This window comes from Cricetulus griseus, chromosome 7 (assembly GCF_003668045.3).
Source record: "Cricetulus griseus strain 17A/GY chromosome 7, alternate assembly CriGri-PICRH-1.0, whole genome shotgun sequence".
Classification (NCBI taxonomy): Eukaryota; Metazoa; Chordata; class Mammalia; order Rodentia; family Cricetidae; genus Cricetulus; species Cricetulus griseus.
In genome coordinates, this window is record NC_048600.1 from 53290021 (window position 1) to 53362109 (window position 72089).

Sequence of the window (72089 nt, forward strand, 5' to 3'; positions counted from 1 at the left end):
TGCATCTCTTCAAAAAGGCCTTCTGTGACATGCCAGTCCTTATTCATGCCTGACAATTGTGTTCTTGGCTCCTTTAAGAGCAAGAAATAAATACTTCCCATTTTTCTCAATGTTGTGCAGAGCCATGGGACCTATTCTGGAAAATGATATGTTATTTAAAGTAGCAAGGGTTACTTACAAGCTAGGAAAATGAAAACAGTACACTTGGCTCCCAGACTCTCTCTCCAGTCGACAGCAAATTATTGAGATTAGTAGAACCAGAGAGTCTCCATATGAGTTCCTGAAACATCCTTATGAAGGACCATGTCCCAGAGAGTTGCATACAAGGCACCCAATTTTCTGGGACAAAGTAAACTTTTATTGCATTAAAGTTTTGAGTTTTGAGATTACTAGTGTATTTGTTATAACATTCCAATGATTTAACTGATTGTTGTCTTTTGTGGTACTTAGATTTGTGTCAATTTGACACAAGTTAGAGTTGTCTGAGGGGAGTATTGTGATACAAGTTACAGCATTGAGATAATGCCCCCATCATCTATGGCTGTGAGCAGGCAAGTCTGTGGGGCATTTCCTAAGTGACCAATGGCAGGAGGTCTCAGTCCATTGTGGATGGTTCCATCTCTGGGCTAGGGGTACTGGGGTCTATAGGAAGCAAACTGGGTACACCATGAGGAACAATCAAGTAAACAGCACTCCTCTCTGCCCTCTACATCAGTTCCTGACTCCAGGTTCTGCTTGGTTTGAGTTCCTTCCTTGACTTCCTTCAATGGACCATGACAGAGGCTATGTAAGCCAAATAAATCTTTTCCTCCCCAAGTTGCTTTTTGTGTTTCAAAACAGCAATATTATTCCTAACTAAGACAAACACTTACTATGATTTTGATTCTATCCCAAATATGTATATTTTTTGCTTAAATATTTAGAGTTCTTGCCTTGCTACAGTTTGAGAGTGTCTCTCATAGGCCTGTTCTGTGAAAGCATGGTCAACATTATGTGGAGCTGGTATGAACTTAGCTGAAAGAATTTATCCTGCTAGAGACAATCCATTTAAGTGCTTGTTAGTATTTCCAACACTTCTGCTTCTCATTGCTTCTTAGCTACCAGTAGGTGAACATTTACTCTCTCATATATTTCTTGTTCTGGTGTTTAACACACGTTTGCCTCAGAAAAAAATTCTTGCCAGTCAATCTTGGAGTGATGACTCCAAGACCATGAGTCAAAATAAGGTATTTCCTTCTTATAAGGTAATAATCTCAAGTATTGTGACACAGTGAAGGAAATCTGACTACTCCTCGTCCTGGGGTCTGCTTTAAGGTCTCAGCTCTTCCACTTCAGTGTAAAGGCTATTTCTCACAATACATAAACTAAAATTGGGAATGCACCATAAGTTCAATAAAACTTTATTTACAAAACCAAGTGAGAAGCCCATATTCTGTGTTTTACTCACCACTCTGCAAGACCCACAGAACGAAGGAGAAATATTCAATCATAGCAGATTGTTCATACATTGTAGTTCATAAAATTTGATTAAACAAAGTGAAAATAATTTGGCTATACTAAATGTAGCAATTGGCAGATGACAAGGTTTGAGTGTTTCTTGTGTGTTCCAATTAACAATATTCCTGGATATATTATAGATGGGAATTGCTAAAAAGATCACCTAAATTCTAACTCTAGGTCCTTAGACTCTGGGGAAAGGTGTCCATGGCCACTGTATACACATTCATTTTATATAACACTATATTTTTCACCTTTAATGTATGGATACATGCACTTTGCATGTAGAACCAAATAAAATTATCCCTGAATTCTAGAACACAAACATTGTTGGTCCAAACATTTTTTATATAGATGTTTGAAGGGCTACAATTAAAAGATGTATAAAACTAAGATGCTCTTAAGTAGTATGTCATCACTATCAGCTATCTTTTAATTTTCCTTAAGATATTGACAATAACCTTATTCAAGCCTTTTATATTATACTAACTTCAGCTACTGTATCATACATGACCTGAGCATGCACCTTTATTAAATAGGTATAATGTGTGATACAACTAAACTCTTTAATGTTGTTTAATGCAGTTTAATGCAGTTAAACCCATCCATGATCTTTCCATAAAATCCATGCAAAAGAGTGATTATTTTGGTTTTTGTATTTTGAAGTAAGGAAATATATATATATATATATATATATATATATATATATATACTATGACATTGCTGAATAAAACAGTGGAAATTTAAGCTAATTTTGATATCTCAAATGACTATAATATTGTATAGTTCTTCACTTAATCTGATTAAATAACAAGTAACTATAATATCAACAAACATAAAGGCATTCTGTCAAGGAAAATATAGCCTCATAATACTGATTTTAAGGTCTTCACAAATCCTCTCGATTTGGTCTGTTAAAATACTAAATATTTTCTTATCTGCTACATTCCAGTAGATCAGCAGCAGTTCACATTATACTTGGCGCCAATAAAGATGTAAGCATAAATGATGGGGAAAGATCTAAATATTAACATACTCCTCTCTATTATTCAAGTGAATTGAATAAAGAGAAATGTAGAAGGACGAATTTCATTATCAGAATTTTTGGACAGTAAAAGATATTACACTCATTCCAACTCAGTATCTTTTAATGTACAGAAAATGTATTAAAATGTTGAAAAGGAAGAGATTTATTGGAGGATTAAATTTTATCTCAAAATCTCTCCTTTTATCTTTCTGAGAATTCATTTGCAGCCTTGGTTGATTGTGAGTAGAAATGTGCTAGCCATCCCAGCCCCTCCACCAAATGGGGGGACAAAAGGTCATAACCATTCTCTAAATGTTATTCATTCTGACTAATTCTGCTTATAATTAGTAATACTAGACAATAGTTTCTTTCAAAATTATATGTCACTCTTAATCCTTCCCACTTTAAAAGGTTTGAAAGTTCATAGTGTTAGGATTGTGCAGAACAAAGACATTCACAATATTCCAATAGCTCTTAAGTTTTAGTCTGTAGAAACTTTGCTCAATACAGTTTTGTGCTGAAAATACACTGTAAGGAGTGGGTGTTCAGTTCTAAGGAAAGAATTCAATGGATTAGTCTCAGGGATGTTTCATTTCTTCTGTTTAAAATATTACTAATTTTTTTCTTTTAAAGGATATCTGTTTTGCCTAAAAACAAAAAAGAAAATGAACTGTGATGACCCTATAATAATTAGAATCTCTGTGCTTAACACACACACACACACACACACACACACACACACACGCACGCACGCACGCACGCACGCACGCACGCACACGCACACGCACACGCACACGCACACAAACACACACACACAGCATTTGGTAATATATAACAATTAATTAGAGACTAATACAGTAGACTAAAATGTACAAAACCCTTGCAGTACTCAAAAAAAGAAAGGATTCCCGATCACCTTTGCGTATTTATTGACTGAAGAGGCTCAGAGAGTTAACAGACGAAATCAGCAAGGTCACCATTGAGAATTAGGAAAAAAATCATACATAACATGTTTTAATTCTGAATGACATCTTTCCCTTTGGAGACTGTTTACAATTCTATACCCATATCTCTGAAGAGATGGCAAGTCATTAAACATTAGTTTTAGCTTTCACTATTGGAATTATATATTCCTGGAAACATTCTTAATTATTGGGGAGACATGCAGCAGTGAACCTAAGAACCAGCATTTGCTTAACACATAAATGTATATATTTTTGTTATTATTGTCATGATCACCACTCTTTTTATTGCTTTGTTCTATATAATTCAGAGTTCAGTGCTGCTTCTAATGTACTTTGTAAAAGATCAGACTCTGTGCTTAGGTATGGCATAAACTAGACTGATGAGAGGAAACAAAGCCAGTGTTTGCTTAAAGAATAGGTAGAAAGAAAAAAAAAAAAGACAAGAGGAATGAAGGATAGGAACTGTAAGAAAATCTAATTAGGCTGCCATGGGATAACTCAGGGGCAAAATGCTGGCCTAACATGTCCAAACCTTGGGTTTGATGCCCAACATCAAACGCGCACACACACACACACACACACACACACACACACACACACACACACACACACACATTACCTGCATTACCTGTATTTAGAATGAAGAAACCTTTGTCCTGATGGGATGGGCAAGGAGGCTTTGTTTGGATGTAGTGAATAATGAACCAGAAAGCATCATAGTCTTGACTTAATTAATTGACAATTTATTACTCCAGCATCCATCTATGTGGTCAGGATAGTTTGCATATGGTAGAAGGAGGCTGATGAAATGATGTTCATTAACAGGAAGTAGCCATAGTGGCTCTAAAGAAGGTAGTAGCCCCGGGAGTTTCTCATGAGTCTGCTGGACTTTCCAAGTCCCGACTCAGAAAGATGTAACCTTATTCTTTGTCTTCTCATCTGGTTTTCTTTTGGTTGCTGACCAGAAACTAAGTGTAGTTTTCCTGGTATTATGGGCATCTGTACTCTTTATCTAAAGCCTCCTTCCCTTACCATGTGACTGCTTGTTCACCATGTACCCTACCTCAATGTCTGCTTAAGTTGACAGGCATGAGTTTCTCTGTTGCTGCTCTGTCTACCACCTCTGGTCAGCTGCAGAAGTCCATAGCTTTTCTGGCTGGGGTTTTTCTTTCAAATTCTAATAAAATTGTCTTCAAGCATTAAAAACAACAAAAATAAAGATTTGCAAAGTAGTTTGACTCTGGTTTTGAATGTTTCAAGCACATAGATGGTTAGGGGGAGAAAAAAAGAATAATCTTCACCTCACTCTGAGATTTCAGGGAAGAAAAACTAGTCTATCACTTAACACAAAGTGTCTATACTTCATAATTTTTCAGGTATGTGAATGAAATAAAGCAAAGCTATAGCAAAAGTAAAGAAAATATTCAGGTTCAAATATAAACTTGGCTTCATGCCCTTGTGAGAGCAATCTGCCCATGGAGGATTATTGGACATCTTGGTGGGGACTGAATTTGAACCAGGTTCCAAGGATGAAAGCCCACAGTCTAATCTGCTGAGCTATGGAGCCCAGTGCTGTGCTGGTTTATAGAAATCCTATTAACTGAGAGATTGAAGGGAAGCAGATAAGATAGCAAGGTGTTGGAAATCAGGCTTCAGCAGTTTTAACAGAAAAGGTACTTTTGAACCATGCTACTGTATCCAGATAGGAATTAAAAACAACACCCATATTTTGTGTGTGCATGAGGGTCCAACTGCCTGTATCCAGACATGCATATGAAAATAGTGTGTTTTGTGGGTATTGGTTTTTCATGAATTTATAGCACATAAGAATTTTCAGTGCAATTAAGATGGAAATAATTTTATAGAGAACATGTCTTTCATCTTTAACTCTATTGACTCATTTGCATATTCCAAGCAAACCACAGTGATTTCAGGCAAATTTCTCCTGTCTTATGCTATCATTCATAGTCAAGAGTGTAAAATCTACTGTAACAGAGAATCTTAATCATGTCATTCACTCACATTTATTTCTCCTCTGAGACTAGATGTCACAAATAATGTTTGCTGGTACTTATCCCAACAGAAGCAGAATATATGGAGAACCTTCATAAATTCAAATAATAAGTCAAAGTCTAGATTACAAATAGATTAGTTAACTTGGAACATCACTGAGAGGATCAACCACACATTTAAGGCTATGGCTAGGCTGTAGTGAGAAAGCTGCAGGTCCAAACTGGGTATCACTCTCTGAGCCTTAAAGGCTCCATTCGTTACCATCTAGATAGTTTAACACCATGACACCAAAAATAATTTTGACTGAGAAAAGCATTATACAAAATTTCAAATTCTTTAAGCTTCCTAAAAAAGAAAGAAAGAAAAAAATAAAACAGAAGTTAAAAGTGCAATGAGGGAAAAATGACATAGGATCTGAACCTTTGCTTTCTTCTGTCCCCCTAACAGGACCAGATGACATATGGATTTCCTTCCAACATTAAAATAATAATTTAACTGTATATCTAAAGTGTTTTTATTTGAGTTAGTTTCTACATATAGTATTGCAGGAATTCTGGTCAGTGAATGACATTTGGTAGAATCTAGTGTTTTCTGAGCTGTCTCTACCAAGAGAACTGCAATGCTGACTTCTCACATAAGGTGTGATGAAGGAGACTGAATAATTTAATAATTAATGAAAAGACACAAATATGCTTTCTCTTCTGTGAGGTACATTGCTCATAAAAGATGGTAAAATAATGCTTGCACATTCAGTAGATTACTGAAGACTGGTCCTAGCAATATTAAGGTGGTCATAAATTTTCAAACTTTGTTTAATTAAATGGCAAACTGTTTAAGGTAAGTGCACTAGCTGGATTCTTCTAAATTTAAGGATTTAAAAATGAGGATTATTTTAACTAAAGGATCTTTATAAATATATTTTCTTTAAAATATACATTAAACTTTTTGGACAGAAAGGTTTTCATTTTCTCTAAAGATAATATACTTAAAAATGGTTTGACAGTGTGATTTTTGAATTTTATGGTAGAAAGTAAACTGATTTCATGAGTTTTGCATCCAAAAACCAAATTACACAAAATAAATTAACATGACTATTAAGAATGCTTTTCAAATTTCGTTTCTAACCTATTGCTTAATGGAATTGAAGAATTACTCAATAACTACTGTGTTCTTATTTTTACCTAAAATGTATGATAAACATAAGTTTTCTTCTGCTGAGATGCTTCTGAGCATTTTCATATTTCATATTCCAAGAATTATAAGCAAGTGACAAAACAAGAATCAATTCTGTAGTATTATAAATGATTAAATTATCACAAGTTATATATTCCCCATTAGAAGATGGATGTTTATTGCATGTATCAGGGCAGCATCTGATACCAGAAAAGAAATGTTCAACTAAGAAAAGAAAAGAAAAGATGAATTTGAACCACTCACAATATGGAAATGCTATTTCAAGACCTTCACTTACGATGCCCACTAGATGTGAAAAGGGAACAGTCTCTACTGACATACACTTCCTTGTTTCTAAGTGGAGAGTTCAGTGTAGGTTCTAGTTAATGAATCCAGTCAAATGAATGCATGGTTCACCCTCATTTCTTCAGCCAAATGCCAGTGCTAAACATTCACACCATCAAAAACACATTCTTCATCTCATTCTCACAGCACAGAGCATGCCTGATGCTTGCAATCTCACTGCCGCTTAGCTATCACTCAAGTGTGTTTCTGAGTTAGCATCTTGAGATGTTCTTGCACAACAAGAGGGATTCTCCATCACAGAGCCCTGTCTTGCTTTAACATCTTACTTTCAAGAAAAGCATGGCAAATTTGAAGAAAAATATTATTCACATGTTCCAGTGTGTTTTATTGGACCAGTGATTTTCAAGTCCTTTCTCCAAGGACCTTCTGGTACTGTCTTTTAATATTCCTGAGAGTAGCAGCCAGGCTGTAAACCTCTTGGCTTACTATTTTGATTAAAGTTATATTAGTTATTATTCTTTATCTTTTCTTTCATTGATTTTTATCATTCATATTAGAATAATGTTAGAATTAACTATTCAGTGTTGTAAGCCACATAAAAGAATTTCTAAGAGGTTATTTCTTTTAAAAATTTACTTACTTTTATATTTTATGTATAAGAATGTACTATCTGCATGTATACCTGCATACCAGAGAAGGTATCAGATCTCATTTTAGATGGTTGTGACTTCATGTGGTTTCCTGGAAATTGAACTGGGGCCTCTGGAAGAACAGAAAGTACTCTTAACTGCTGAAGCATATCTCCAGCCCAAGGGGCCATTTGCTTGTTTGTTTTTCAAGACAGGGTTTCTCTGTATAGTCCTGGCTGTTCTTGAATTCATTTTGTAGACCAGGCTGGCTGTGAACTCTCAGAGATTCTCCTGCCTCTGCCTCCTAAATTCTGGGATTAAAAGGCAAGCACCCCACTTCCCAGCTCTCAAATGGTCATTTTTAATGTGTACCGTTTATGGCAATAATTTCCTAGACTATGAATCATAGACTATTACCAATATCTTAAATATTAGTAAATAAAAGCAAGTGAAATAAGTTTTGGTGGACTATAAATATCAAAGTACAAAAAACTTAATTATCCTAAGATTACAAATATTTGTATAAAATATTGTTGCTGTTCAGTAAATAAGCATGTTTCACCCCATATTTTCTAAATCATGCAACTATGCATGTTAGACAGACTACGCAATCCATATGACATTGGCTTTGTGGTCACAGCACAGAGATCTATAAGATCATGAAGGCTTTCACCAAGATTTAATACAAGTCCAAGAGGCCAGGCCATGTTTGAGAGAGTTAAGCTCCCTTTAGGCAGCCAAGAGAATGTCAAATCTAAACTTCAGTGGAGACCTCAGTAATCCTGAGGTTTGTAGAACACTGACTGTCCCTAGTGACAAATCTGGGGAGGGAGAGGTCATGTGAGCAGCAGAAGACTATGGTATGAGAGCAGGTGCAACTGAGCCCACTGAAACTGACTTCATAGTACCACATGCCCTGGATGCCAGACACACATTTCAAGATTTACTGTTTTCTCTGGTGAGATTTTTGTCTTGCTTTGGTCTGATATCTCTTTGCTTTCTGTGATTCCTCCCTTTGGGGACAGGAATGTTTGTTTTGTGCCATTGTATTTTAGATGTATGGAATTTCCTTCTAATCTACAGAAGCTCAAAGCTAGGATTGACCTTGAGGCTTTGAGCAGACTTTGAACCTGGGACTTTTGAATAATGCAGGACTTGTACTTTGAAACCAGTAGGGCTCTTGGAGATGAACTAACCATGTTTTTGCATATGAGATGGCTATGAGCCTTTGCAAGGCATGGGTTGACTTTCATGGTTAGAATATGAAATGCTTCACATCCCAGGTTCATGTGTTAAATGCCTGGTTCCCCACTGAGGCATTATTTTAGGAGGTTCTAAGGAGAACTGGCTACTGGAGGAATTAGATTATGCCCAATCTCTACTCTCATCTTTCCCCTCCATCTCCTGCCTGCTTTGATGTGAATCACTTTACTACTCCACATGCTCCCGCTACCATAACTTTCTCACAAAAAGCCCAGGAACAGAGTCAGCTGACAATGGTTCAAAACCTCTAAAGTCATGAGCCAAATAAGTATTTCCTTAGCTTATGTCAGATACATGGTCAATGTGATGGGAAATACTGAGAGCGTGTAATCTTTTTCCCCTGCAAAATCATCAGTATCATTGGGTAAGTACAATGTTAACTAATAAGTCATCCCTATGAGCATGTATCTGACAGAAATAATGCAAAGGGAAAATTTCTTATTGGATTGGGGCTTCACTGAAAGGTCTCTTGAGCCCATGTCTCTAGCTCAAGTGAAGATTTGCATTATATGTAGAGATATGAGAAATGTCATAAAGGAAGTTAGAGCAAAATATAACACTAATAGTATGCTCTCAGTTATCCACTCTCCCCAGCTGCCCTTGTACCACATTATAATAATGGTATCTTACTATTAATCTTATCAAGGGATTAATCAAGTAATTAGAACTGCATCACTAGGATCAAGTTATCTCCTGAGTTGGCCCAACAGACATTCCCAGAGTGTACCTCACTTTTAGGCCTTTTTGTTTGTTTGTTTTTTATAACATGAAATTGTAGTGTGTGTGTGTGTGTGTGTGTGTGTGTGTGTGTGTGAGAGAGAGTGTGTGCACTCACCTGTGTAGTTCAGAGCCTTATTACAGTCAGTTCTCTCTTTTTTTATTTTTTGGTTTTTCTAGACAGGGTTTATCTGTGTAGCTTTGGAGCTTATCCTGGCACTCGCTCTGGAGACCAGGCTGGCCTCGAACTCACAGCGATCTGCCTGCCTCTGCCTCCCGATTGCTGGGATTAAAGGCATGTACCACCAATGCCTGGCAAGTTATCCCTTTTCATTACTATGAGTTGATAACTCAAAATAGCTTTCACTGAGTGTTCGCAAAGAGCTGGAAAAATACTAGTTGGAAAGTGAGCAATTTGTTATCTTGCATAGGAATGCTGTTTCTTTCTAACATTGCACTTCTGTCCCCACTTGCAAAGGGGAAGCTCCAAACCTAGAACTCATGGCCTCTTAGAGACTCCTAGTCTTGTAGGGAAATTTTGATCTATTCTTCCCTCTCTTGCTCTTGTCCTAGCACCGACCTTACACTGATTAGTGAAATAACCTATGTGCTATCGGAAAAAAAAATATTCTTTCTTTATGCCACTTCCTGTCTGCCTTTCAGGCAAGTCCCACTTCATGTTTTTCATGCACTAGGTGATGCATATCATTCCATAACCAAGTGAACTACCATCCCCTCAGGAAGATTTACAGTCTTTATACTGTTTCTATTTTCTAACATATCAGACCTAAATTTATGGAATAACTTTTATTACACACACACACACACACACACACACACACACACACACACACACACACAAAGTGCTTTAATGGAATCTATCCTTTCTCTCCCCCTCCCCCTCCACCATTAACCCCTGCTATATGCCACCACCCCATTTTCTCCCCAACTTTATGAGACCCAATTTAAATCCACTGAACTCACTAAGTGCTGCCTTCATGTGTAGGGGTATGGAAGCATCTCAAAGTCAGTCTATAAGAGGCCTCATCCCTGAGGTAAATATAGTGTCTCTTACTTGCATCCATGAGTTGTCAGTAGCTGCTAGATTGGGGTAGAACTTCATGAGCCCCATCTCTTGAACCACAGTGGGATTTGAACTGTTTAATATTGTGCACATCTTGTGTTTGCAGCTCTAGCTGCTGGGTGCTCACATGTGCACCTGACATATCATGTCTACAAAATACTCTTTCACTGCCGATGTCACCTTCGTTTGGCTCTTATAATCTTACATGCTCACTTCTGCAATGATTGCTGGTAGACCACTTTTCAAAGAGTGTCAAAAGACCCACATAAATATTTCTTAGAATGAAAAATTAGTCTAGGATATTATGAATGGGAGTATCAGTTCTCTAGTGGGAAAGAAGTATTAAGTAGGAAATATAGAAAAGATTCGCCTGAAAAATTTTGTTAGGGGCTACATGATAGTTAAATAGATGTGTGCATAGGCACAAACTCATCAAGTTGTCAATCAAAGTTGTGTTCAACAAAATTGTTATTCAATGTATACCATCTCCCCCCCCAAAAAAACCTGAGTGACTTGGAAAGAGAAGCATTTTTATTCACCTTTTCTTTCTTGGAGTTTATCAAGGTACCCATCAAAATGGGAGCATATTAGTTTCAAAAAGAACATATAACTGGATAAGTTCTCTCATATAAGAAATGTATTTCATCAGTGTATTCTTAGCTCCTGAGTGGAATACATTGCAGGAAAAGAAAACTTACTTCATTGACTATTCTGTGAGCAATTCCAAGACTCAGATAGTTGTATATAGCCAGTAAAATTATAGATGATGATGGAATATGCAGAACAATTAAGAATTCTTAACAAAGCCTGAGTGTGTGGCAATGTTTCAACAATTTAGTCCACTGAACAGCTCAGCAAATACCTGCACATCTATGTCTCTTACCTTATCTTACATCTAAGACATTTCTCTGAAGGCTAATAAACAATAAATACATTCCCAAAGAACAGTGAATGTACAAAAATTACTCAAATGCTATTAGTTACACTAATAGCAAATGACAGTTGGCCCTTTGCTCTTGAGAATCATCATGTTTAAAAACAAAAGTTATTATCTTTGAAGACATTAATGTCAATAGAAAAATAAAAGTGAGTATCTTATTTGTTAGGTTTTTTTGTCTTTCATTGGAATGCACAGGAAGAGCATTCTGTTTGCCAGAAAAAAAAAACCACTTGATTCTGAGAAAATATTATGAAAAAATGACATCCATATGTCTATGAAACTAGTAGTCTGAAAAATTTAGATGTAATTATATTACAATCCCAAATGATAAAAGGATAATTATAGAAAATAGAAATAGTGAACTAACATGTTAAAATTCACAAAGGATTTCTATGTTACAGCTTTTAAGAATAGATAGTCTACATAAGTGACCCGAAAAACTCTTCCAGGAAACTCCTACAGCTGATAAACACCTTCAGCAAGGTAGCAGGATACAAAATTAACTCAAAAAAATCTGTAGCCCTACTGTATACAGATGATAAACTCAATGAGAAAGAAATCATGGAAACATCACCTTTCACAATATCCACAAGCAACATAAATTACCTGGGGGTAACACTAACCAAAAAAGTGAAAGACCTATACAATAAGAACTTTGAGACTCTAAAGAAAGAAATTAAAGAAGATAACAGAAAGTGGAAAGATCTCCCATGCTCTTGGATAGGCAGAATTTATATAGTAAAAATGGCAATCCTACCAAAAGCAATCTACAGATTCAATGCAATCCCCATCAAAATCCCAACACAGTTTTCACAGACATTGAAAGAACAATACTCAACTTTATATGGAAAAATAAAAAACCCAGGATAGCCAAAACAACTCTTTACAATAAAAGATCTTCTGGAGGCATCACCATCCCTGACTTCAAGCTCTACTATAGAGCCATAGTTCTGAAAACAGCTTGGTATTGGCACAAGAATAGACAGATAGACCAATGGAATCGAATTGAAGACCCAGATATTAACCCACGCACCTACGAACAACTTATTTTTGACAAAGGTGCTAAATCCATACAATGGAAAAAAGATAGCATCTTCAACAAATGGTGCTGGCACAATTGGATTCGAACATGCAGAAAATTGCAGATTGATCCATACCTGTCACCATGCACGAAACTTAAGTGCAAATGGAGCAAAGATCTCTCCATAAACCCAGCCACACTGAATCTTCTAGAAGAGAAAGTGGGAATAACCCTTGAAAAAAATTGGCACAGGAGACCACTTCCTGAACATCACGCCAGAAGCACAGACACTGAGGTCTGCAATCAATAAATGGGACCTCCTGAAACTGAGAAGCTTCTGTAAGGCAAAGGACACAGTCAGTAAGACAAAACGACCACCCACAGAATGGGAAAAGATCTTCACCAGCCCCACATCTGACAGAGGACTGATTTCCAAAATATACAAGGAGCTCAAGAAGCTAGCCACCAAAACACCATACAATGAAATTAAAAAGTGGGGTGCAGAACTAAACAGAGATTTTTCAACAGAGGAATCTGAAATGGCTGAAAGACACTTAAGAAAGTGCTCAAAATCCTTGGCCATCAGAGAAATGCAACTCAAAACAACTCTGAGATACCACCTCACACCTGTCAGAATGGCTAACATCAAAAATACCAATGACAACCTATGCTGGAGAGGATGCAGAGAAGAAGGAACACTCCTCCATTGCTGGTGGGAGTGTGAACATGTAAGACCACTTTGGAAAGCAGTATGGTGGTTGCTCAGAAAAATGGGAATCAACCTACCTCAAGATCCAGCCATTCCTATCTTGGGTATATACCCAAATACTGCATGTCCATACAAGGACATATGTTCAACCATGTTCATAGCAGCATTGTTTGTAATAGCCAGAACCTGGAAGCAACCTAGATGCCCCTCAACTGAAGAATGGATAGAGAAAATGTGGTACATTTATACAATGGAGTACTACTCAGCAGAAAAATGCAATGGAATCTTGAAATTCGCAGGCAAATGGATGGAACTAGAAGAAACCATCCTGAGTGAGGTAACCCAATCACAAAAAGACAAACTTGGTATGTACTCACTCATATATGATTTTTAGACATAGAGCAAAGGTTTACCAGCCTATAATCCGCTTCCCCAAAGAAACTAGAAATCATGAATGACTCTAAGGGATAAATGGACCCCAGGAACGGGAAGTGGCATGAACTCCCGAGCTAATTGAGAGCATGAGGGTAGGGGAGTGGGTGCTGCCACAATAAGAGCACAAGAATAAGAGTAGAGGAGAAGAAATGGAGGAGCAGATATATTGAGTTGGGGGAAGAATAGAGCAGAGAGAGCAGGATGAGAGCAGGATACCATATCAAGGGAGCCACTATAGGTCCCAGAAGAGATATAGAACTAGGGAGATCTCCAGAGACCTACAAGGATGACACGATCTGACAGTCCGGGCAGTGGAGGAGAGGACGGCCTAGAAGCCCTTCCCCTAAAATGAGATTGATGACTACTCTCTATGCTATCCTAGAGTCCTCATCCAGTGGCTGATGGAAGCAGAGACACACATCCACAGAAATACACTGAGCTGAAATCAGGAACCTAGTTGAAGAGAGGGAGGAACGAAGAACGAAGGGGTCTGTACCAGGTTGGAGAAACCCACAGAAACAGTTGGCCTGAAAAAGGGAAAGCATATCGACCCCAGATGCTCTTTGGGAGGCCAGTAGGGACTAATCCAGCCCCCCAATCATGGATGCCAATGGGGAGGCCCCTGCACTCCTGGGAGCCTCCGGAGGTGGACTGGCATTTTGCCCTGGTGTGTGTGGGGGGGACTATGAGAGCCCATCCCACTTGAAGGGATGCGCTCTGTCTCTGGACACATGGGGAAGGGCCTAGGCCCAGCACAGGAAGATTTGGTGGACTTGGTGGAGCCCCGGTTGGGGGCCCTACCCTGCCTGGGGAGTGGTGGGTGGATGGGGTGGGGGTAGGTTGGAGGTGGGGGAGAAGGAATGGGGGTGAGGGGAGGGAGAGGGAGAGGGGAATTACATGTGAAACAAGCCTGTTCCCTAACTTGAATTAATAATCAATTAAATAAAAAAAAGTAAAAAAAAAAAAAAAGGAGGAAGTCAGTTTGGAGGTCTGAACAATCTATGGGGCCACTTGTAGTGGATCAGTATTTACCCCTAGTACACAAATGAACTTTGGGAGCCCTTTCCACCTAGAGGAATACTCTCTCAGCCTAGACACACTGGGGAGGGTCTAGGCCCTGGTCCAAATGATGACAGACTTTGAGATCCCCCATGGAAGGCTTCACCCTCCCTGGGGAGCAGAAAGGGGGTGGGATGGGGTATCGGTGGGGGGCAGGGGAGGAGGGGAGGTAGAGGGAATTGAGATTGACATGTAAAAGAAGCATGTTTCTAATTTAAATAAAAAACAAACAAACAAACAAAAAGAATAGATCTTCAGAAAACTGTGGTCTCAGTATCTTCAACCAATTGGACAAGGCCTGCCCATGTTATACAGGCAATGGGCTTTCTTTTAAAAATACTATAAATGTTCAATCACATCTATTATACCTTTAAAACAACATCTTAAATTAATGTATGATCAAATAACTGGGAATGCATGGATCTTCATAAAATATCAAGTTGGTATTATAAGTACCCAGAGCTTGAAAAAACCATGCACAAGTGCTTTGAAGCCACAATGGATTTCTTCTGTCACATCTAAGGATTGTACTTAGGATGGTCTCCAGTGCATGAAAAACGGGGTGGTGTGGAAAGCATTCCTTTGTGTCTTTAAAGTCATAAGTTGGATATTCCAAAGTCTGGACAGGAAGAGAAGGGCCCCTTTGATAAGTCTATTATGACAGCAGGGAAGAAGCTATATTACCTTTTACAAAACATGTAGTACTCCTTCATCACAAAGTAGTTTATAAATAAAATGAGTCATTATTTCTCATGGTTTTACTACAACTCAGACAAAATGCTAAGCTCCATTAGTGAAGGAGTGATTTGGTTTTATCAGAGATTCTATAAATTCAATGACACATTGGCATATTGAATGTATTCTTAATAACTTCCAATGAAATTATTGTGTTAATATAAAAATGCAATAATATATCATATAGTAATTATGTTACATATGCAATGCAAATTCTTATATATGCCTATTTGATTGGTATATTGTGATTTTATATAATGTGTATACTGATATTTATTAGTAAATATATACACACATTTATCAAGGTATGCGACTATAACACATTCAGATATTTTTTGATGAATGAGTGAAAACTTGAGTGACATTCCAAGTACATAGGCTTTTCCTTCATGCTTTCTTGGGCTAGTGTGTCTACAATGCTCTTTTATGAGAAAAGACTCACTTTGTGATACAATGAATTCTCTTGTTTTGCTTTTGCTTTTGCTTTTACAAAAAAAAGTGATAATCCTCAGCCCATGAAATAATCTTTGTTTAAAAAATATATCACTAGCGGTTAGTATTTCTGTTTCCCAACAACAACAATGAAACCCAATAACAATGCTAAGACAATCAGACAAACAGACCTGAAAAACAGAACATATTTGGAGCTTGCTAACAAACTATACCATTCTCAGAGGAATTATTGGCATACACTCTTTCTTCCATGGACCATGTTGTACCTCTCTTGGAATCTCCACAGAAGCAATTTATTGCTCATTAAACTTTTTAAAATATAGATCCACTCTTGGCATTCCTATTTCATAGTTTTCTTCAAAACCTTCCTGTGCCATTCACCTCCTTCCTTACCATGTGTAATTTAAAAGAAATTATGTGAGCTTAGTCCTTTGATTAAGAAAGCCTAATACACAAACACACAAAGGATATGTTCAGCATTGCTCAAACAGCTAATGAATCTGGCAGTTTTCAGCTCATTCCCAATAAACAGGCCCCACAAATCACTATTAAAAATGTGTTTTGTACTTCAAGAACCATAATTGCCCCACATTTACAATTCATAACCAGTGACAGCAGGGTGCTTACTCTAGTTAAACCTCCACAGAATAGTGGATATTGGTGCTGTGGAGTAGGTGCACAACAAAATCATCTGTCACTTGAAATACTCTTTGGGGAAGCTTCTCACACCAATAAAATTCTGAAATACAGCATGTAAAAGCCTGGATATGTCCTTTCCCATAAACAGTAAGAGATACCCTGGTGCTTTCCTCAATACACCTCACCTTAGGTTCACTTGCAGGCCCCAAAATGGTAAAGATGAAGCATGCAGCTGGAGAAGCAAAAATGTCATTATGAAGCTACCTTGCTACCCGTGTCGACCTATAGAAACAGCAACCAAAGATGCTTGAGTTCTGAGAACTTCTGTATTTAAATTGACTTGATTAAAGAACAATTGGTCTATACCAAACTACCAGTTGATTCAGCTATACTAATGACTTGGTTTTAAAGATTATGATAAAATAGTGGGGTTTGTTATGGCATTTATATACATAATTTATTTTATAGGTTATCTTACTTTACTGCCCTACCTCTTTTCCAGAGTCCTACAGATGGTGGCTAGTCTCTTTCACTTTCATGTCACACATTCTCTCTCTCTCTCTCTCTCTCTCTCTCTCTCTCTCTCTATATATATATTATATATATATATATGATGTGTGTGTGTGTGTGTGTGTGTGTGTGTGTGTGTGTGTGTGTTAAAACTGAGAGTCAACATGCTGAAAACAGTCAGTATTAAATTTTCTAAGTCTTGGATACTTATATGCCTTAGAGCTGAACATAGTTTCAATGTGTATATTACCACATTTTTAAAAAAATACATTAAGATTTTAATGGAAATATAGGCAAGCACCATGTCCTGGCTACAGTAATTGTTGCAGAAATAGATATGATGCACAAGATCCTTTATGGTAGGACTAAAATCCTTTGGAGATATATCTAAGGGCTCTATAACTGACAACTTATATATTTTTTAGTTTTAAAGAAACTGCCACAGTAAATTCTGTATAGGATGCATCACTTTATGCTCCCACAACAGTGGATAATGTTCCTTTCTTACCCTGAATCCTAACTATCATTTGTTGTCATTCTTTTTTTTTTAATATTAGCAATTCCAAGGGGGATGAAATGGTATATCGCTTTCACATTTGCATTTTTCTTGATGGCTAGTAACATTCAAGACTATTAAACATTTATAGGATTATTTGTATTTTTATTTCTAGAATTGTCTATTCAGTTCACTGGTCCATTTATTTATTTATTTATTTATTTTAATTTTTATTAGAAAGAAAATTATTTTACATGTCAATCATAGCTACCACCCCTATCAAAAACAACTTTCTTTGTAGCATATGATACCATCACAAAACAAAACAAACAACCCAAAACACAACTGAAGACAATAAAGGGATCAATGGACTGTGGTGATCCCAGCCTCAATGAATATATCTACACCACAGCTCCTTTGTCTATGAGTCAGAGAAGATCATACATAATAACATGGAATGAGTGTAAGAACAAAAATACCATGAAATCTGCCTTTAAGCATGCCTTCCTGCCAGGCGTTTGTGGCACACACCTTTAATCCCATCACTCGGGAGGCAGAGGCAGGCAGATCTCTGTGAGTTCGAAGCCAGCCTGGTCTACAGAGCAACTGCCAGGATAGGCTCCAAAGCTACACAAAAATCCCTGTCTCGAAAAACAAAAACAAAACAAAACAAAAAAGCATTCCTTCCTAGAAATGGCTGCACAACCAAGGCTTGTAAAAGGCAATATTACTTGACAAGCTAACAGGGAAGGGGAGAAATCTCACAAGGTCACACACTTAAGGAACTAATTACTGACACCTGTTGAGTTCTGAGACAGGGAGAGTTAGCCACAACCATGGAGAAGCTCCCTAATTTTTGGTAATGTCTATTTTGAATTCTAAATACCTCCTATGTTTGACCATCCATTTTTTCCTCAATGTTTGGGAAAATTTTTGTCCTATTTTCATTGAATAAATTCAACCATGTTCATAGCAGCATTGTTTGTAATAGCCAGAACCTGGAAGCAAACTAGATGCCCCTCAAATGAAGAATGGATAGAGAAAATATGGTACATCTATACAATGGAGTACTACTCAGCAGATAAAAGCAACAGAATCTTGAAATTTGCAGGCAAATGGATGGAACTAGAAGAAACTATCCTGAGTGAGGTAACCCATCACAAAAATACAAACATGGTATGTACTCACTGATATATGAATTTTAGACATAGAGCAAAGGATTACCAGCTTACAATCCTCTTCACCAAAGAAACCAGGAAACAAGAAGGACTCTAAGAAAAAAAAAATGTATGGACCCCAGAAAATGGGAAGGGGCAGGATCTCATGAGCTAATTGGGAGCATAAGGGTAGGGGACAGGGAGCTGCCAGAATGAGAGGAGGAGAAGAGGAGGGAAGAGGAGGAAATGGAGGACCAGACATGTTGAGTTGGGGGAAGAATAGAGGAGATCAGGATGAGAGATACCATATTAGAGGGAGCCATTAGAGTTCTGAGGAGAGATCTGGCACTAGGGAGATTTCTAGAGGTCTACATGAATGACACAAACTGACAATCTAGGCAATGGTGGAGAGGATAACCTAAATTCCCTTCCCCTATAATAAGACTGATGACTACTTTTCATGCCATCCTAGAGCCCTAATCCAGTGTCTGATGGAAGCAGAGGCAAACATCCACAGATATACACTGAACTGAACTCTAAAACCTAGTTACAGAGAGGGAGGATGAAGATTAGATGGGTCGGTTCCAGCCTGGTGAGACCCACAGAATCAGCTGGCCTGAAGAAAGGGGAGCACATGGACCCCATACTGCTGTCTGGGAGGCCAGCACAGGACTGAATCAGACCCCTGAACCTGGATATCAATGAGGAGGCCTCTGCACTCTAGGGGTCCTCTGGTAGTGGATTAGTATTTTTCCCTGGTGTAAGAAGGGGTTTGAGAGCCCATCCCATGTCTCGGTCTGGACACATGGGGGAGGGCCTAGGATCAGCCCAGGATGATGAGTTGGTCTTTGAGGAGCCCCATCGAGGGCCCTACCCTGCCTGAGGATTGGAAGGTGGATGGGATGGGGGACAGGTGGGGGGTTGGGAGAAGGGTTGGGGGGGAGGAGAGGGAGAAGGGATTGACATGTGAAGCAAGCTTGTTCCTAATTTGAGCTAAAAAAAATTAATTACAAAAAAATAAAATTAAAAAAAAATCCCTATGCTGTTTGACCTTATCTCTGCTCCATTTTCTACCAATTGTCTTCTTATTTTGGTCTTTTCAATGCATCTCAAGAGTTCTTAGAAGTTTAGGTGACATTCTTTGTTTTTCTTTTTATATGTTTAAGTGCATTATATTGGTAACCATTACTTCTATACTTGAATTCCATTATTGTACTTGGTATTGTCAGTGGATAATACTATCCAATATTTTGTTATTATGTTACTGAATTATTCTTCATTTCTATAACCTTAAATCTCAATTTCTTTACTGAATTTGTTTTCACATTTTAAAATTTGTCTCCCTAATTACTCATTATTTTGTTTACTTGACAAACTTTTTAATCTGTGTTATCAATTTATTTTCTTATATCATTCATCTTTTATATAGTCATTGTTTTTTTAAAAAAGGAGGATTCTGAAAGTTTGAAGTTATTTTGTGGCATTCTTTTTTTTTAAATTTATTTATTAGTTCTAGTTAGGGAACAAGCTTGTTTCACATGTAAGTCCCTTATCCCTCCCTCTCCCTCCCCTCACCCCCATCCTTCCTCCCCCACCCCCAGCCTACCCCCAACCCCATCTACCCACCACTCCCCAGGCAGGGTAGGACCCTCAACTGGGGCTCTGCAAAGTCCACCAAATCTTCCTGTGCTGGTTCTGGGCCCTTCCCCATGTGTCCAGGGCCAGAGTGTAACCCTTCACGTGGGATGGGCTCTCAAAGTCCCTTCATGCACCAGTGAAAAATACTTATCCACCACCAGAGACTCCCTGGAGTTCAGAGGCCTCCTTATTGACATCCATGTTCAGGGGTCTGGATCAGTCTTGTACTGGCCTCCCTGACAGCATCTGGGGTCTATGTGCTCTCCCTTGTTCAGGCCAAATGTTCCTGTGGGTTTCTGGCATTCTTAACACTCTCATTATCTTTGATTATGGCATTGAATTATGAGCTTATGGAGATTTCTCAGTGGATTGTTTCATTCTCTTTTCTTTTTTTTTGAATACCTCTATCACGCCATTATTCTCCCTCTTCTTGTTTGTTTATTTTATTTTGTTTGAATCCACCTTGTAAGTTCCATTTGGAGGCAAAAGCCAGCTGTTCTAACAAATGTAAATGTTTGACAGCAGTTCCAGAGAAGAGTCTTCTATATTTTTTTTATCTGTGATAAGACTCAGAGATATTGGCATGCACCAAGTTCCCTCACCACAACCCCTGGTTACCTATGCAATTTCTTCAGTCAAGTGTATGGATGGAGCTATGTGGTGGAGCAAAAGAATCTATCAGCATCAAATTTCAACATATACTTCTGCTGTCTGTACAGCCTGTCTGCTTGTATGCTATTAACACTTAATGAACATTTTAATATATTTATAAAATTTTAGTAAGCTAGAAAAGTCTATGAGATTTAAAATGATTTATTAATTTTAAAACTAATAGTTGCATTCTTTATATGACTACAACCTATAGATATGATGTCATGTGTTAAATTTTCAGAAACTATCTTCTAACTAAAATCTTTGACACTTTGCCTAATAATTCCTTCTTATTATATGTCCCTGGAGAACCACTATTCTATTTGCTGGTATGATTTTGCTTCTTTTTAAACATGTAAATGTGATAATGCAAGCACTGTAGTATATGACATTCCACCCTTTGTGTTGTACTAAGGATCTCTGCTTTGCTCCAAAGTTCCTTATGAGGGATGCTTGCTTCCCAAGGAAGTACCATGAAGACAGGAAGAAAAGGACTGGGTGAGAAGCTTTTCTGTCCTTCAAGGCATATCTATATAAACTTTTGAGGAGCCCTGGTTTTACTTTCTTTTATATATGTATCATAAGGTACATATTTCTCCTCCACCAAAATTTTGTCATCATTGCCATCCAGGACCATAACACAGCAAAGAACTGAATTGTTCTCTACAAGGGCCTCCAAAACAATGAATCCCAAATAAACTTCATCTCTATCTAATGACTATCTCAAGTCTTTGTTATTGTGATGTAATGCTAAATAGGATAGTAAAATTATTCCAGGATTAAGGCATTTAAAACTCTGCCCGTGAAGATAAGAAGGCTTTGAGATTGGTTTTTAGGAGTGTTTTGGAAAAGTCTGGAGGAGGGAAACCCTAAAATTTGAATTTAACAAGTATTGCCAGTGGGGGATTAGCATACTATAATAATGAGAGGAGCATGGATGTTAAAGGGTGGACTGATGGGGTTTCAGATGAAGTTTTTAAAGAGAATTATACTCAAGTTGATGTGTTCTATGCTGTGCAAAGAATTAGATATCATCCACATTGGGGGGTTTCCTAGGAGGCCAACCTTAAAGGTTAGATCCTCATCTATCTGTCAGAGAATATTCCAAGATAGCTAAGGACTCAGAGTACAACATGGTTATTACCAGGTAGTTTTTCAGCCACATTTATAGAGACAAATGGGCAAAAGGAAATATAGAACTGAAAGATATGAAATATTTGCCAGATTGGCCAGAAAAGGAACCCATGAGCAAAAGAGGCTATTTTGATTAGTACTGTTAAAATGAATCACGTTCTTTGAAATTGACTAATAGGAAGCATAAGCCAAGGTTATTTATATCAATATCACCAGTGCTTGGAGAGATGGCTCAGTGCTTAGAATCACAGACATTTCTACCACAGAACCTTATTCGGATTTATAGCGCCTACATGGGGACTCACTACTGGCTGTAAGTCTTAAGTATCTATCATTTGCTTTCTTCTAGTCTCCATAGGCATCATGCTTGCATAGGATACACAAGCATACATACAGGCAAAATAACCATCCACATTATATAAATAACAAAATATAAATTCCCAAGTTCATCCTACCTATCAAAGGCTCAAGTTATTAAAATGATATATTTATTTAATAGATTTTCATTAAAAAAGAATCATAGATAACTTACTTGTCCTAAACAACCAGGAAATCTTTTTTTTTCCCCATACCTAGCCAGCAAGTCTTTCAAAGACTCCCTCAAATTTGGCTCATGGTGCAGGAAGCAATCACACAGACATTCAGTATTTGCAATGTCTATTTGAATATAGCTTTGGAGGCATGCAGAATGCAAGTCTAATAATGTCATGGGTGTTAGGCCAAGATTCTGAAGGACATCATGAAAGGTGATGCACGGTACTGTAATATTAAAGTCTCTCCATACACCTCCTTACAAAAATCATGTGGAACTATGGGAATGAAGCTGGAGCTTCAGTGGAGACCTCTACAAAATCAGAGGAGACAGCAATCAGCAGCAATCATTAGCCAAAGAGAGATATAGGCAATGAGCAAAACCAGCTCAAGAGCATACTGATGTGAGCTTTAAACAGAAAAACTATAAAAGGCTTTCCACACCTTGCGCAGACCATGTTCTGCACAAAATACAAGATGCTGGTCGTGGATCTATGGAATCTATAGACTTGTTGGGTTTTCGGCTTCCTTTAAACTAACATATCCCTGTTTCTTTCAAAGTCTACTGTCTTAAATAGGGAAGTTTACTCTGGAATTTATTTTCTTTCTTCTTTAAACAGATTATGATTGTATTGTTTGCTTTTAAACTTGGAGGATACATTTTGATTGATTGCTTAGCAATGCTGAGGCAATGAAGAATGTGGAGACTCTTACAGACAGACCGAACACACTATGTATTGTGTGATGGTAATGGACAAGCACAGAATGTTATTTGTTAGCTGCTCAGATGTCCATGTGTTAAAGATTTCCTCAGAAGGATCGAAAATATTGGGAGAAGTTAGACCTTTAATAATATTTCTTTAAGGAACTGTGACCATGCTTTTATGAGGGATTTTGGGTTACCAGCCAAAGAGTTTCTCTCTTTTTTATAGTAAATGTGAAGCTAATGGTTTTGCCCCAACACATACTCTCTATTATTGTCACCAAGCAATCCCTAATTGGCCTAACAGTCATAGACAGAAGCTTCCAAAGCAATGAGTTTCAGTAAACCTTATTTTTTTCATAATTTGGTTATCTCAGGCAGTAGATATAATGACAAAATCTGATAAACACACCTGTGGTATAGAGACAATGAACATATTCATGTAACAGAGTCTTTTGATGGCCAGGTCTCCTGTTTGTAAAATTTGTTTGTTTCAAGTGGGTTCTTCTTTTTAGTTTCAACCATTTTCTTTCCTGAGTTCCTAATTCTCACAGTGATTTGAAGTGAAACACAATTATCTTGTCTGTCAGTTTTTCTGTTTCTTGGAGCTGAGTTTTGAAGTCATTCAGTGACCTTAACCTGGACACCTAGATATTTTGTAACATGAATAAAATTAGCTCCCTCTTCTTTGACTCTTACAAAATACAGTCTGGTCACATTTTTTGTTTGTTTGTTTGTTCCCGCCATTAACCCAACATCTACTTCTTACAGCAGCCACTTCCTACATTTTGTGATGCACAATTTTGCCATCTGGGTTTGCAATTCTCACCATACAAGCTTCTGAACCAAGCAGAAAAATCAAAGAACCCATTTTTACCCTCTATTACAGTAAGCAGGAAGGTGAAAGAGACACCTAGATTTTCCCTGCTGCTGGTGTTTGTGAAAAGATGGAGAATCTGTGAATGGAAAAAGCAGAAACATGTTGAGTGAATCCATTGGTTCATGATGAAGAGGAATATAGGACAAAACACAAATGGCAATAGTCATGCCAAGCTTGACATAGACTTGAGAATCCTTTTTCCTTTATTATGACCTAGATTAATTACAGTGATTGCAGTTTTGAGATTTATGTTTTAATTATGTGCATGCATAATAGGCCAGAAAAAAGTGTTTGTTCCTTTGTATCTGGGATTACACAAAGCTCTCAACATGAACTTGCTTTTGGACCCAAACTGGGGTTTCTTTCTTTTTTTTAATTAAAATTTATTTTACATACTGACCACAATTTTCCCTCTCTCTTCTCCTCCTGTTCCCTCCACCCACCTTCCTTCTACCCATCCCCCATCCACTCCTCCTCTGTGTTCATTCAGAAAGGAGTAGGCCTCCCATGGGGTCAACAAAACACAGCACATCAAGTTGAGGCAGGATCAAGCTCTGCCCCCTGCATCAAGGTTGGGCAAAATGACCCAGCTTGGGCATTGGGCTCCTAAAATCAGCTCCAGGGACAAGTCTTGATCCCACTGCTCTGAGCCCCACAATCAGACCATGTTATACAACTTCCACACACATTCAGAGAGCCTCGATCAGCTCTATGCAGGCTAACTAGCTGTAGGTCCAGAGTCAATGAGCTCCCAGGAGCTCAGATGTAGCAAGTACTTATAACCAATAAGCTTTCCCTCCCGTTCCACAGAATTTGTTTCATGACTAAAATAGTTTTCCTTTTGTAGCTGTTTGTATTTATTTAATTTAGATGATAGGAACCCCACAACTATTATGGAAACTATAGAAAATATTTTTTAATGGTTTGAAGTTTATTTTTAATTTTTTCATACAATATATTTGGCCGTATTCTTTCTCCTACTGTAGATCCTTCACTAAAGGTGGACTTTGTGCTAGCAATGTTCAACCTCTGTATACTTAAATAAAATGGAGGTAATGTGTAAAATGATGTATTCATATATGTAATATTTTGAAAATAAAGTAATTTAAATAGTGTATGTGATACATTTATGTAAAAAGAAAATAAACTGCTTGTTATACATATGCAAATATGTAAATACTAAACAATGATAACCAATTTAGCCCCGAAAAGACTAGAGATGAGTGGGGTTAGAAAGGAAAATGATAGGGGAATTCTAGTTTTATGAAAATCACCTCAAGTGCTAGAGAGATGGCTTAGAGGTTAAGAGCACAGACTGCTCTTCCAGAGGACCCTGGTTCAATTCCCAGCAACCACATGACAGTGCACAGCTGTCTGTAACTATCTCCAGTTCCTGGGGACCCTGACACCAATGGCAAAACATCAATGTACATAAAATAAAAATTAATAAAAAACAGAATTAATAAAAGAAAATCCCAAATTGGGAGATAGGAATATAATAATATTAGTACATGATAATAAGAGAAAGAAAATTCCTTATATCTACAACAAAATGATGAGAGACATCTCTAAAACATGGTTTACAAGTAGAAAATCTCTTGGAGAGAAGTAATGAAAGCATTCAAGAATCAGTCTCTTGGGTGAATGGTGGGAAAACAAAACTTTAAACAAATACCGGGAAGACAATCCTAGACCTAAGTCTGAGAATTTGCACATAGTCCCTGTCCTAAGCTATGAAGTTACTGACAGTGACATGTGCTCTTAGTATGAGCACTGGTGCAGGAGAGGCAACTTCCAATTTAGTGATCAATTCATGTGAGACTGGCATCTTGCATTGATCCGAAAACCCAAGAGCCTGTCTCCTAGCAGCTCTTCCTGTAGTATGAATTGGATAAAAGCAGGGCTTCTTAAATAGAGCCACAAATAAAAAACATGAGGAATCCTAAATATTTCAGAAAAACCAAGAGCATGAAATAAATAAAGGACAGTATCTACAGGTTGGATTTGGGCTTATTAAAATACATCTGTAAGCCTAGCAGTACACATCCCCAGGCTTAGGACATACAGGATTTCATTGTATTTTTCTTTCCATTCTTACACATTATGGTGGCATTGTAGGTACAAAAAGGTAATCAATGGCATGAGCACATTTTTTCCTAGAAAATAAGCAGTGCTTCACTAACTCTGATGAAGCTGATGATTTGAAAATACAGTGACATAAAGCAAATCACAGTTGTTTCTGCTTAAGATCCCCTCTCATCTTTACAAAACTACCTTCTGCTTCAGCCTATATAGGGTTGGAGCTCTATCATTTCAGTTATTCATAATCTTTCTATTCTAGATAGTGCCTTAGTTGAAGGACTTTTGGGAGTTCTTTCTACTGAGCTCACTCAGTCAGGCTTTCATCACTGCCAGGGACAGTGCTGGTCATGGTCAATATCACTCACTGTTCAGCTACATCCACACAGTACTAAGTCTGATGCAAGCTTTCTACTACTATTACTTAACTAGATGGGTTTGATATTGGGGACTTCTCATCTTCTGAAAAACAGCTCATTGTTTTTCAATGTGATAGTTATGTTAATGTATATATTCATAATAGATAAAGAAAGAGTGGTAAAGTTATAGTAAGTGAGATCTATACATCGGAAAACATTGCTTTTGCTGTCTACATGAGGAATGTTACCTCTAAAGCAGGGAAAAGGTTGCAGGTGAACTACAACAAAGTGAAAGCAGGTGATTGACTGGGTGAACAGGATAAGAGAAATCCACCCTTCTGCTTTCCCCCTTTTCACTCTCTAACCTTGTACTAATTATGACTAACAGAGATGAAAATAGGGACTTGTAATTTATTTTTGGTTCTTAAAGTTTGCTAAATGCCCATCATGAGCATGAATATTTCAATTATTCCCAATTTTGGAGTGGGAGGCTGGGTAAGATTTAGTTTTCTTCAAACTTTGAAAGGTATATTGTTCTTTCATGTGTGGGGTTTGGACTTTGTCTGAATTTCTGTGTCTGAAGCAACTTCCCAGTGAAGTTTAAAAGAAGTCAGTGGTAATTTCATTAGACTGTGGGAAGTTCATTGATTTAATTAATGAAATTACTACTGAAGTCTATGATTCAAAGATATCTTACCAATTACTTGACAGGTGATTTAACTTACAACATTTGCCAAATCATAGTAGAAACAAGAATTCTTTCAAAGAAAGAATCAGGAGAATGGTTTGGAATTCAGAGCTGAAATTAGGGATGATATAAAGGAAGAATAAAGTAATACTAAAATGTAACAAGGCTACCACCTCCACCTTTCAGGACATTATTCCCATTGGCATCTGAGCCAACATACTTTCCTTCTTCCCAGTCCATTGTTCCTTCTTTTTTACTACACACCCTGTAGGTCTCCATGACTCTGCCAGCGGCCAAGTCACAGTAGCAGCAGGTGGCAATTGAAGTTCAAGGTGTCAGCCCACCAGGAGGAAACTCTCTGATGGATCAGTATCAGTTAGGTAAGACCCTGGAAAGTCTTTTGCTTCTGTTGTGCTTTTACATGTTTGCTATTACATCTGTTCTCTGTTGTCTAGCATGTTGTAAATGCATGTGGGGAGACCCCCGCTGCCTGTAATGTAGTGTGTTTATAAAAATGGTGACATCATGTTCTACTGGGCATTTTTATCTGTGAGTTGTCAAGAAGATGATTCTTCCCTAATCGGTATTGTCTAATTGATAATAATAATGTTAGCTTATACAGAGTTTTGAAGAATGAAATATATATACAAGGAAATGTTACACAGCCAGAGCCTATGACTTTTATCAAAGGAGCTGCATAGACCATACCACAAGTAAATGATTAATAAAAACAATTAAGTCCTCAGGAGCCAGACTAGCTGTAATTCTCCTAAAGACACAGTCACAGGTTTTGGTGGACATTATTAGCCTGAAACAAAGCTTTAAAATACCTTCAGGTTAAATCAGATATTTTGATAATAGCTTTGAGATGATAAAAACCTAGAAAACAATCTAACCTTTACAAGAACATATAACTGAGGTCAAAAGTACAAAACAGCCTAATTGCTACTAGCTGACATACTTTCCTTGCTAGGATTGGTTGATGATCAAAAATGATGATTAATTCCTTATACACATTTCTGCCCTCAATGCCTCTCTCTCTCTCTCTCTCTCTCTCTCTCTCTCTCTCTCTCTCCCTCTCTCTCTCTCTCTCTTCTCTCTTTCTCTCTCATACCCTAAATATTTAAAGTACAGCTGTGTGATTCTTTTTCATACATAAAAGTTTAGGTTTGTGATTCTTCTAAGATCCCTTATAAGATTACCTTTCAAGATAAGTAATAAAGTAATTGGCCTTTTCTTTGTAACTGAAAAATGCAGCCTGCCAGTAAAAGACCTACATACCTGAGAAAAATAAACTTGCTGGCCCACACAGTTAATTTATAGAACATAAATGGATTCTTGTTATAATTTGCTTTTTTACCTATAATACATAAAATGTTTAATCATGTAAGGGATATATAAGCTGTAGAAAAAAGTATACAATGGAAATAACTCAAAAAGGAATGTAAATGAATAGACAATAAAGAAGGAAATAATCAAAAGAGAGTGTGAGTGTCTTTTTCTCTAAGTCCCTCAAACACAAAAGTATAGTATATGCCAACACCATGGGTTTCTTTTGAGTCTTGTGCTGTCTGGAGGCTGCCCCCCCACCCCCGAAAGAGATAACTCTGAATCCTCTGACCTTAAACCTCATCTTTCTTCTATCTGCTCATCCATTGCCTTCATTTAATTATCTATTATTGTGGCTGGTTTAGGCAATATCTTTCACAATTATAATTTCATCCTCAATACTTACCTTAAAATTCTGAATCGCACACTTGCTCATTCATTTGGTATGTGGCCATGAAGTATTATGGGCTTTTTGTTTTAAATTTTTTGGTATTAGTATTCATTGTGCAAAATCATGGGCTTCATTGTGATGTTTCATACTTGTATTTTATTTGCTTTGCTCAAATTCATCTCCATTAGCCACTTTTGTTCATCCCTTTCTCCCATTTATCTTCTTCTTCCTCCCCACAATCTCACATGTATTTTTTGATTCCCCTCACATATCTTTCTATCTTCATCTATAGATATAAATATAGATAATAGAAAGATAAATATCTGTATATAGTTAAATGCAGAAATCAAATTCTCCGTATGAGTGAAAACATTTTATTTCTGAGTTTGGCTTATTTTGTGTAACATAATTATCTCCAGTTGCATTCATTTTCCTGCAAATGCCATGATTTAATTATGTATGGGTAACTAAAGAAGTAAATATGATTTTTACAAAGAAAAGAAAACAAAAGGAAAACACATGCCTAGAGAGATAGCTCAGCAGTGAAAGAGAACTTATTGCTCTTCCATGAATTCAGTTTCCAGCACCCATGACAGGCAGCTCAACTGTCTATAGATCATCTCCAAAGGATTTAAAGCCTTTGGCCTCTTGAGGAATCTGCACTCACATGTGATTGTCCATATGTGTATATATACTCCAACACCCAATTGAAATTGATAAAAATAAATCCCCTTTAAAAATTAATAATAAAAGAGATGAAACAACAACAAAAAATAAAGGTGATAGTTCACAATCTAGATCTTTGTCAGTCATTGGCATGTGTGATAGGTGCTCAGACCTCAGATAATGGGGCCTTTGACATCACAATGTTAGTTAGACATCTCTTGCTGTGCACTCCAAATCATGGCCTTGTACCTCTTATCAGACTGGTGTGTTCAGTAAATTCTAAACCTGTTTCCTGGAATGATTTTAATATGCTCATATGCTTATATTTTCCAAATATACTTTATATACTTTAATGAGTTTATATAGATGATACTCTTTTATTGTAATATATAAAAAGTTATCAGTCTGTGACTCAGAAAGTATTGAACAGGTAGTAGTTTGTATGTGTACAATGAGATGCAATGTCATTTGCCTATGTGTTTTCACTCAAAATGAAAACAAATGGCTCTGTGTAAACTGGAGTCACCAAGGGTAAGGTAAGACTTGAAAGTCCTTGATTACACAATATGGAAAAATTTAGGGCATAGTATGGATCCAACATTCCCCAATAACACATTTAAAAGAAAGTTTAATGAACTTTTCAATCTATATAATTTAAATTTTCATTTAGACAGTGATATTATAATATTCCTACTAGCACATTTTCAATGGGGAGATGACACCTAGGAGCTCTAGTTAACTGAATATTCTGGCTTTCTTGATAACATTTTTTGTTAACATAATCTGAATTCTACAATATCAATCTTTACAGTCACAGAAGTGATATCTGAGTTCATAATTCTTGGTATAATTTTCTCCTTGTTCCCAGTTGACTTAATCATTTTTGGATGAAGATGAAAGAATTCCTTAGCTATAGTTGAAGGGCCTCTGGGACTGGCCATCCTATGCTCTTCTTAGGAAGGTTGGATGGACTTGGCCTGTGGAAAACCAAATGGATATCTGATTTTGGTGTTTATTCAAAAGGTGCAATGGTAAGTATTGGAAAAAGAGATGGAAGCAGGTACAACCTGATCCCTTCACCTAATTTGAATATAACTTGCAAATATGGGAGCTTATTGAATATATCCTGCTCAATTTTAAATGGAAAAGGCCATGTAACAATCATGTTCTTCCAAGAAATGTTCAAATAAGTTATTACAAAAAATGAATCAGAGGGGTAACAATAATAACAGTCTATGTGTTGTGGTATCTATAAATACTTCATTCTCTGAAACCTGGAGTGATGACCCCTCTCTAACTAACCTCTCCTTGATTCACTTTTCTCATTTCAGAGAGGAAAGGTGGACTTAATTGTCATAGGCCTCTAGGACTGGGGATATGCTGCACTTAAATTCCCAAATGCCAGATGTTACAAATTCCCTCTATCCTCTCATGCAGTGTTTACACCCTTCATACATTACACACAGATAACCCTAAATGGTTGCAAATTCAGCAATGTTATCTTATTGTATCCTCTCCACTCCCTACTTAATAAAACTTCCTGGACCTAAAGCTTGCTATGAAGTTACTCTCAAGACTTTGCTCTTATTCTGGTAATTTAATCTTCTTTCCTCTTCTTCCTAATTCAATTTTGTCAACCTTTTCTTCGGGGGAATTTAAAATTTACTACCATAACTACTTAATAGTCTGCTTCTAGTGATAAGGGGATAAGAAATTTACTTTTGGGGACATGTGCTGACTTCCTCATGGGTACCATTTAGCCTGCTTACTGCTGACCTCAGGATTCTGCAACTTCAAAATGTTAATGGTTTCTGAAATGTAAGGAATTCTTAACTTCCACTGAAGAGTCACCTGTAAGTAAGTTATAACAGTGAGTATAAAAAAGGTACTACTCAGAATTGTTTTCATAAAAATCAATTGTATTTTTCAATTTTTAAAATTATCAACTTTATTAGTTGTGATTAAAATATATTAAAATGAAAAGGTCAAAAGTACATATGAAGTGATCATTTATTTTATGTTTATATTTAAGCTATATATATATATATATATATATATATATATATATATATATACTCTGATTACCTAGTATAGTAACAAGTGACAAAAATGAAATATACTTACAGGTAGATTTTAACATAAAGAACAATATTATATATTTCTTTTGCTATGTACATAAATATGTGCCAAATATTAAATTAGAATAATTTACTGGTAACAATAAATTTAAACATATTAGGACATAATGCATGATGTTATATAACATATTTTGAATTATTAGTTAAAACTTTTTATGGCATAAAGAAGGAAGAAATATTTAAACTAGGCATTAAAAATGAAAGAAAATTTGTTCATTCAGTATAGATATTTTCTACATGGTGAAAATATTTTAGAACTAGAAATAATAACTGAAAAAACTTCAAATTAGTATAGTATAATTAAAGCTTAGAATATCATATTATTATGCACAATAAGCCTGAAACCCAAGTGTCTGACTTTTATAACACTTAGTTCTTTTTATTGTCATACTCCAAGATAAAGCCATAGGCATTTCTTCTTTAAGCAGACTGTAGAGACTTACATGCAATCACACTAAGTACATTCCATGTGGAAACTCCATCTTTTTATACCTAAGAAATTTTTAATCTTTCTTTTGACTTTATACCTAACACATTTATGCTGGATAGTGATTTATGTGGCATAGATACTACTAGGCCAATGTATACAGCCTGCATATAGAAATGGTTTATACCATTTTCATTCTCCTACAATTGGATTCAACCCAATGAATTACCTCACTAAAACTATAGAGGACAGAAGATGCTTGTTGTTGTGGAAAAGAAACTTATGGATGGTGACTACAGCATCCCCTGCTGTTGGGAGTCAAAGATCTCAGGGCTGGCCACATAGTTGTATATTAAACTTTACATAGCAGGTCCTTAGAACCTCAGCTCAAGAAAAGAAACATCTTGACCCATTTCTCCAACCAAAGGTTCAGTCACCTAGACAACCCTTCCTGGACTTCTTACTCATGAATTCATCCTGTCAAACATCCTCTTTTTGGCTTCCTAATATCCTGCCTACACTAACACCTGGTGCACAAACAACCCATTCTGCCTCTCCCCATATTTTTCTCTGCTGACTATACAAGCTAGTCTGAGAAAAATCAGAATCCTGTCTTGTGGTCATTCTTTCCGCGTCTCTTGTCCCCATTCCCTATTCCTGACTCTCTTGCTCCAGGTTGACGTCCTGCAGGTCAGAACACCCAGCCCTGAAGCATTCACACAGAGACTACATATTTTAAGAAAAAACCAAAAAGAGTTTAGTCAGATTATGCAAAAAGATAATTTATTGTTTGAGATAAAAAAAGAAGATTCCATTGCCTAAAAGTCTAAATATATCGGTGAATCTACTTCTCTCAATTATTCTTAATGACTCTTTTTGGTTTCACTTTAGACAACAAGATCAAAGGAAAGAATCAAGCTATTTTAGGCCAGCATCAAATGTGTTTATAAACACCTTGCAGATTTGCATATGTAAAGAATTCATGTCATTAGACATTTGGATGTAAGGATCACCAAAATGAGACCTTGGTGATTGAAATCCAAGGTGATTTATGTTCATAGCACTTGGGCAAATCTTTGATGGCATGTATAGTGCAGAGCATTTCGGCCTCTTAAAAGTGGATTCAATATGCACATAATTTAAGATGGGCTATTAATTGTGAGATTCATTTCATTTTGTGTTGCTATTCATCAGACAATAAATTTATGCTAGTTTATCTTGACATAAAAAACCTTTAGTGTAATAATATAACACAGATTTTGTATATATAGCAGGATAGCCCAAATTAATCCTTTAACACTAAGAACAGGATAATTCAAGACATCCAGAGGTAGGAAAGATGAGAGGAAATAAAATGATGCTAGGCAACTGGAGAAATGCCATGTAGAAATACACCTCATTTACTTCAGTTTGAATCTGCTATTGCCCCATGATTAGCATGTGATGAAAGGGTATCAGTTTGTAACTAACTGATTTAGAAGGTAAGACATTTTAAGAGCCTAAAGAGAACAAGTTTACTTTTTCTTTAGACGGGGCTGTCAACAGGTATCATCAGAATTCTGCAGAAACATGGAATCAAGTGTGTGTGTGTGTGTGTGTGTGTGTGTGTGTGTGTGTGTGTGTGTTGTGTTCTCATGTGCACATGTGTGCACACTCATGTCACAGTGGAGAGATTGTGTGAGACATCAACTCCAAATGTTACATGTTGCATCATTATCCCTTGCTGAGGGGATGAGTTTTTTCTTGTACTGGTGCTTCTAACTTGTTTCAGAAGCCTTGCTCACTTAATAAAGAGCAATCCACTTTGTTGAAAGCAGACCAATCTGGAGGGTTTGGAGGGAGGAAAGGGAAGGAATAAATGACATAATTATACTATAATCTCAAAAGTAAAAGAAAAATAGCATTAATCTTACCAAGGAACATTCCAAAAGCACATCCAAAATTATGTTTGAGTATACAGCCAGGACTACAGCACACCTAATCTTACTCATAAAAATAATGGTCACCTTTTTTTTTTCAGTTTTTGCAATTGATAGTTCATGTATTTTTTTTCAATCTGGGAACATTTCAAAGTTGAGGAAGTAAAAATTCTAGCTGAAGTTAACTTTCACATTCATGTTTTCCCAACCTTGAACAGACCAGTGCCTTAAGGAGTCTCAGAATGAAAATGTATTTATGTTGCAGTTACTTTTCTTTCTTTCCTGTGTTTATATAAGAATCATCAGTGACTTCCCTATACTCACTGCATCCTTATCCTGTTTTTAGAATGCTGCAGAGCCATAGAATCTACAGTGTGTGTGTGTGTGTGTGTGTGTGTGTGTGTGTGTGTGTGTGTGTTAAGACTTTAGTTTAAGTAATTGTGCCATGTGATTATAAAAGTGAGCAAATCGTAAAGAAGCAGGATCTTTTCATAGTCCATAGTTGCAGATATCATTGTTAGAATTCTGGTCTTGAGATCCAGGGAAAAGACTCCAGGAGAGTTCAAGGTCAAATAGCACCCTGCTCAGGGAAGATTATTTCTTTTGTACACATTCCTCTAACTTCTTTTACAAACATTATTCAGGAAGTCCTCTCTAAGTTATATAAAACTTAGGTTTACAGGCAGATTGAAGGTGTCTTGGTATTGATAATTCTCTGATTTATACTAGATTGTAATTTGCAATACTAGCCTAAATACCATTTCAAATGATGTTGTATACATCACTACACAGATACATTCATGCACAAAGGTGTACATGAGTGCATGTAAGTACACATGTACAATGTATCTGTGGGGAATGCTTAGGGAATAATTCAGGCTAAGCCTTCTTTACACAATAAAAAAAATCAGTATTTGGAAATGAATCCAATGCTATGGGTTCTATCCTGGTTTGGATTATTGCCAATTACAGCACAGCTTCCCACCAACTAACAACTATCAGATACTATGTAATTCATAACATTTATTTTAATGAGAATATCTAGCCTTTCCATCCTGTAGTATTTCTCTCACACATCCCACATAATTCTATAATGCTACTGTTTCATTCTGTTCATGAGAAGGGAATGATCAATTACATAGCCATGAATCCTGGACTGGATGATAATCACATGGAACAGTCAGGTGCTGCTGTTACATTGATTTAAATATTTTTGTTTTTTGGTGATTTGTAAGGTATTACTATAATTTGTACCAACTCAAACATGGATGGAGATAAGATGATATTTGGAAGGTCATGGTTGTTGTCAGTCTCAGAAGACTATCTTTCCCATGGCATCATTTTATGCAACCTATCTTGCATGTGTTACATTATCCTCTACATACTGGTCGCTCAAATGTGTTTCTGTATTATCCTTTTACTTTTGAAATTATTGTTGAGGCACTTATTGGGTTTTGAACAAATTCAAGCATTTTAAAGAAGAAAATGAAAACACATCCCATTGCTTAGGTAAATCCTTTAGCAAAGTATTAGACCTCAAAAAAAGAATGTATTACAGCCATGTGGTAAATATCAGGACAAGAATCTATGAAGAGAATGGAAGATGCTTAACCTATTCCTAGAGTTTGAACCATAGAGATTAGCATGTCTCAAAGGAAGGAAGTAGTACACTAATTGAGAATATTGATTCTGCAGCTGATCTTCCTGGATTTGGACCTTGGTACATGCTTATTAGCTAGAGATGTTCTAGAGCACTCTGCTCACCCCCTTAGTATTCCTCTGTACAATATAGGGATCATATAAAGACGATGGAACAGTGAAATAGATAAACATCTTAGAACAATGCTTTTAAAAATGGCATGCTACTATTATATGTATATATATACATATATATATATATATATATATATATCACTATGCATAGAACCTAGACTTTGTACGTATTCACGACACATTCTATCACTAAGCTGTAAACTTGATCTCACTAAGTAACACAGTCTGGCCTTGGATTCACTATCCTCCAGCATCCAATTCCCAAGAACTGAGATACAGATATCTACCATTATAAGCAGCTATGTAAGTAACTGCTAGGTATCATCTTCAATGAAACAACTTTGTAGGTAATAAAAATGACCAGGATTATCACAGTGTAATTATAGTTTTAAAATCTGTAAAACTAAAAACATGCTGTCCTGTGTTTCTTGTATTTTTATTTAACACAAACTTTTAAAAGCTTTCCACATTAGTGTATACATATGTACCTGAGGGAAATAGAAAACTGATTTCTGAAAAGAAAGGCTTAATATAAAGACTTAATGTTTCCCTAAAAGTGTTTAAATTCATAGACGATAGCCCAATTTAAAGGCCTATCCCTGAATCCATGGGAATCTAACATTAGATTTCATTTTACAATAAAAACGTAGGATTTATGTGACTAGAAAGTGACATAGAGGGTGAAAGCATTTGGTAGGTATACCTCCCTTCCTGAGCCAGATCCCAGAGTGGAAGGGAACATTAACTTATGAAAGTTGGCTGTCATCTTCACATGTACACAACACTCTGATGGGGGATATCCTCTTGTATATATGTGTCTCCTATTGGTTGATGAATAAAACACTGATTGGTCAATAGCTAGGCAGGAATTATAGGCAGGGTTACCAGACCAAGAGAAGGCTAGGGAGTGTGAGGCAGAGGGAGGCCTCCAAGAGAAGCAATGCTGCCCAAGGAGTATCTTGCCAACACATAGATTAACAGAAATGGGTTAATAATTAAGACAGAGCTAGCCAATAAGAACGCTGAGCCATTGGCCAAACATTTTATGCATAATAGAAGTGTTTGTGTGTTTATTTGGGGCGAAGGGGCTATGGGACCAGGTAGGATAGAAACCTCCACCTTGACCACCCCACTGCACAAAATATTAATGAACTAATTAATTAGTTTAAAATTATGTAGAATTTTGGATTTGGTAGGAAAAAATATTATTCATGCATAGTAGAATTAGCCCGAACCAAACAATTCCTTTGAAAACATACAAAATAAAGCATACAAAGAGAAGAAAGTAAATGACAGGTGGGGAAATAAACCTGGAAGGAATTGAAATGCACTGAAATACTGTAATAGTTAAGAAGCAGGTTGGTTAGTAGAGGGGGAAATAAAAGCCAAGAACATCAGGGGATCAATTTCACAGTAGGTGAGTAAATATATTGGAGATTATATATTTATATATGTCAAACTAGCAATAAGCACAACATTTCCAAATGATGCCAATGTTTGAGATTTTTTAAAAAACAATGGCTATGGCTTCAAATGATAAATATTTCTAGTACAATGAAAGTAAATTGCTAAGATCAACTTAGCCATACCAACACTGAACATGCAAAGCTGAAGTCATAAATAAGACAAAATGAGTTTCTGAATAATTTGTAACCCAATATCAGAGGAATATTATATTGTCATATAAATATTAGAAAGTTGTTTGAAATTAAAGAGAAACATAAATATCCTGAGAAATCACGAGGTATAAATGCTAAAGGAGATAATTATTAAACAGTTTTTGAGATTCAGGGAGACCAATGAGCAATCACAGACCATGTAATTATAATTCTGCAATATTGATTGAAGCAGACAAAACACACATACACATCAAGAAGGCACCCTGAGATTAACATTGAAATCTCAACTACTGTGTCATATCCTGTGAAAGCAATACTTATTACTAGTTTATAATGTGAGTGACTGAAATCTTATGCCTTCTATTCAAATAATTGAAATGACCCCACATTTCTTACTATGTATATTCAAAATCAGAAATTATCATAGTAACTAACTAATCTAATAGATTCTATGTGAAATTGTGACCATATTAAAATATGTTCTTTACTGTCTTCATTAATACACTAAATGATAAAATTCTAATTACACATTGTTTTCAGTTGTTTGGTGTGTGTGTGTGTGTGTGTGTGTGTGTGTGTGTGTGTGTTGTGTGAGTATGGAATATGTGCATGTTTGTGGGATTATGGAGAGGCCAGAGGACAATGTTTCATGTCTTTATCAGTGTTATTCCCTTGAGACCAGGTATCTGACTTACATGTAGCTGTGCTGTTGGACAGCCATCCTGATTTCCTTCTGTTTCTATGCCATATGTCCTATGGGTATAGGCGTGGATACAGTCATGTCCAGATTTTATGTCTGTTCTCTGATTTAAATCCAGATAGACTGTTTGCAAGAAACTGCCCCTACCAGCTGTGCCACCTCTCCTACTCACTTATCAATTTGTTAAAGAGACAGTTTCCTTCCTATAGGGATGCATTAACATCAAGATGATTAGTCTTAAACATTTGAAGATAAACAATGTCCTAAAGACCAACTGAGCATCTAAATAAATGAAATACTGATTCTCTGGGTACTGTTTTTCAAATATTGTAATTTGTTATAATACTATTATAATATAATTATGAATACCCATATAATCCATACACATTCTTTCTTGGAGCCTATTTGAAAATTTGATAAGTAAATAAGACATATTAAAAAGAAGAAAATCCAAAGAATCAATAAAAATATCATATTGGAAAAAAGAAGAATAAAAATCAACACAATTTCTTCTAAAACGAGGAGACATCAGAAATAAATGTTCCTAGAATAAATCTTGAAGCTTTAGTCTTGTATTTTTTATTACAGTACATCACTTTATGAAGACCCTACAGGAGTCTAAAGCTTGAATCAGCTTTTATGAAACAGAATGTGACAAACGGAGATGATCTCAGTGGAAAGATGATTTGAAGCTGATGCTGCCAGAGGAGACTTTGGTCTTTTAGAAAAGTTTGCATTTTATAAAAACTGTCTTCTCCCATCTGACCACCAATAAATTGTGAAGTCTTGAAAACTTACTTACATCTGACAAAGGAAAAGAAATAGCCATTGTGTATTTTTGAATTCTTCTTTTGTGTACGAAGAGTGGGTAATGAGTGGTTGCTGGGTGTATATGGTTTTTAAAGAAAACTATGTATATATCAAGCATCCTGTTTCAACAAAAATATATGATAAAGTCTCATGAAGAATGACATTCTCTTGTAGACAAATGTAAGAGTCTGCCAGTCTATGTTAATTTTGCAAAGTGTTGGTTGAATAGTTTGTGTGTAGTTACTGCTTATAATATAAACACTTATTTTGAGGGAAATTTTAAGGCATTTTCAGGCAAGCCTCGAAAGAAGCCTCCTGTGAAGTATATGTGCACAGGTTATAGGTTGATGCCTTCAATATCAATTACTTCCATGCACTGAATCACTAATAAAAAAAAAAAAACTAAAAAACAAAAAACCAAGTAACCTCCACTGGCAGGCTGTAGGGGTAGTGTTTACTCTTAGGAAACAAGAGGGAGAGGAGTTGTGGAAGTGGCCCAAGTTCACCACCAGTAAGCAAGAGAGGCTAAATTCAAAATTAACCAGGATCTTCCAATCATGACTATAGATCCTCTGCTTTGTACCAACTAAGTGTTTTGTTTAGTTTGACTTCTCTGTGCCTGTTCTTTTGAAGGAACTTCATTTAATTTTATGTAATTTGTGTGATTATCCAGTGACCTTTCAGCATCGTAACTGGGATTTTTAAGATTCAATTACAGTTTCATAGTTTCTATTATCTATAGTGAATGTAAACAACTCAACTGTTATTTACAAGAGTTTAGTGTACTTTATGATGTCAGTTTAAGAAGCTTTAACCCTGCCACCTTTTTTAGGGGGACACAGTTTGACAAGAAAGTGAATTTATATATCCCTTAGTATTTACAGTAGCATCCACTATTGCATACTTTTCTCATCTAGTCCAGCAAAAATATTGTTACATCCAGCTTATTGCTTGCTTGTATGATGAAAACATTCTCAATCCAGGAAAAATAAATAGCACAGAATATCATACTGTTTAAGCCACATGCTTGACAGAAGCATGCTTTTATTCATTCTTATGTTGACACAAGTGCCTACAACTCCAAAGGCTTTTTGTCTCGCTTTAAAAAAATAATTAGTCCAGGGAGGATACTTGGCTGTGTGGTCAAATGTTGGCTGTGTTTTACAGCAGAGTGTTGTAAGGTTTAAGTATTATGATTGCTTTAGAGTGGTCATGTGGAATGACCTTGCTACTTTACATCTTCAACAATACTAGTAGCTTGTTCTTCTTAGAGATGTGATAAGCCTTATGCCACAGAAGATGGGAAAATATTTGCTGTTCAAGAATAGTTTTCTTTAAGAACTATGTGTTCTTCTCTCCATGTTCTTCTGTCAGCATTGGCACAGCCTAGTCTCAGATCAGCACATGATTAACTGTCCAGTGGGTTTCCTTGGGGCAAGGAACCTGTGGTAAGGAATTCTCACTTGGCAAGCACCAGTAGACCTCATCCCAGTGTAGGAATTTGCAAAAGTTGTCCAGCTTTCAGGCTCTTTTCTCTATCATTTTGTTATTGATTCTCTGGGTGATTTTTAGTTTTATTATGTCAGTCACACATGCAAGAGCTGTAATTTTCACTGGAAATTCAGTTCTTTCTCGAATACTTCCCCCCTAAGATGCAACAGGGGGCTAATGTTTCTCAAATCTCTTATATGGAATTCTTAACTGTTAGTATTTAGTCATCTGTACTGGCCTGCTCTTGGGATTGACAGGATATGTCCTCAGCTGCAGCCACTATGAGCACCTCCTGTCTACATTCCCTTTTAAAAGTTGGGCCTTGCCCACTTCCCATGTCTGTCTGTCTGTCTGTCTCACTCTCTCTCTCTCTGTCTCTCTCTGTCTCTCTGTCTCTCTCTCTCTCTCTCTCTCTCTCTCTCTCTCTCTCTCTCTCTCTCTCTCTCTCTCTTTCTCTTCCTTGCCCTCCACTCTTGTCCCCAAGGTCCAGTCTCTGCCCCATTCTCTGCTCCTCCTCTTTCCTCTTCTAATAAACCTATCACATGAACCCTGTTGTATGGTACAACTCCTTCCTGCCATTTCTTTTTTTTATGTTATTGTAGATAACATTATCTACAATGTTCCCTAAGCCTGGAAACTTTTCTGACTCAATAGAGAAAGTTATGTACATATGAGAAAACAACACTTAGAACATTAACCATGTCTCCTAGTTCTGGAATGGAGAGTAAAGCATGCATTCACAGAATAGGGGAAAAGTCTCAGGAGAACACATAGTGTAAGTTCCCTGGACACCATGAATAGAATCATTGGTAAGATATGGCATGCTCCAAGAGGAAACAATACAATGCAACAATACAATACAATGTGGGATGGATAAATCCATCTTTTCCGCACATAGAAGTTTGTATTGGAGGAAGAAATGTGGTGTGATACTCACTTTCTGCATGGATTTAAGCCCCACTTCTCAAAAAGAAACACATGCTTGCTATAGTAAAACATGCTAAGAACCCATGATTCAGAGCTCACAGGTCCCAGTGTTGAACCTAGTGACATTATTTTGTCAACTAGACAAAGTATCAAACTGATTTCTGAGTAGTTGTGGTGGGCCAATAGTTAAGGGTGCTTACCACTAATGCTAATCACCTGAATCCAATACTCAGGAAAAACATGGAGGATGGAGAGTACCAACTTTCACACAGTAAGCAAGTAAGGAATATATCTTTAAGTTAAACAATTAAATGCCTGAAAATGTCACTAGAATTGTGCAGTGTGGGAAGATAGATAGATAATTTTCTCGTAAGTAAACTTAGCCTTCAAGCTGCTAAGAAAACATGCAGTAAAGAGTAAATCACCTATAGGATCCTGTATTTAGACTATGGTTCTTGATCAACAATCTACAGCAGATACTAAATTGCTTGTGTTGAGTTGCTGCGTCTCTATTCCTATTTATTTATTGAAACCAGTATTTTTTCCCTGATATAATATTGCAAAGACTGTCTTTTAGATCCTAGTTGGTGAAATAAGATTCTAACTCATAATGGATCCTACCCTACAATGGTAATATACATTTTACTCTGAATTCCTTAGCATTTTAACCCAAGAGTCTTATGCTGGAGTGTAACATTTGATGGCTAATAAACATGTCTTTATCTATATTTATTGAAAGGATTGATTTAAGACTTTGACCACACAACACAATTGCCAGGATAAACTGAATAAATTTTTAGTGACAGGTTTCTGACCCTAGTGAGCTTAGTAAAATGTGTTTGTGTTGTAGCCTTGGAACCACAGTGTTCTGGAGTTTTTGTTTGGTTGGTTGGTTTTTCTAAATAAAGGTCCTTCATTTGACTATATTGTATAGCAAGGTTAAGAAACACTGGATTAATTCTTGTAGTGAAGGGTGTACAATGTTGTAACTGCTCAATAGAAGTTTGAGAGATATACCAAGACAAGGTTTCTTGAAATTTTCAAGTGAAATACTGTTACCTACTTTGTTTTTTCTAAACATTCTTCATTGAAAAGGGTCACATGGAAGTACTGTAAATCTTTTAAATGTATATTACTTGTGGCTTTTATACCTATTTATATTTTCATAATGCCTTTATAAACACAACAAACTATTTTAAGATATATTTCTACCCTTAAAACCTCTACCATAGAATCATATCGCATTGTTTCTTTATGGAGCAGAAATTGGTTATGCAAGGAAAAAAAATCATTCATTGGAGCAATGTCATATTAGTCTTTGAATTTCCTATTAGGAAATTCCAAAATAAGGTGCTGACCAGTGTTCTGTTACATAATGACATTGTATCATTTTAATAATATGACTGTTGCAATCAGCCTATTAATATTTCTTAAAAATTAAACTGAAGCTTATAATAGTGCGACTAATAACATCATTAACAAGGTTTAGAATTGATTATGTGGAGCTGCACACAGCTTTCCTAGGAACAGGGCTAAATTCAGTGCAAATGCAGTCATCATTGGAACGCATGAGGATTGCTGAACGTGAAGTCACTGTGTGATTTCTAGCTCAACCTAAGTTGGGTGCAATTTACAATACAGTAATGAGTCTTATTACTTCTCATGCTTTCCCAAGCCTCTGTTCTTACTGAAGGACAAAACATTTCTAAAAAAGCATTTAATATGCATTAGCATATTTCTGCAGAAACACTTGTGTTTAGTTAATATCTGTTCTTTATCTAGTGAACACGTATATTTCTTAAAGGGAGATAGAGAATAATAATACAGAACTGATGACTCTTGACATATAATTATAATAAAATCAGGATAATTTTTACCTGATTTTGTTACTTAAACATACATATTATTTCTATTATATTATTAAAGTAGAATATTAAAACTCAAATAAAGCTTCCACGTGCTCACAAATACTATGTCTGCTTCTAGCATAGTGGTCCGTTACACTTGTAGTACATTTGTATTTTCTTAAGAGTACATCATTCTACTTAGGATTACAAAATTGTAAACAGGGTTAAAAACAAACAAAACCATGTAAACATATTGCTAATTATACTATGTTCTGTAAAAACTACTTAGCTTTTCTTATTTGTGCAATTTACTTGAAAATTTTAAATAAAAATGATGAAAACATAAACCTTTGTTTGGTGGGAAATGGCCTTGTAACAGTCTCTACTTCTGAAAGTGGATTCCTAACATGTCCAGTATTATTTCCCTGATAATGACATACATTTGTCTTCCTTCTCAGTTTTACTGCTAACCTGGCATACCCCACTGTACTTGGTGTTCCATTTGGGTTTTAGAAATGTATTTCAATGTGACCACATGTCATCATTTAGCCTTCACCATTATCTTCTAGTATTTTCTCAGGAAAAGGAAGAATGTGACCATAAATACTTTACAAATGCTCTTTGCATTCAGACTTTCTACTTCTACTCTAATTTTAGCAATAATAAGATGAAGAATGCTGTGTTCAACAGCATTATTATGAGTATCATAGAATTTCTGTGCTGTTTTCTCTCTTAGCCATGAATCCAGGTAATTGTTCAAAAGAATTATGAGTAGGTTTTTGTGTTTATAGTATACAGGATATAATGTAGCATTTACATGTTTTCTTATAATAGTTTTTAATATTTTCATTAAAGCATTTCTTGGTTGAACCTTGTGGTTGGTTTTATTATGACAATAATTTTATCTTGATGTCTAAGTCTCTCCTTCATCCATCGGCGTTCACCGGGCATTTGACTAACAGTTATCTATTATAAACACATTGAGAAAAGAAATTCCTTATCATTCATCAAAAACTTGTGAACAGGAGAGAGATTTTCTGAAGAGAAATATGGAGATTGTGGAAAATAAGACAAGCTCAGGATTTCAAGCTTGGCTTGCTGCTTATTTATAGGATATTCAATAAATTACCACATTTCTGGTACCTTTACATGTAAAGCAGGCATTAACATGTGGTCAAACTCAGTACAGGATTTCCTGGTTTCTTCTTATTCCTGGATATCAGACTCCCTTAGGATATAGGAACCTATCTTACTCCTTGTGTGCAATTGGCAGTTGTGCTTAATCTTATCCTGCCTGTGTGTAGTAGGGAAATATTTTCTCCCTGAAATAGGCAGTGCACCAAAAATGCAGCCTAATAAATCTGTAGGCAAGATGCCATTGAACTAAAGATAAAGAATTTCTTAATGATCTTAATCAAGAGAGCTTATCTGTGATGCTCCGTGAACTTTAATGTAAAAGCCATAATTGCAAGCTGTGGGTGTGATGATTGGGGACTGTTCCTATCCAGATGAATCCTGGAGCCAATTTGCCCAGATTGGCAGTCTGCTAGATTCTACTTTGCACAAACTCAGTAGAGAGTTTGACATGGTTCAGAATACAGTTAAAGTGAATGGGCATAGAGACATGCTGTAGATAATTTAGACAATTTGAAGGAAGTATTCGTGAACTTAAAATAAATGATATGAATTAACATACTCTTCCATTTATACACTCAGATTCTCTGATATTCAACAAATAATTCTTATTGGCTTTTAAAATGTTTTATGTTTAAAGAAAGCTTACTGACTTTAAATGGCTGTAGTTTTTCCAAAAACAGTTGAAATCAAACCCTGTCTGTCTAGCTGAAATGTTTGTTTGTTATGACCTTTTTTATGATTGTTTACTTGGACTTTATTGTGAGATTGTGGAAGGATAAAATACTCCCTTGTTTTGTTACTTTGAGGGTGGAAATAGTACAATTACAGCTATATGCTTTAATGCCAGTCTATCACAGGTTTGCACCATTTTGTTACAGTCAATTTTTCACCATCTATCTTATCTGATTCTTATGATAGTATACCTGTATGGTATAGGTACTTTACAAATCTTTATTATGCTAAAAGACCATATGCCTGGTCCCATAGGAATGCATTATATATTCAGGGTATCATGTGAAGAAGTTAGTCAATATGCATACCTTTCCAACAATTGTGGGGAAGAATCTGCTCTGATGTGCATTTGGACAAATTCAGTTATCATGATAAAATATCTTGTAAAAATAAGGTTTGGTGTCATGTTTGCATAACTGAAATCTTTGTCTTCCGATCTTTCCTTGGCTGCTTCCAGCTCCTGAAGACTCCTATGCACTTTGTAGACATGTCTTCCTATTTGTCACCCAAACAAAATCTGAGGATGTCTCAAATCTCCTTTGTGTGTCTTCAATTTGTTCCATCTCTGACCCTTTGTTCCTGCCTTGAAGGGTTCAGGAGGCTTGGTGGGGCTTCCTCAGATAATCTTTTACTCTTCAAGTCAACTTTGTCCCACCATCTCCCCTGTTTATTGGAATACTGCCCTGTCACAGACTTAGTCACAAGGCAATTAGTCTAGGTGGCTCTTTAGCACTCCATCCAACATAACTCCTTCTATACAACTTTCTGGAAAGATGAATGCTATGCATGTAATATACTAACCCGTGAACACATCTGCACTTTCTTGGGCCATTGTTACTGGGATACCCATACTTTAGATGGGTATAGATGGTTGGCTTTAGATGAAGAGTCTATGAGATGAACTAATTTATCACCATTTCTTAGCAGACTCTTTAAAGATGCCCGAGTGTTCAGAGTTATTCCCTATTGTCACCGAACAACATATTCTATCTAGGCTTATTTTGTCAGCATGGGCCCTGAAATGAAGAAGACACATGAGGAAGACCTACATCAAATTTGCAGACTACATCATGAGCAAGAAATATAGATGAAATTTGCTCTCTGGCCATAAGCTTACTTAAAGATTGGTGATACAGAAACTAGTACTTAAGAGTGAGTAATTGATGTATATCACATATATATAAAAATTTAGCATTAGCTTTGCACCTAGTGAACAGGTGGCAAAAATGATTATTGGAGGTTGGCTGATAAAGTGATAACTGGTATGTATCAAAAATCAAAAGATGTATGCACTATTAAATAGTAAACTACTGATATAATATGGGTCTCAACTTTGTTACAGAAAGCATCTCTATTTCAGTTTGCTGGGGTAGGCACTAGAGAGATAGCTCAGTGATTAAGACCACTTCTCTTTCAATTGTGTTCCCAGGACAAACATCAACGGGCTCACACCTGCTCCAATTTCAGGGAATCTGATGATTCCCTTGGGTAACTGCATGGATATAGTGCATATACTCCAACACATATACACATGATTTATAATAAAATCTCAATATCTGGGTTAGAAAAATCTCTTAAAATATTCAGAGCATAGTCCTATGTTTACAGATCTTACTCTATATATTTTGAACCTAAAATTAATAATTCTTTTTTCTAAATAATAATTAATTTAAGCAGAATACTAACAATGAGAGCATAAAAATATTAGTTTCTTCTATTATGATCCATATCCTGCTACACAAGTGAGAGTGATTTCTCATATTGATTTTCACAACTGTGTGACTGCTTCTCCATGACTATAGATGCAGTTTGTATTTCAGTGACATGCCTTTGCACCAAAGCCCAAATTATTAATCAAAATTATACTTCATGCTTCTCTACCCTCCTATCTCCAGTACCAGAGATTTACAAATAAAGAAGACTTCTCAAAGGCAGTTTTAAAAGGAAGATTCAGTTTATGCCTTTATTGTGCTCTAGCTAGTGATTTGTGGTTTGAGAATAAAAGTTTTTTTTAAAATTATTATTATTATTATTATTATTATTATTATTATTATTATTATTATTTGCCAGGCATTGGTGGCGCACACCTTTAATCCCAGCACTAGGGAGGCAGAGGCAGTTGGATCTCTGTGAGTTCGAGGCCAGCCTGGTCTCCAGAGTGAGTGCCAGGATAGGCTCCAAAGCTACACAGAGAAACTGTGTCTTGACAAACAAAAAAAGTATTAATTTTTCAGAGCAATATTCATGACTTAGAGCCATGTATGTGGATCACACAGAAGAAGGTTTGTGTGTCATGCACCATTTTCTTCTCTGGGATGGTTGCCTTAAATTAAGTCTCAAATTATTTTCTCATCTATCACTCAAATCAGGAATGCTAAATTCTCACACTATATTTCCCTATCCCTTTTCCCTTTCATAAGTATTGCTTTCTTCAGCATCTTTTGACACAAGTCCTTTGCTCTAAATCCCTAAACATCTCAATTTCCATTGAGCTGCATAGCTTTGGGGTGCTTCTCCTTGGCCCTTTCTTTGATGCTTCACAAAGCATCTGGGTAGGGGGAATGAGTGATCATTTAGATGCTCACAGCACCAATCCCCCTCATGTCTGATCAACTAGGTGCCTGGGCATCCAATCCAAGCTATCCCAAATCTTACTGTATGACTGTCAAGAGACCATGACTTCTAGACTTCTCAACTTCATCTGTTGCACTACTAAATTTCATTCTGAATCCGTGATCCTTCTACTTTGCCTCATCTTGATCCTGATCTCACTGACACTTCATTCTACACACTTCCTTTATTCTCTCCTTGACTTCTGGGAGAATTGTTTCATCAGATACAGACTTGAAAATAACCTTAGTTGTCCTTTCTTTCAATGTATCATGTTCTATCATACCCCACAATTTAAATGGGAAAATCTAGAAGAAAACAATTTGCAGGTTTGAAATGGCATGCTACCCTGTGTCATTTGATAAAGTCTTAAAGCCACCCCAATCTCTCTCATGTACTGGGACTTGAATACTCTTTTTGCAAAGTTTACCAACACTATGTATGCTTTCAGTTAGTATACTGAAAAAAAAGGCTACTAATATGCTAGCATATTAGTAAGTTTTTAGTAGCTATAATTTAATAGTCCCTTTAATTATCAGCTGGAATGCAGCAGGGCCATAGTGTTCATGCTCAAGTAACACTAATTCATGACCCCTCCCCAAGATCAAAAGAAGCAATGCTATCAATTCTGTATGTGTCAAATGGAAGGCATACAGTACTTAACTGAAAATCTGGAACTACAAAATATCATTTTGAGGAGAAAAAAAGGCATACATAAACCTAAACCTTCCATAGATTGTATTATTATTATTATTATTATTATTATTATTATTATTATTAATGTTCTGCACAGTAGCTACTGATGTTAATCTCTCACTGTACCTAAAATAGACATTATTGTAGGTATATACTTACAAAACAACACACACACACACACACACAACACACACAACACACACACACACATATATATATATATATATATATATATATATATATATATGCACATTGGTTTGGCACTCATGAGACAGATCCACAGAACAGGGTGAAGGTGACTACTGTAATCATTTTTCTCAGTTTAACTCAGGCTCCCTCACAAAGGTGGCATTTATTCAACACACACTCCATACAGTAGAGACTTGGTCCAAATGATGCCCCTCCCCTTAATCTCCTCATCACTGAAATGTACAAAAATCCTGGTGGGGTGATTTTAGGACTGATAACATCCTTGTCAAACCATCAGCTCAGTGTGCTTTGCACATAGTGAGTGCTCCCTAAATGGAACTGGTTTGCTCTGCTCTTGTTTACAGCACCTATGGAAGTTATGTGCTTCATATGATCCTCACCATCTTCCTGTCTCCTATCCTCCAAAAAATGATTTTAGGTGCTTTGAAAGTAGCTTTTGACTTATCAATCACACGCTGTTACACAGTATGTAGCCTGGGGTTGATTTTATCAGATTAAAAATTTAAAAGTGAATGGAGTAAGAACTGGGTAGTTTGTTTGTGTGTGTGTGTGTGTGTGTGTGTGTGTGTGTGTGTGTGTGTGTGTGTGTGTATACAGAAGTGCAAGGAATGCAAAGTGTCCTAGGGATTGTAGAATGATAATGATACAAATAAAGTGTTACTGACTAGGTAAGGTCAATAGGGTTCATTGAGGTACTGCTCAAATCTTTGTTCAAAAAAGTGTGCTTTTTAATCAAATGCCTGGTCTTGGAATATAGTTGAGTGATAAAGGCAAGCATGTGTTTTGCATGTCCAAAGGCTTGACTTTGATCTCCAGGACACTCTACCTCACTTTCTAAACCAAAGAAACCATAAAATGCTCAGTCATCAGTAACAGTGTTTCTGAGAATCAATATAGTTTGAGACAAAATAGAGGATCATGTGACAAAAGTTATGGGGTAGTGGCTTCATTTATTCTGTGAGACTAGAAGAAATATGTCTGCTTCTGGCATGGCTGGATCTAGGATGTCTGTTATCTTTCAGAGTCCAGTTTCTATGGCTTTGGCTGATTCTGAGTGAATTTGCTGTTAGGAGGGTGTTCCCAGAGGGCAGGCAAGAGAAGCATAAGGTAAATTACCACACCAGGAGATGTACTTTCTTATAATGCTGCTAACATAGTGGTAGAGTTGATGTTTGATTCAGCAAGAGTTACACACACATCTCTGAAGTGAATACAATGAGGAAGGGTTCTGAGGCCTTCAGTCTGATCTAAGAGTTATACTGAGGCACACTTGGGCAACCCGATCAGAAGTCTCTGCTTTCAAAAAGCTGTTAGGAAAGATGTGAAGATGGAACTTATTTTTCTATCACCTAGGTCCTCTACAACATCTCAAAGAGTAGGCAATAATGAGAATGGCACTTCTGTGAAATATTAGAAACTGACAAAATAAATAGCAAATTCTGTATACCTGAATAAAAAATACTCTGAAATTGTACAATGTAAAACCTACATAAGATGACTCTATGGATAACAGCATTGGCCATGAAGGATAAAGACATTAGTTCCCCATTTCATGTGTAAAAGCCAGATGTGGGCAAGTATGCATTTAAACCTACTGCTATAGGAGGTAGAGACGGGGGTCTCTGGAACTGTCAGGCCATCAGCCTAGCACCAGTTCAATGACAGATGCTGCCATCTCAAAGTAATAATATGGAGCAACACAGAAGAGGACACCCAATATTCTTTTCTGACATTCTTAAGTGAGTGCACAGACCTGTGCTTCTGCACTCATGGGCACATATGCCTTACATACATACACTACACTTGCATACATGCACATATTCTCATATGCTTACATAAAAAGGACTTTTTTTAACTTAACTTTACTATTTACAGCTTATCTTTGGTCAAGATAATTAATTCTTCAGAAACTCAGTTTGTCTGTAAGTTACAGATGCTAATCTAAACAATTGAGAGTCATTTGAGTAAGAAATTACCCCTCTCCACACACCTTTTCTGATTGCCTCTTGTTATTTTTAATTTCCATTACTGTTATCCTTAATCTAAGGCATGACATTATCTAGATAGGAAGTTATCCTTAGTTCACACAACATCACCATCTCTCTGGTGGCTACTGAATATTGAAAATTTGTGGAGCATAGGACCCATGGGGAATTATTGCCATAACTTGGACTCGATTTTTCTTCTGTTTGTAACTGAAATCTCTACATGCTAACATTTGATAGAAATACCAGAAAGAAAATGTGGAAAACTATGTAATTTACTTACGATGACTAAATTTGCCATTACATTCACAGATTACCGTATGTTCATGATCTATACAAATCTATTTTAAACTCAGTTTGCTGAAAGCAACTAAATTATATATATGTAAATGGAATTTAGTTTTAAGATAAATCCTTTGAAGGGGTAATTTTAAAATGTGTACTGTTATAAGAATTAGTTTATTGGTGATTTATTTTGAATAATTTCCTTATTTAAAGTGTTTGATTTTTTTTCAGCAACCTGGGACAATTGTTCATGACACTCATTCTTATCTTGTATTATGATAACATTTTCATATAATTATCAATTTAAAAGAAATGGAGGTGACAATGATGAAGAATATGAAATGATGTGTCACCATGAGAGATCTATTGGCTATCAAATATTTAAAAGACAATGAATTTGTAATATTGATTGTTTTCTCTTTCCTACAAAATTTTTATTTAAATTTTCTTCATTTTCACTAACTCCTTAACTTATCCAGGATTATCTTCATCCATAGGGGAAATAAAACAATATATCTCTGCCCTCTGCCTGCCATCAGAGGTGAGTCTGGTCTGGGTGCTGTTCTGCCCCCAACTTCCCCCATTACCCCCTACTCCCTTCTTCCTGAGCCTGCCCCTCAACAAGACTGGATCTGCCCAGACAAGAAGGCACACCTTGAGTCCGGACACACCTCACTCTTGGTCCCCCCTCTGCCATCCTCTCTTTGCTCAAGGAGACTAGGAGAGAGAGAGAGAGAGAGAGAGAGAGAGAGACAGAGAGAGAGACAGAGAGAGACAGAGACAGAGACAGAGACAGAGAGAGACCCCACCTTTAAGCAAAAAAATTACATGAAATCAAGGAAAAGACAAAACAAAAAAAAATTCAAGAAATAAACAAATCTCTTAAAGAATCTAAAGAAAGCCAAGAAAAAAAAAAAACAACAACCAAACAAGTGAAGGAAAATGCAAACAGTTCAGTTTGAAAACACAATTAGAAACAATAATAAAAACATGGAATGAGAGGATGCTGGAAATAGAAAAGCTGGGTAAATGATCAGGAACCACTGATGTAAGTATAACCAATAGAATATAAGAGATGGGAGAGAGATTCTCAGGTGTTGAAGTCTCACTAGAGGATATACAGTCATTGACCAAAGAAAATCCCAAGTTCAACAATTCCCTAACACAAAATATCCAGGAAGTATGAGACTATGTGAAAAGACCAAACCTAAGAATAATAGGTATAGAAGAAGGTGAGTAAATTCAGCTCAAATGTACAGAAAACATATTCAACAAAATCATAGAAGAAAACTTCTCCACCCTAAAAAAGGATAGGCCTATGAAAATACAAGAAACTTACAGAAATAGATTGGACCACAAAAAGAAGTCCTCTTGCCACATAGGAATCAAAACACCAAATTTACAGAATAAAGGAAAAATATTAGGAGCAGCAAAAGAAAAAGGCCAAGTAACATATAAAGTCAGACCTATCCAAATTACACCTGACTTCTCAATGGAAACTTTGAAAGCCAGAAGATCCTGGATAGATGTTCTACAAACTCTAAGGGAACATGGATGCCAGCCCAGGCTACTGTATCCAGCTAAGCTTTCGATCACTGTAGATGGAGAAAACAAGATATTCCATGACAAAACCAGATTTAAGCAATACATATCCACAAATGCAGCCCTACAGAAAGTTTTGAAAGGGAAACTCCAACCCAATGAAGATAACTAGTCTCAAAAAGCATACGCAATAGATAATCCCAGTTTACCAAACACCAAAAGAAAAAAGTGGGGAAATTCACACAAAATAACACCACAACCAACAAACCCAAAACAAAAAAAGAATCAACAATCAATGGTCATTAATATCTCTCAATGCCAATGGACTTAACTTGCCTCTAAAATGATACAGGCTAACAGAATGGATACAAAAACAAGCAACCTAGATGCCCCTCAACAGAAAAATGGATAGAGAAAATAGGGTATATTTACACAATGGAGAGTACTACTCAGTGGAAAAAATAACAATGTAATCTTGAAATTCTCAGGCAAATGGATGGAACTAGAAGAAACCATTCTAAGTTAAGTAAACCAGTCACAAAAAGATAAACATGGTATATACTCACTCATATATGATTTTTAGACATAGACCAAGGGATTTCCAGTCTACAATCCACACTGCCAGAGTAGTTAGGAAATAAGGAGGACCCTAAGAGAAGATTGCATAGACCCTTAAAGAAGGGGAGGGGGACACAAACCCCAGAGCAAAATGGGAGCAGGGGGAGAGGAAGGAGATGGGAGAACAAGAGGACTGAGACAGGGGAGGAATAAAGGAGGGCAAGAAAGGAGATGCCTTGATAGAAGGAGACGGTACAGGTATGGAGAGAGGTCTAGCACAGAGGAAATTTTAGGGGTTCCACAGGGATAACCCCAACTAAGAATCCAGGCAGTGCTGGAGAAGATGCCATAGATGCCCTTCCCCTATAATGAGACTGAGGTCTATCATGGTTACCATTCCTAGAGCCTTCATGTAGTAGCTGTTTAAAGCAGAAACAGGCACACACAGATAAGCACTAACCATACCCCTGGAATCCAGTTGTGGAGACAGAGGAGGGATGAGCAAAGGAGCCAAGACAGTGCTGCAGAAAACTGCAGAAACAGTTGACCTGACCTAGTGAGATCATGGAAACCCTAGTCATAAAGCTTGGGAAACAGCATTGGACCGAACCAAGCCCTCTGAATGTGGGTGCCAGCTAGGATGCCAATATAGTCTATGCGACTTCTAATAGTGAAGCCAATCTTTAACCCTAGGGCACAAATGGACTTTGGGAGCCCATTCCCTATGGAGGGATACTATTGCAGCCCAGATACAGCAGGAGGGCCTAGGCCCTCCCTCAAATGATATGACAGACTTTGAATGTCCCTGGTGGAGGGCCTCACTATCCCTGCAGAGGAGATAAGGGATGGGTTGGGGGGTTGGTGGGGAACATGAGAAGATGGGAGGGCTAGGGAATGGGGTGGATGGATATGTAAATATGAGTAGTAATTATAGAATTTAAATAAAATGCAATCAATCAAACAATAAATAAAATATAGCCAGAAAACACAATCAAATGGGTAAATACCTTTTTTCAAAGAACAATTTCATTATTTTTATGGTATGAACTTTATGTTTTCAGGTATTATAGAATCACTATAACATCTACTATAATATCATTAACCTAATCAGTTAAGATTCTATTTAAAAGGAAAACTATCAACTTTTTAAAATTATCTGTAAAACTGTTCAATTCTCTCCTCATAATCTATGCAAGTTTAATTTAAATCTCATAAACACAAAGCTTGCTAAACCCGACATCCCAAATGCAAGGCCAGATCATGTTCATTTCAGAAGGTCACAGAATCTCATTTTGGTAGACACGCATCATCTGTGATAATGCCTTGATTAAAGTGACCCCAGAGGGGCAAATGTGCATTTGGGCCTTAGAAATGAGAATATCATCACTTCCAAAGAAGTGAGGCTATCGGGTCTTCCATCATTTCTTCTCTTCTTCCTCACATAGTATTTTAGAGGGAAAACTGTAGATGTCAATATTTCTTCATAATCAAACAGAAATAGGATGGGGAAACTACTAAGTAGAAATAAACCCCTTTCAAGTCAAAATGTCATACATCTCAATAAGCTAAAATCACAGATCTTAATAATCATAGTAGAGTATTATTTCAAAAAATAATCATATACATTGCCTCATTTAAAATTGTTCAAGGAGGTATCAAATTACACAAGTGTATGGAAAATTTTAGGTATAGGTCAACTAGCTATTTTTTTTAAACTGCACAGATCTCTTGACTTTAGTTACCCAAAACACTGCCTGCAGATACTGTGTGCAATTGCTGTTACATTTTCCCTTCCCCTTTTCCCATTGTATATTGAACTAGTGCACTTTGCTGCACAGGAAAGCCTGTGTAAAAGAATTAAAATTTATTTAAATTTAGTAAAGGACACATAAGATGATATTTAAGTCCGATAGCTGGTAATACTAAAAGGCATAGTCTAAGAATGCCTTCACTTGCAAACTGTTTCATTAAAACGTGCTTTTGGTGGGAACAATAACTGTACCTTAAATCAGGTCTGGCAAAGTTGGAACTTAATGTGTTCTTGCTAATGTTTCCCAAACTGCCTTTCTTTATCATATTTTGCATGCAGTCTCAATTCAATCCCTCTTAGCAGTTCACATTCTACTTTCTACCTGGACTTGCTAATCCAGCAGGTTTTAGTGTAACACTCTCCATCTGAAAATGCATGCAAAATGTTACATCTGAAATCATAAGTTGGGAGTGAAATTAATTATGAATGAGAGCCAGTGAAGGACACAAGAATCTGCAAACTGAATGACATTTTAAACAGATTCCTTGATTACAATGCTTTTTGTAATGGAGATGGAAGTATATGCCACTTCTAAGCCTTTGTTACTGTTAAGTTAACATGGTAACACTTAAACAACTGCCTTTGAAAGGCTAACAATAAATGCTATTTCTACCACTGTCACATCACAGCAAAGTCACACACACACGCACACACACACACACACACACACACACACACACAAATAATAATAATAAGCTGGAGACCTCATTGAAATATTTGCATCTTAGATACCTTCTAAAAAGCTTTATGGGTGCAAAAGATACCACTGCTGCTCCAACACAGGGGCCTTTGATGTTCCCTCATCTTTACATCATAGAAGGAGCTCAAAGGGTTAATTAAAATTTAATGATATCGGCAGTACTTTGAAAAAGTTATGAACTTGGGTGAGATCAATCATTTTCTTGGACTGCCTGACTTCAAAGCAGACATTATGCAAAAGGAGGCGGGGGAAGAGGGCTCCCATTCTGAACTGAATTCATAAGCAAGGATTTTCTCATTAGTGGGCTGTACATGGAGGAGATTCCAAGTTCAAACTAAAAGGAGGTGAGATGCCAAAAAGTGGTTAATCTCAATGTTAAGTCTTTGATGCTGGTCAGTTTCATCTTTGAATGAACACATTGAGAGGAACATTGTAACACTGACAGGCCCCAGATAAGGAATTGTGAAATTAAGAGAGAGAAACCGATAATTTTTCTCATTTCTACCTTTAAAATCACATCTTGTTTGCCTGTATTTAGGAGAAAAAAAAACCACACTAATTAACGTGTTTACTCATTTTTCCAGGACATTCTATAAAATGACATTTAAAGTTACTAATTTAAACTTTTCCCAAATGTAAACTTTTTTGTATCACAAAGCTTTCCTCTAGAGTATTACTATTAAGCAAATTCCTATCTCCTACCTCTTTCTATGGCATTCATTTATTTACAAAAGCATCATTTTCTCCCAGTGAATAGCAAGTCTTTATCTTTCTCACATTTTAGCCTGCTTTGTTTGGCCTGTGAGTTTGGTAAATTTGACCAAAGCCACACATGAAGACGTTTTGTTTTATAAGAATTAAAATCTGTCACTAGACACCAAGAGCAATACAAAAAAAATGATTCTGACTATACCAATTCAATTCAGTGCATATCTGTGTCAGTCAAGGGGGAAGTCATAAGTACCACATATATTTGAAAGGTACAGTTACATATGATAAGCATCCATAAAAACAAACAATACAAACAAAACATCTAAGTAGTAATACATGATACTCATCTGCTACAGCATTAGGAAAGTAAACTCAACAAAATATCCATTTTAGGGAAATAAAAAAATCAATGTTGTATTTATCACAATTCCTTTGCCCCACAGAAATATCTTCTAAGATAGATGAATGGGGTTTTCTAGAGACTCTATGTCTCCATGGTGTATTTTGTTAGAGAAATGAAAACATGATCATGTATGTTCTCCGGGGACATCTTCCACAGACTGTTGATTAAGAATATTTTAAAAATATTCTTAGAGTGATATACTATTCAATAATTGTGGAATGAAACCCTGAATTCGAGCAGATCCAATAACTAATACCAACTGGTTTGCTGCTTCATTTATCTGCTTAAATAATACAGTGGCTATTTACAAAACTTTGCAATCTTGGCTCCTATGAGTTGTTCTGATACTCAGTGTGAAAGTGCTGTCCTGGTGATCCTAAGGGCAGAGTTGCAGGGCAGGAAGGCTCTTTTTGAAGGGCTCCCCAAAGAATAGGTAAAGTATAGGATACTGGCAGATGTGTACAGAACAACACTGAGCTGAAGACTTCTACATCAACCAACGAAAATTTCCATCTCCACCTAATAAAACACATCTGCTAGGAAGATTCAGCCAGGCACCATCTGCTCAGAACACCCCAACTGCATTTAACTTTGTCAATTAAAATTGGTGACTGTGGGAGATACAGATTTTGATGTTCTTCATATTTTCAGAAAGTAAACCAAATACTTCCTCTTCACAGTTATTGTTGAGCTATGGCCATTCTCAGGTTCATTAAATGTCAGTACAATATATTCTTTCAAATATTCTTCTGTGTGACCTATGGTAGCATTTTAGAAATCAGTCTGTTTTTCACTTATAAAATTTCAGCTATTCTTTCTTCCTCTCTTTATATATGAACAGATATGCTTACATGTCTGTTATGCTTCTTATTATAATAACTTCAATTTTATATCATTGAATTCAAATGTTTTAGTTTCTCAGGTAGCACTTGGGTAAATGATATAAGAGGCAAAAACAAAACAAAATCCAAAACCAATGAAAGCTCCCAGAGATACTGGGTCAAAAGTTTGACACTGACAAGGTTAGGGAAACAACATATCTAATAATGTCATGTGAAGAGTCAAACCACAATGAGAACTTGATAGTTTTGCAAAGATCTGAAGGTAGTAGAGAAGTAAGCAAAATGAACATTCAAGAACAAGAGAATTCTAAAACAAAGAACTACACAGAGACCCAAAGAAAGGTTGCTGGCACATTCTACTTTAAAAACTTCCTGCATGATAGGAGGTAAAAACACTATACTCACAAAACTCACATCTAAATCACATTTTAATGCACCTATGAGAGAACTATTTGCTATTAGTCTTGTTTCATTCTTTGTCAAATAGTCTTCTCTTCCCATCCACTAGTTTGCTCGATACCTACTTGACTTTGATTTGCTGTTTTCTTATATAGTTGCTTTAAATTTATCATGAATTTAGTTTGAAGCTTAATAATGTTTTTATCTCTTTATTTTTGTAATGTCAACATAGAGCAATGCCAACAAATAATTCAGGCAGGAACATTTGGTGATTATGTAGCTGTTAACAGCGGTCTCATCCTGTAAACATAAACAACACTTTAAGGGGTCTGATAAATATTTATTATGAATATATTGATGAATCCTGCTTGCAGCCCAAGATTCTGTGGTTCATTGCAAGTTCCTATCCTCTAGATTTGTTTTTCTGTTCAAAACTATAAAATGAGGTGACATCAGATTTATGCTCCAGATGTGGTTTACTGGGATAACCTACCTCTAATTTGAGTAGGATGTGGTAGGAGCCTCAGTCTCTTGTACTTTACCAAGCAGGGTACTTCAATAATGATCTTACTTCTCACTAAGAATAAACTATGTGAGTGCTTTTGAAGCAACTTTGTTAATACTACTTGACCCTGCATATTTCATGAAAAAGACATTTCAATACTGACCAATTACGATTCTCTTCCAATTTCACAGTATGAGGCTTCCTTAGTTTTCATGTAAGCCTTTTGCCATAATTAAGAAAACAATATTTCAATTTTATTTTAAATTTTTTACTTCAATAGACAAAAATGAGAGAAGCCTATTTCACTTGGATTAGCCAAAAATAGAAGAAAAATTCAATCTGTATCTTAAATCTATTCTTTGGAATAAGGGACAGATCTTCATGCCTGACACCCACTGTCAAGGACATGCAAAAAGGTCACTGGTTTTCAAAATAAAGATGCAAGTCAAAGATGAAATGTATCTCAATCCTGTAACTTGATGGCCAGGTAAGATTCCTGAAGGTGATCATTAGAGGCAGGTCCTATGATTGAAGCATCGAGCTTCGTGAGTCAAACCAGAGATGATGGGAGTGCAATCAGGGGAGGAGAGATCAATCAGGAGAGACAGAGGAAATGAGGCACAAAAAGTCCTACTAAAAAGAAATAAGAGCTCTAAATTTATCAGCCTCAATGAGCGGTGAAAAACTAGAGAGGGGTGATTAAAAAGAACAAGGAAGAAAGACAAAAGGAAGGGGCTTTGGGTAAAAAAAGGAAGGAGAAATTCAGATTTATCCTAGTACCTTCTGACTTCTGTGTATAAAGGATAGGTTAAAAAAAGGACACCTTTGTTGAACCCAATGGGAAGTGTTTCACAGATAGTAGTTGCATTTAGGCTTTCTAGATTCAGATCCTGTTTCTACTATGTATCTGTGATGTTCTTGGTCAATGCTTGGCATTGAAACCCTCAATATGTTTATAGAATGGGATAAATGTGTTTGACTTGGTTTGTGATGATGAATCAGAAAACGAAGTTTCATTATGAAACCCAGAACAACAGTCTGAGATGCATCACTAAACTTACTTCAAGCTAACAATATATTTAAAGAGGTTTATGCTATAAATTTCTGTAATTTGCTTTCAAAATTAACCATCATCAGGCTGAGAATTCACTTTTAGAAAGTTTACTACATAAATAGAAAATACTCATTTTGCATATTCCCTCTTAAAATAATCAACTATAAGTAAACTCCTAAGAAAAAAATGATTTATTTTACTACATTTAACATTCTACCATCAAATTCAAACATGACATATTGAAGAATTCACATTTTGGTCAAGATCAAGTTACACACACACACACACACACACACACACACACACACACACACAGACAATATCTGTGTATACATGGTATTTTTCCTAGGGAAAGTCTTAACTATCCAAAGAATTTCAGGATTCAAACACCATATCATCTGAACTATTGACTAGGTCAGAGTAGATTTGCCTGAGATAAAACATGATTTCTGTTATGTCACTGAGTCTGTATGAACTCATGCTAATCTATCTCTGCTATTTGTATCAACATTATTATTTTCCTGCTGACTAAGACTCTACTTACATCACACCTCAGATAGAATCATTACAGTTAGGTTCCTTCAGGTCTCTAGGAACAATTATTGATTGATAGTTTATGAGTATTATTTGAAAAAGTTTGCCAACAGATGCTGTCTGTCAGTACAACTTTTCTGATGACTGCCCTGATTGCTCTTGAGACATGTGGGTCCCAGAGACCAAGCTCTTTTGTCAGGCTTAACTACAAGAATTTTTTCCCACTGAGTCATCTTGCTGGTCCTAAAATGCTACTATGTTAATTAATTAGTCCTCAGTATATGGTGGCAACAACTGGAAGGTGATAGAATGATTAAAATGTGTATCTTCTTGAGAATTCTTTGATCCCCAGGGTAGTATCCTCAAAGGTCCAATTGAGACCCAGCTCCTTCTCCTTATATTTCATCTTGGCATGATGTGACTGTCTTTGCTACTCCATGTAGACACTGCCATGGCCTGTTCCAACACAGCCGCCCCCACCTCAAAAACAAAACAACACAAACAAAAACCCCAGCTATTTGTGGTTCCATAATAGTGTTTTGGAACATCTTGGGCATTTTGCTCACACACATACAGTCGTGACCTACTAAAATTGTACATGTCAGGGCATGCTATAAAGAGAAATAGAGGACATGCACATTTTTACTTTGGTTGGTAAGATTTTCTTGAATAGGGAAGTTTCATGAGTATGGTTCTTGGACTTTTCAATGGCTCAATTATAGACTGCTAGCTTTCTGAAATAGGGGAAGCAAAACATGCATTCCTGCACTGAATAGGAACTTCAATCTTCAGCAAAAATGGCCTGTGCTTCCCTATAGGCATACCAGACACTGGTATATACAATCACTTGAGTGATTCATGTATTGCCCTTTCATTTCTTAGGGTCTCATCATTCAACACTATCCCTTGCCAACTGAGAAAGAGTGATTGTTAAGTCTGTTAGATGGCTCAGTGGGTAAAAGAGCTTCCCATCCAATCCCAAGTAGATGAATTCAATCTCCAGAACCCATAGTGGGAGGAAGCCAATTTCCAAGCATTGACCTCCAGCTTCTAACCTTAAGCCATGGCACTTGTTTGTTCATCCATCTGTCTCTGTCTTGCTTTCTTTCCAACACACATAGAATCACTTTTCTACTTTGATTTTGAGGCAGAATCTCTCCTTAATCCTGAACTGATGATTTTTAACTAGGTTGGCTGGCCAGGAAACTCCGGGATTTTTCTGTTTCCTGCCATGTCCCAACAGTGTGGTCACAGATGTTGGTTGCAACATCTGTCTTTAATGAGAGTACTAAGGATCTGAATTCAGACACTCATGTTTTTACAAGCACTTCAACACCTAAATAATTTCTTCAATACTGGTTCTAATATCCTGAGCAATGTTTTTTCTTTATAATTCACATATTACTCACACCAATGTTTTCATTAGAAATATTCATTCACTCTTATCTAAGAAGAAGAAGAAGATGTAAGAAATAGGAGTGCAAGGGGCTTTGTTTATCACATTGAACACTTAGTGTGATGAAAATGTGACCAAGATCATTGTTTCCAAACCCAGAGCTAGAAAACCTTGCCCCTCCAGGAGCTTCAGAAAAGGATGTTATTTTTATGGTTTAAAGGCAGGGCCAAAAACTGCCCACCTAGGCAGTTTTCTTTCCAGGAACCACTGGGAGAAACATACAGATGTGAAGCTAGAAATTAACATACGCAGAACATATTTTCAGTAAATCTCATATACCTGCAAAGGGATAGACTGCACTATTAAATGAAGTTCTGGGTCTTTCCAAGGTGTTTCCTGAACTTCTTAAGTACAAGCACTAAGTCTGTAATATAATGTGCAATGTATCTGAGGCTGCTTCATAAATGCTGGAACGATAAATTATAGACTAATAGATTGGACTAACAAATTACCTAAAAAGCTATTTACTTTTGTTTCATTCTCTACTCTGTGTCCTTAATTCATAATAAACATTGGAGCCAAAACACACTGTCTCTGGCCTTAGAGAACATACAGGGTCATCAGAAATGTGGATATGATTTGACCAATTAAAACAAGGGTGAAGTTTACAGTCATTCTTATGGCAACAAAGGGACATGGCAACACATAACCACACAATGGGACCATTGAAGAGGGCATCAAGACACTGAAGTTTAAAGTCGAACATTTGAAAGAATGTATTTTTTGATAGAAAACAGCTGAAAATATTTGCTTTTTCATTGTATTTATAGTACTTCATAGTTTCTATGCAAGTGATTACTGAAATTTCTTTTTCAATATTTTGGCAAACAAATCATGAACATAATGGCCTGGTATACACAATGGCAAGTTTTCACATCCATCTCCATGATCTCACTAAATATAACTACAAGTATGCTATTTCTATAAACATTCTTTATTATACCACATTATGTGCAGCCTATTCCAGACTTGCAAATATTTTCTTTTCATTAGCAGTAAACTTCTCTTAGAAGAAGGAAAATATCTTAAATATAAACTAAGCAATAAGAATACATTTGACTTTATTTTGAGCTGAAAATATTGGGATAAAATTCTTTCTGTGATAGGTAACCTATTCTCCTGCCATTATCTTTTCAGTGAATAATTCTTGTATTTCATTCAGAAATCATTAAAATAATCAGAGTATATATGTTCTTGACAAAGACTGCAAACACAAAAAGCTTGTATGTATAAGGAAGCCAGAATACATAGCAAGGAATAAAATTCATCATGGAAATGGTTTCTTTGCTGAAATAATAAAATGGGTATTTTGCATGCAATTTACATCATGAATTTTATAAAATGCCAAATAAGATTAACCATTTCACTTAAAACACTTCCATTACTAATCACAAGGCCCTCATTTGAAATCCAGCACATACATACAAAGATACATGCCACACAGATTTCTTTGGAGATTGAATACTGAAAATGTTTTATCCATTAATAGTTAATAAATACTAAAATATTTTAACTTACAGTTTAGGACAAACCAGGAGAATCTCCAATAATGTGAAGAAAGAAAATGTTATCATTGCATTTATTGATAATTGATATTGAAATGAGTTACAGAATTTATAAATACCATGTTTTGAATTTGTAATTTCAGGAAAAGGGAAACTTGGAACTTAAACACAGATCTGACATCTCTTTCTGCTAATATCAGCACTCAGACTGATATGAAACTGAAAGTTCTATTGTAAATTGGCCAGTTCAGTTAACATAGAGGGTATCAAACAGAAGACTATTATCAGAAATACCACTTGGGGTAGGTGAACAAAGTAAATATTAACTAAATTATTGCTAACAAAACTATGGTTTAAAACAATGAAGACATCATCCTTGACTCATCACAAATGTCTACTGCAGCCTATGGTGCAGGTATTTGTCAGGCTTTGACTATGTGTTTACAACAGGCTGTTTTGTGCCCTTTGCATATTTTGCTTATTATTTATAAACCAAGAAGACAAAAATGATGAGTGTGTGTGTGTGTGTGTGTGTGTGTGTGTGTGTGTGTGTGTGTGTGCATGTGTGTGTGTGTATGTACAATTAGTTCTTATCACTTCATGTTGATGCCATATTCTGGCAGTTACCTCTACACCAGTCTTGATTGGACCCACATGCACTGTCAATGTTATTGCATCTGCCTGTGAGTCACATATCACCTGGGATGACACTGGCATTATGGGGATTCTCACTAGGTTTGTCACCTGGGATTACATTGGCCATATGGAGATACTCAAGAAGTAATAGATCACTGCTTAAATATCTCAATGTAAAGACAGAGTGGCCACAGACTCATAGTATCTGAAATCTACTTCTACTTTTTATTCTAGATATAAAAAGTTAAATAGAGCGTTGCTTGCTCCACTTAAAAGCTTTACCTTTTTAAAGGGCTAAAATAGGTCATCTATAAATTCTAATAGTTTTTCCTGCCCTTAAAACACCCTGCCTTTTTACTCTTCTGTTCCTAGGAGTCTGAAGTCAAGAAATGCATATCTATCTGGTTTTCAGAATTAGAAAAGTGTATGGCAATGCTTGCATTACCTTCCTTTCATAGACAAATCTGTGTTCTCACTCTAATCATACCACGTTCTTGTCTTAATGTTATTGTTAAGGTGCTATAACAATGGGTTATCAATATTCAGCATATCAAGCAAGAGTCTAGACTATATATGACATAGGAACACGCAGTAGGAAGGTATCCTTGGCCCAGAAAGGAATACAGAAACTCAGATATCTACATGTGTTCTTTACCCAGTACAATCATCAAAAGAAAAAAAATAACAAATTAAGGACAAGGATAGAGATGGTTATATGCTTTTTGATACTAAATAATTATCTTTTTTTCAGTTTTTGAAATTAATAGTAAATATATTTGCAAAATATATCCTTGGTACAGCCTTTGCAGGATGCAGGACTTAATGGCTTTGAGAATACGAAATGCATGTTCTTGTTTCTTTTACACAGAAAGAACTCCCTTAAACTTAGCAATGCAAAGTGATGTAATATAATGTGATGTAATACTACTGATGATGTTAATAACTGTGGTCATTGTCTTTATGCTGGGTATTACCAGTTCTTCCAGGTTGATTTTATTGAGTGTTGTCCTGCATAACATTTCAGGGGAAAGGGTATGGGACAAAAAGTTGGAAGTTTTTTGGAAGAGGTCTCCATCGATCTTGAATTGTTTATCAGTGTCAAGACAGGATTTATCAGAAACACCAGAATGGATGTGATATGAGATGATCAACTCAAAATGAGATAAAAGGAATGGACATTTATGTCCTCACATGGAATACAGCCTAATGCAGGTTTTCTTATTCTGACACCTACAGAAACTAATAGATATTTTGTAGTATTTATCAACAATCAAGTTCTTCTTACATGTGCTATTTTATAATTATATATGTGCAATCATAAATATCATTTCCTATGGATTTCTCTGGAAGGAAGCATAGATTAGGTGAGTCAGTGTTTTCCACTTAAAGACATTTGACAGATAGAAATAATAGACATACCCATGAGACACGAGCAGCTGGGGAACATTGGCATCAGAATCTTAAAGAGCAAAACTGATTGTCACTGCAGGATCAACTACAAGCCCTGATACAGAAACCAAAGAGGGGCAAAACAGCACACAAATGAAGAAAAACCCAGAAGCACACAAATTATGTTCACAAACACAACCTGAGTTTCTCTAAACTGTTTCCAAACACCTGGCTTGACAGTGTAAATGAACCTGACTTCTATCTCAGTAAACTGCTTCAATTTTGCTGAATTATTTTCGTCTGTGTTATGTGTATGGTTTTCATATTTCATCTCCATAATACAAATGTTGATACATAGTAACATTTTTTGTGATATTTAGGGTAACTGTAGCAGATTTTAAAATATTTTCAAATTCAATAGCAGGTAGTATGATAAACATCCACCAAAGATTCAGGCATTAAAACAATGGGTCCCAGTTGAGAGAGTTGTTTAGGGAGGTTTTGATGTGATAACCTTGCTGGGTATGTATGTCACTAGGGCCAAGCTTTGAGAGTATATAGCCTCACTCTATTTCCAATTCACACTCTTCTTCATGCTTCTGGTAAAACAGGTGTCTCTCAACTTCCTGATCCTGTCTTCATCCCTGCCACTTGTTGCCATGCTTCCTTGCCAATGATCCACTTGTCTCTCTAGAACTGTAACCCCCTCAACCACTCCCTTATAGAAATTGCTTAGAGTCATGGTTTTGATTACATCAACAGAAAAGCCAACAAGAGTAACTGTGGAAAATGCTTCAGTGCCTCAAGGTGTTTTTATTATGTCTTTGTATTCTTTTACCTTTCCCATTTTCCTTGGTGATAGTGCAATTATTTGCCATATCAAAGACACAAGTCATTGATTTTGTTATGGATATCAGTATTTCCTTATTTCTTCACACAGCAATCTATGTTCAGAAGTGGGCAGGAGGTCTTCCTTCTGAAAACAGACTTTAAAGTTCTTTCTTGGAAAGAGTTATAACCTTAAATACAAATACTGCCTTCTCTTTAATGACAGCATTGTTTAGCTTTATAAAGTTGTTTTCTTTATCACTGTCCTCGTTCCAAGACTAGTTAGATAATCACTGAAAACTTCAAGTTCAACTCTTTGTGAAGGACTCCAATTCACTGCTGTGTCATCTTCACAGAATCACAATGAGTGTGATTTTATAATCTGGGTACTGTTCATCTGAGTTTTGTTTCAAGACAGGAATGATCATAAACTACATGGAGGATTTTATCCTATGTGGAACCAATGCTCTAGTTATTTTTACTCTATAGTTCTTTGTGGGGCTAAGCTCCCATTCAGCACCCTCCAGAAAACTATAATATATTAAGTGTGTATCCTCAACACATAACTAGTGCAAAGATTCCACCTATCTCATTGAGCTTCCTCAAGCAAATTTATTGCTGACAACATGCAAACCCTGGCCAGTTTATCCATCAAGTGAATCACTTCCTTGAGGCTTGAGGTGCTGAAAATCTAAGGTCATTCAAATGATCACATACAGTTCCTTTTGATTATCATAAGCTAGAGTTTTCTCTTGTGGAATCATCCATTTAAATTCAGCTTTCTGTTTTGAATGAGTAACCAAATGACTTCAAGTCTGTTTTATAGATTATTCCCTAATACCAGGTCTGATTCCAAGAAAACCCTTCCAACTTCCTTGTAATGCCTCCATTACAAGCCTTAGTTGTCATAGCCTTACCTTAGCAGAGGAGATCAAGTTACTAAGAAAAGGCACACACATTTTTACTCAGCAGCTGAGTGTTTACTGTTAGGTTTCTAGTTTTTCATGATTTATATGACTGCTTATAATCACCCCATGGGTGCAATGTTGAAGTCTTATGGTGCTGACATAAAGGTTGAATGAGTTAATGTTGGTGCAGTGTTTCTGCACTGTAGGCACTATATATTTTTTTTCTATTTCTCTAAATTTATTTGAATGTAAATGTACTTCTCAGTGAGCAACAAGGTAGAAGACACAGCTAACTGCTGCAGTGAGTTTTTTCTATACCAGCATCCTCCAAGGAATAAAATATCCCACTTCCATCATTTTCTTATATATATATATATATATATATATATATATATATATATATATCTTCTTTTTTTCCAATTTTTTATTTGAATTAGAAACAGGATTGTTTTATGTGACAATCCCTGTTCCCTTCTCCCACCCGACCTCCCCTACCCCCCAACTAAAACCTTATTCTGTCACATATCTTTTCTGCTCCCCCTGGATAGTGAGGCCTTCCATAGGGTGTCATCAGAGTCTTTTGTATCCTTTGGGATAGGACCTGGGCCCACCTTCGTGTGTCTTGGCTCAGGAACTATTCCTCTATATGGAATGGGCTCCCAAAGTCCACACCTATGCTAGGGATAAATACTGGGCTTCTACAGGAGGACCCATAGACTTCTGAGGTTTCCTCACAGAAACCCATGTCCCTGGGGTATGGATCAGTCCCATGCTGGTATTCCAGCTATCAGACTGGGGAGCAAGAGTGAAGTCACTGGAGAAAGTAAGGGTTTAGAAAAGAAATGGGAAAAAAACTGTGATTCATCTCAAAATGTACATGACCAATAAAGATACATCATATAATCAATTAACAAGTATTGATCATTCGCTATAAACCAAAGAAAAAAGCCATTTAGAAATGAGAAAAACTTTGCCACAGACACAACTGTAAAGATGGGGTCATAGAGATCAATGAATCTGTATTCATAGCTCTTTATGGTGGTAACATTGGCAATGTATTCTCATTTTTAATGTTATATTTGATCAATGACATATGCAAGAATGTTTAAATAACTCTATTTAAATTCATATTTGATGGATACTTAGAGCCTCACTCTAATCAAGATATAGTAACCACATAATGTCAGGCATTTAATATGTGCAACAGTGCTTTCTGTTTCTTTCTCTTTCTTGATTTTCTTTTCTGATTTATGTGATCAGAATTGCCTTGGTGTTGGGTGTCAATAGCTGGTTGCTTCCTAATACCACCATTTTCATCTTTGTAGTCTCTCTTGTGTACTACTGATTAACCTCTGGTCTTCAATAATTTAATGCAGTTGTTATCATCAACAATCCTATATCAACATTCATTATTGAGATTAAAACTTTGAAGCAAAGGAACATTAACTGTCTTGCTAAGATTTAACAAATTAAAATACATTGTAGAATTAACATTTATCTGTAAGTGTAAAAGCCAACATGAATTTATATTCCACCTGGCTTCAAAATCTCTGTGAATAAGCATCAAACTACAGCAATTAGAAAAACAGAAGAAAAAAAATGGTTTGACAAAGAAGTTGGCAACATAAGCCATAGATAGAGCATGAAGAAAATAATGGATTCAAGTCCTTATAGGAAAAGATGGAGACAGGAGAGAGAACTCAGAATTCTTAATAGGTGCCTTCAGATAAGCAGAGATAATGTTAAGAAAAGCCAATAGAACCTAGGAAACTACTTTATGTTTATGTGAGTGATGCAATCAAGGAAGCAGAAATATAAACTTTGGTTTAGCTGGTAAATTTTCCTTCAAAATTAATACAATCTGCCAGTAGAGCAATCTTACTGAAATAGAAAATTCCTATTTTTAAAAAGCAGTGATCTCACACAGACAGAAACTGAGATTTTTTTCTTGGTATCTTATACAATCTAGATATTTATAATTTAATGCATGCAGTTATAAAAGTTATTCACAACTTTTTTCTTTGTTTTTTTTTTTTTGTTAAAGATGAATGATCCTTTCTACTTTGAAAATTTCAGAACTATAGAATTGGTGCTTGGGAGCCTAACAGAGGATATTTTTTTTCTCAAAGTATATTTTAAGGAGAGTAGAAAAAGTCAAATGTCCTTTTAGACTGGTGATTTTATTAAAGCACAAATAATACATGTATCGGTGGATAGAATGTTCCTTCTGGTTGGAGGACTCTCACTCACAGACTGTGCATAGCAATTTAGCTTCTTGCCACTCTACTCTCTTAGGAGCCACAGCCAAAGCGTCACCATTCTGCAATTACCTTCCTATTTAATGCTTCCAGGTTAAATTACACATTTAGTTTACAATCTATTGATGACTTTTAAATTGCTTACCTTATGTTCTTATAAAAAATTGTCATCCATCTCACCTCTGTGAACTGCCTAGCAAAGATAGTGACTGCAGTATGGGTAACATTTTTACAGTAGATTTTTTTGAAAGTTTTTGTTTAAAATATGCTTGATGAAAAACATTATATGAATGTAGGTATTCTATTTAAAATTTCCTCCAATCTGTCACCAACTGAGAGGCAAATGTACAGCCGACCTGGTAATTAGAGATCATCAGACATACATCTGTGTTTAGCTTTTGCACAGGGTAAGCTTTGGTGGCAGATCCAGATGTCGGGGAAGAGATTATCCCAGCTGTTGGCAGTGGGAACCTGAACCAAGGATACAACATGAAAATGACAAGAAGGAAATGCCAAGAAAGCTAAGGGATCAAGAAAAAAACAGCAGTATTATCCAGCTAAATAGTTGCAGTGCATTGCTTATGGTAATTTGAATTTCCTTGAGTATGTTCAATGCCTTTTAGTGAGAGAATGGATGTATATTTATTTTCATCTGCATGTGAATGAATTCTGTAGTTATAGCAACTGAAAAACAGTGACAAAATAACACACTACAATCACAACTATATCTTTTATATTCAACCCTCATAATTTTTCCCTGTCATTTATGTGAATTCATATGGATAATGCCATTTAATTCAAAGGTGTCAAATTCCTTAATGATATCACTCTAACAAATATATGGGAAGACTTTCATAAAATAAACTTCTTAAGAGTGAGTTAAATGCAAACTGAGTATAATTCTTAACTGAAATGTCATGAATCAAGTAAATTGGAAGAGTAAAGATGATGTTTCTAGGAGTACAGAAAGGAAATCAAGGGAGAGAATTAAAGTAGAGAGTAGCCAATGGTTAAGTGCTTGGTGCAAAAGCATGAGGATGAGAGTTTGAAACCCAAAACCCATTTGAAAAAAAAAAAAAAACGTACATGGTCCTATGCCTGTGCCATAATCACTGTGGGTATTGAAAACAAGAGGATTGCTGGAAATTTCTGGCTAGCTACCAGTCAAACCACAGGCTAAAGTAGAGATATTACTTCACAGGAACAAATGGGAAGTGATATAGAAAGACAGAAAGATTAGTGTCTTCCTTGACCTTCCTAGGTACCATATATCACATTTGCATATACCATAGTCTGTATGTCTGTATACCAGTGTGCTTCTCTCTCTCTCTCTCTCTCTCTCTCTCTCTCTCTCTCTCTCTCTCTCTCTCTCTCTGTCTCTCTGTCTCTGTCTCTCTCTCTCTCTCTCTCTCTCTCTCTCTCTCTCTCTCTCTCTCTCTCACACACACACACACACACACACACACACACACCCTACCATAAAAATGAAAGAGAGGGACTCAGTAAGGAATTGGGATCATAGCTTATTTGTAAGCATTAATACTAAATATGCTTTACTGGCTGTATGTTAGGCAACTTATGACATGTGTCTTTCGGATTCCATCTACCAGTATTCATTTACCATTTAATCTCCTACCTGACAGTTAGTCTGGAGATAATGATTGGATTCTGACTGGCTTTTGAAAAACAGACTATAACCAAGTACATTTGGATTAGATTACAGAGGATCATGAAACTGACTCCCTGTTGCCCATTCCAACACATGTATCTTCTTCCTTCTTGGCTACTTGCTGTGATGAAGCAAGCTCGAATCCCTACATAGAAAGAGACAGAGCAGCATTTGCTTGAAATGAATTCACAAGCAGTGTCCCCAAAACATCTGGCAAATGGCCTGGTATAAAAACGATCTTAGAGCCTGTTTAGTTACTTGCATGTTATAAATTTAAACATCAGGACCTAAGGAAGTTCTACTTATTCTATTGACAACACTAATGAGAGCATTCTATGATAGCCAACTGATTTGTTTTAGCACTACTCAAATCCCTATTCTGCCTGTGACTAGACTCATTCCCTTGGCAATTCATTTAGTGTTAGAGCTTTAAATAACATTTATATGTTAGTTACCTTAAAATTGGTATTTTCAATTTAGATTTTGCTCTAAATATCCAATTGCCTTCCTGTCTAAGAAACTGTGCAACTTATTTGTCCAATAGGGCATCTGTTAGATAGCTCATTTGAACTATCTAAGGTCTTTTGTAAATTTTTATGAATTTTAGAATTGTTTTTCTACCTGTGTGAGAAAGAAGGGGATTCCAGTAATTTTCTAGATCTTACTGGGAAAGTGGGATATTTTTATGATATTAATTAGTACAATCTATGAATATGTGAATCTTTCATTTGCTTCTTTTGAAATTGCTTAGATTAATGTCTTAAACAGTTTTTTTACAGTAATCTTTCACCTCCCTGATTAAATTCATACCTAAGGGCTTTATTATGCTACAGCAAATAGGATTAATTTTTCCACTAATAATTTGTTGTTAGTATAAACGCAAGTGATATTGGTGTTTATATGTGATTCTGCATCCACAAATTGTTCTTAATTCATTACATTAACAGTTGGTTTTCTGTTATTCAGGGACACAGTATTATTCTAAATTTTATTTTATTGAATTAACAATGTTTCCATTTATTTTAAATGCTGACCACAGTTTACCCTCCCTCCTCTCCTCCTGTCACCCTTCCCAAGACACAGGCACACTCCCAACTACCCTCCTCCATCTCCATTCAGAAAGGGACAGGCCTCCCTAGGTTTGAACAAAGCGTGGCATGTTAAATTTAGGTAGGAAAAAGCTCTTTCCCTGGAATAAA